This window comes from Prionailurus bengalensis, chromosome A1 (assembly GCF_016509475.1).
Source record: "Prionailurus bengalensis isolate Pbe53 chromosome A1, Fcat_Pben_1.1_paternal_pri, whole genome shotgun sequence".
NCBI classification, from domain to species: domain Eukaryota; kingdom Metazoa; phylum Chordata; class Mammalia; order Carnivora; family Felidae; genus Prionailurus; species Prionailurus bengalensis.
The window spans coordinates 175,438,383-175,509,759 of NC_057343.1; the positions used below are offsets into that span (position 1 = coordinate 175,438,383).

Here is a 71,377-nt window from a genome sequence, read left to right on the forward strand (position 1 = left end):
GGCGTCTCGGAAGCTGGCAATTTCAGAAATACTCCCTTCTATAAACCCTTATGGAGAGCCTACCACGTACCTCGCTCACAGGGCAAGCGGGACAAAGGCCTGATCCTTCCGACCAGCCTGTCCTTCATTGCCAGCATGGTGTCCTATGATGAAACCTTGTTCCCTGAGGACTCTTTTACTTTTTAAGGTAGCTTCCAAGTTGGCTTTTACCGCAGTGTTTTCTCATAACTCTTTTTCTAAATCAAGACACGCCGTACGATGAAGTCTGGGGAGTGTTCCTCACCAGGAAGTGAAAAAATAAAACCGCAAGGCAGCATCTGTTTCGATAGCTTTATTGGAACATGGTCGCAACACAGAACATGGATCTGGGGACCCACCGCAGACACTCCTCCTCTAGACAGCATGTGCCCCACTTCTGCAGCCAGCAGAGGCTCTAGGAAGCCTCCAGAAGGGTGGCGGCAGCTCAGAGACAGACCCGAAGGAGGCCCCTGCAGTGGCAGGTGCTGTGTGGGCACGATGGGTTGGAGCCCTGACCAGCTGAGACCGTGATCAGCCAGACCAGTCTTATGCCTCCAACTACTTGGCCATGACTTAGAGACCCACCTGCCTTACACCCCCAAGAAAACTTGAGGAAGGGATTCTGGGGCTTCCAGATGGAATCCAGGCAAGAAATTGAGCATCTCTGAGGGCCACTGGGGCAAATCATGCCTTCAAGTATGCTGGCAGATAAACCGCTTAAAGCCCCTGCTATGTGCCAAACGCTCTTCTAGGGGCTAGACATACAAAGGTCCAAAGAAATAGGCAGGGCCCATGACCTCCTGCGTGGGGGAGACGGACAGAGAACCACACAGATGACTGTAAATTACAAACAATCAATGGCTTCTGAGGACAGTTCTGGGGTATGTGGGGGAGGCCTGACCTAATAGGGTGGGTCAAGGAAGACTTCCTCAAGAAGTGATATTTCAGCTGAGATCTCATGGTCTCACGTCATGGAAACAGCCTTGTGCATGGCCTAGTAGCTGCAAAGAGCAATAAAATAAACAAACAAAAGAGAGAAGCCAGTGGGGTTGGGGTGAAGCGACAGAGGGGACCATGGCAGGAGGAGGCTGGAGGGACAGGTCAGGGCTGACCATGCAGGGCTGGTGGGCCATGAGAAAGATGGTTTCTTGCCTGCGCGACGTGCCCATATTAGTGTTTTGCACAGCCCGTTGTGGCTGTTGGGTGGGGAGGCAGGCTGGAGGAAGGCCAGCAGGGAACATGGAGAGCTGTCAGGAAGCTGTCTCAATTGTCCTGACCGAGGGATGGCAGTGGGGCCGAGTGGGGACAGGGCAGGTGCAGAGAATCAGGCAGAAGGTGGGGACATGTGGAACTAGGGCTCAAGAAAACTGAGCAAGAGGAGCTAGAAAGGGAGGTGCCAAGGCTGACCTCCTTGGCCAGTGGCTCGGGCTCTAAAGCCAGTGGCAGGCGTCTGTCTGAGACCGGGAACCCGGAGAGGAGCAGGTGCAGCGAAAAGGTCTAGAGTGTGGTTGTGGACATGCTAAAAGCGAGGTGCCTTTGAAACACCCAGGCTGGAGGTCGGGGCTGGAAAGCCACAGTCGTGGCTGGAAAGCTCCCAGAGGAAGCTTGGGGTCCAGGTACAAATCTGTGAGTCATTTCCTCACAGGGAAGCCTCCTGGTAACTTCGGTTAAGAGGGCGCAGACGAGGTCACAGAGGGAGAGAAATCGCAGTGAGAAGAGAGAGCCCTTGGGACAGGCACACCGGACAGCCGGGGAGAGGACAGTGAGTCGCAAGAGGGCTGAGAAGGCATAGGTGTGCAGGGAGGGGGACGCCACGAGGGGCTCTTGGAACCAAGGAAGGAGTGGGCTCAGGGAAGGGCAGTGGTTAGCAGTGAGGGTCCACGCACACCCTCCTTTCTCCAGGCTGTCATCACCCTCACTGCCTTGGGTCTCATCAACAACCCTGTAAATAGGCCATCTTACCCCCTTGGACAGAGGAGTCAAGAGACGGCCAGAAAGATCGCTACTGACGCACCCAAGGTTACATATCCAGCAGAGGGCGCTGTGGGGCCAACTCCCCCCACCCGGCAAGGCCACCTCTCCCTCTAGGACTCTGGCGCACTAACCACCACCGCCCACCCCGGACCTGCCCCGAATGTTCGAATGCTCGCTCCGCTCCACACCACTTCTTGTTGATGAAAAGCACCAGAGAGGGTTAGTACTGCAGCATGAAGGGATCCCCTAGGCTCCGGCTCTTAGCCTCGCTAAGAGGCAGGTAGGCTGAGTCAAGGAAATACCTTGATCTCTCTCCTGAGAAGCAGTGCAAGGTCATGGCAAGAGCCTGGGCTTGAAGCCGGGCTTTTTACCCATGCTCCCACTTGCTAATTCCCTGCACAGCTATTTTTCGAGCGCCTCCTATGAGCCGGGAACACATACTAGCTGAGTACCCTGAGTCAGGCCCTGGTCTTCTCTGAGCCTCAGTTTCTACCTCTGTCAAGTAGGTTGGTGATTCTTAACACATGTTATAAGGATTATGTGAACTCATGTAGATGAAGTACCCTGCACACAGAAGGTGCTCATTAAAGGCTAATTTCCTTCCATTCCTTTCTCTTCTCTTCCCTTCTCTCTCCTTTCCTCTCCTTCATCCTACAGAACCCATGAGGGAGCGAGAGACTAACTCTTTATGGCAACACCGTCTGCTGTGCTCAGAGGGCCTGCGCGTCCCTGCACGTACAAATCCATGCACACACCTGTGCACGCACCTCCAACGTCCAGCCATCTCTGCTCGTGACTCAGGGCCAGCACCAACGTGAGCTCTGAACCCATGGGATTCAGCGGACCCAGACCCAGGAGAGTTCTGAGCATCTGCTGAGAATGCCCGGCACAGGACAGGCCGCACCACACTAGACCCAAGGACCCCGGCACCCCGCTGCGTGCTCTGGGACTCCCTAGACTCGGGCTAGGGCGCATCTTCGGTGACTCTGGGGGCTTCTGGGTCCTTAATGGCTCCAGGAGTCAAATCTTGGTGACCAGAAGCAGTATCTTCTGTGTCCTGGGCTGGGTCTAGACAGCCTCGGAGGGCAGAGTCCTCACCGCTTCCTGGGGTGGTGTCCTCAGTGGCTCCTCGGACAGTGGCTCGCCTGGCTGCTCCTCTGAGGGGCCTCTCACGTGTCTCTGGAGGAACCTAAGCCCCCACAGACTCTTGCAGCAGCTTAGAAGGTTGCTGGAGCACACAGTGCAGGATAGCGCTGGCTTCCTGAGGAGACACAAGCACAGGTCAGGGCTGAGGTGACCATGGAGCAAGGCCAGTGGGCCCAGGACCTAGCCTCTGGCCTTTGCTTCCTCTAAGCTGGCCTTGGGAAGGGTGGGGTGGGATGGGGTGGGAGCCCTTCCTTTGCCACCAGGGCTGCCCACGTGCAGCCGGGACTTCCCTCAACCCACAAAGGAGAGCATCCAGGAGACGTGCTTTCCGATCTCAAGTCTGCTTCTAACATGCTCTGTGTGCCCCTGAACTCCTCTGAACCCAAACGGAGGAAAAAATAACCACCTTTCCAATTCTTGGCAGGATTAAGTGTTACACAATATGTACGAAGGTATCCCACACATTGTCTGGCTCACAATAGGAGCCCAGGTAATGCTTGCTGTTTCTGACTCTAGATGAAATGATTCCCGAACAATCTACAGCACGCCTTGCAGGAGTTCGGGGGAAGGCTGGGAGAAGAAGACACACAGATTTATTCAGCCTTGCCTTAAAATCAGCTGCGAACACATCTGTCCATTGGAAAGTGTGCTCCCTAAAGGCAAGGCACTTGCCCCGACAATTATGGCTGGCATAGAGTAGTTCCTCCGTTAATCTCCGTTGAGTCAATCTGATCAAAGAATAGATCGCCGAAGACTGAGTTAGCCCAAAGCTTGGTAGGAAAGTTTTTAACAAAGCATTTGGCATACATTTTGAGGAGTAAGAGGATTTCCCTCACTTCTGGGCATACAAATTTCCTTGGCCCCGTTGCCTGCTACAGTGTGGATGGCAGACCTGCTTTTCTCTTGAGCTACTTTCAGGGAGTCAGAATTCCCTCATCACTTTTATTTCAAGCTTCATGAAGTCAGAGGGAAAGGCTCAGCGTGGCGCCCCTGTTTTCAGTGCCTGGAGACCTACCCAACACCTGCAGATCTCCCTTTATGACCGAGAACAGGTGGCAGGCTCCGAGCTTCCGTCAGGCGATTGGGTCTGGCCAAACTTTGATCAGACCTTGTTTTGTGTCATTGTATCTATGTTCACGAGTTCTTTGTGTTTTCCACAAGTGATAGTACATTTCCGTTTATGGTGACAATATCAAGTTTCCTCGTAAATAAATTTCAGCGCAAAGTGTGTTATCATGCAGGTGGGAGAAGACTATGGGCTGGACTGGATGGGGAAGGGAATGCGCAAGCAGCTGCGTTTGGGGAGTGCGGTTCCTCGTCCCCGACACATTCCAGCTCACCCTCAGTGCAAACACAGGAGAAGCTAAGTAGTGCATGGTGACCTTAGAGACTCTGTCTGGGGTCTCTGTAGCTCCAGGGCAGGACAAAATAGCTCTGTCTAAAGCCATCAATGCCTCCTACTTTCTGGCTTCCCTGCCTAGGCTGGAGTGGTAACTTTCCTTGTCGGTTTCAAGCTGGGAGCCACGCATTGCTTGGTCCTGAGACCCACTGCAGTTCCTGGGGGTGTCCTGTGAAACTCACACCGTGCCTCAGCTCCTGCCATCATCTGTTAAGGTAATCTGGCTGCCAGAGGAATCAAACTCCCTGCTCCTCCCTTCTACATAAAGACAGCAAAGAGCACCGAGCTCGCCTTTAGAATCTGTTAGATGGGGGTTGTGGGTTTGGATGCCTGGCTTTGTAAGACACAGATGACAGTGGCCGCCGACCCCCTAGCTTTCCTAGGCGTGTAGGTACACTCCAGCTTAGCCACTGCTAGAGTCCTCGAGTGGCCCAAACTCTCTCTGTAGGTCTGGCCAGCCCTTCTCTCCCCAGAACACCTGCCCTCGCCTGGACCTCAAGGTCATACCCCTGGCACCTCCGAGGCTCCAGTCCTCCATGCCAGCCAGTGTACATATTTGACCAAGCAGGCAGGTATCTACCCTTGGATTAACATTCCAGACACAGCTCTGATAAACTGATTTTCACTGAAATTATCAAAGAAAAGCTAGCTGTGGCTAGGAAAGAACTACCTCCCTTCTAACGAGCTTCCACATCACTTAAAATAATATTATTATGGAAATATCACATGATCCTGGTAAAAAATTCAGGCCGGAGAGACGAACAAAACAAAGAAAAGAAACATCTCAAATAACTCCTCTACTCAGCCATATCTTTTTGTTACCTGTCCATTCTGCCATTAAATATTTTTAAATGAAATACATTATACACCCAAAGAGACTGCATAAAAAACAAAAATCCATCATTTAAAGAATATAAAAGAATACGAAAATGGATACCAGTATAACCACCTCTCAGGTTACGAAACAGAATTTACCAGGAACTGACTTGTTTCAGCAAATATTTACGTATCCCTAAAAAACATATTGCAGTGTTCTGCCTGCATTTTACTTTTTGGGTCGGGTGGTGGGGGTGGGGGGGAGGCTGTAAATGACAGCTTTTTTCTTTTCATGAAATAATAATTAATTCAGCAGTATTGTCATTTTCCAAACGGGGACAATCCAGATTTAGCTCCCACAAGGCTGTTCACAGATGATAATCATCTTGAAATAAAACTTGAGTGGACAAATGTGATTTATCTGCCCCACATGCCTTCCTTTGGGAACCATCCACTCCCCACAGCATGTGGTCCGGGTGGGAGTGCAATCACTGGGCCCCATCCCCTAGGGGATGCCTTTGGATTAAGCTATCCACGTGGCAACAGTGACTGCTTGAGAGGTGAGTCCATAACTCAAACTGGGAGAAAGAGAGTCCTTTCCACGACTGCTGTATCTTTCTTATGAGGCAGAGAAGCTGGGAGCACGTGAAACGAAGGTAAGTCAAGGGCTATCCAACTGAATTACTATCGCTTGCAACCGAAACACTTTTGTCTAATACAACACAGAGCATTAGTTGAGGTAGACTATTTCCAATAATAATATGGTCAGCAAAACAACCTTCTACAACATTTTATAACTAAACACAACCAACCTTCGAGACTTTATGATCACAGCAGTGCTCTAAACCCTTTATGGCTGTAAACAAAACAACTTTTACGATATTTTGGAACCACAAACGTAAGTTTCACATGCCTGGAAAGACCTGCCACCTATTTGACGTTTTGAGTGCATTGAAAAGGCTTGAAAAAAATACTGGCTTATTTATCGCTTAATACACAGTTGCAGATACTAAAATTTTGGTTATTTAATGCATGTAGTGGTTTTGAGCGTACACAATCTCTCAGCATACATCTCAATCATTATCACTTAGGTAAGAAGCATAAACTTATGTAATAACTATAATTTACTCTGGACTAAAACATGCCACTGCTTGTAAAAAAAAAAAAACAGAAAAAAAAAACAAAGGAAGATTAAAACTACAAATCGGAAGTATTTAAAATTTAGTATTTCCCTTTTATATAAATGAAATCATGTCTTATGATTGTTTTTCTGTAGCTACCTTTTGTTGTTACTGTTTAATGCCATATTTTTTTTCAGTTAATTGAAACTGTGTTGATGCATGTCCCTGCAGTTCATTGCCACTGTTGTAAAGTAGTCCATTACATTGCACTCCAATTTATTTGTCCATTCACCTGTCGATGCACATCTGAGTTGTTTCCTTTTTTTTTTTTAGTCATGTCCTTCGCATACTTGCCTTTGAATTTATACTGTAATGGCCTCATCAAATGAATAGGAGAGTTTCCCTTTTTCTCTCCTCTGATAGAGTCTGTGCAGAATTGGAATGATTTGTTCTTGGAGTACTTGGCAGAACTCCTTTGAAAACCAAGTACTACTGGTGTTTCAACCATTTTTTTAATGGTTACAGGACCATTCCAATTTTCTCTTTCATTCCAAGTCAGTTCTGGCAAGTTCTATTTGGCTAGAAAAAATTCCCTATATCTGAGTTTTCTGTTGTTTAGGGCATAGAATGGATTACAGCACTCTTATTATCTTTCTTAATCTCTGTAACATCTAAAATTTATAAAATAATACCCCCCCATACTCTTATTGCTTATTTATGATGTTTGTGATTAATCTTTGTAGTTCTGTAAATTTTACTTTACGTATTTTTGAAGCTAGTTTATTGGGTATGTACAAGTTGAGAATTACTATCATTCCAGTAAATAGAATCTTTTTCAAAATATGGTGACCATATTTATCTTTAGTAATATATTTTGCTTAAAATTCACTTTGTCTGATATTAATATAGCTACCCAGATTTCTTTTGGTTAGTATTTGCCTAGCATATTGTATTTTTCTTTCCTTATACTTTCAACATTTTTGTTTCCTTAAGTCTATTTCTTGCAAAAAAACGTTTAGGTTAAAAAAAAAAACCAAATCGGACATCCTTTATTTTTCTTAAGTGGTCAGTTTATTCCATCTACACGTATCATGATTACTGATATACCTTGACTGATTTCTTCAATGTGATTTTGTGTTTTATATTTGGCCCACCTCTAACCTTTCCTGTGTTTTCTCGCTTTGCTTTAATTTTTTTTTTAACGTTTATTTATTTTTGAGACAGAGAGAGACAGAGCATGAACGGGGGAGGGGCAGAGAGGGAGGGAGACACAGAATCGGAAACAGGCTCCAGGCTCTGAGCCATCAGCCCAGAGCCCGACGCGGGGCTCGAACTCACGGACCGCGAGATCGTGACCTGAGTTGAAGTCGGACGCTTAACCGACCGAGCCACCCAGGCGCCCCTCTCGCTTTGCTTTAAAATGCCTTTTCTCCCCTCATTCTCTTTCTTTCTTATCTTGTGGAATCTCTAGCCTCTTATAAAATAATTTTAAGATGCATATTTAACATAATAAAGGCTAGTGGCGTGGAGCCCTCCTCCTCTCCTTAGTGTGCCATCCATGCCAGCTGTAAGTTGGGATGAGACATTCAGCCAAATTTCAATATTGTGTAGACCGTACTACGTTACAGAGTCCAGAGAGACTGGTAGGGTTAGTATTTCCTGACCCCCTCCATAGTCCCATGGCCCGTCCCGCCCTGAGCCCTAACCTTGAAGCTAGGGTGTAAATGGGGTCCTTGAGGGCACGTAATGCAGTGTCCACACAGTAAGTACCTATGGTAAGCAGTTGTCGTTTTCACCTTTTCCTATCATCGAGTCCCCTTCTCTTTGGGATCCTGCCTTCCTCACTCTTTGCCCACGTGAGGGAGGGGGTTGACCTCTTGCTCTTCGCCCTGGCTCCAGGCCTGGGTACAGAGGTAGACACGTGACCCCCCTCCCCCAGCCAACGAAACGTAGGCCTGTAACTTTTTGGTTGCAAAAGTTGGAACCATAGGAAAGGACACATTTCCCACTGGACGTGCCAAGGTGGTAAGATGTGACCTCGGAGCTGCTGGCGGCACCCCAGGGAGACTCTGACCGAGGCTGAAGTTAACCCAGGGTGGAACGGAGTTGAAAGGGGGAGAAGGATAAATTTCTGACATTTGTGCATTTGGATCCAGCCATCCTTGAAGCTACTCTTGTTCTCTGCAGTTTTATGAGCCGGTTCCCCACCTCCACCAATCCCAGCCTCTTTTAACTGGGTTTCTGCTGCTGGTGGTCAACAGTGTCCTAGTAATATTCCTAGAATCTGAATTTGAATTTGAATCTGAATCCCTTCTTTTCATACGGAGGGTGTTATAATATATTCAGCCACCCACAGTCTGGAGCCCATTTCAGCGCCACGCTCTGTAGAGGAAGCCTTGCCCAGGTCCTCCCTGAACCTGGGTTTTCTCATCTGTGAAATAAGTTGATAAGGGCAACCTCACAGGACATACAGTTAATGACTGTCATTGCCCTTTGCTATAAGCTTCTATTGCTTATAGTACAAATTATCACACAGAACCACCACGTGCACGCATCCCCCTGCTATTGCTTCTACCTGTGTCTTTGCACACGTCCCGTTGCTTGAAATGCCTTTCTCTTCTTGCCGTTCAACTTCTACTTCTGTTTCAAGGTTCTGTTCAGGCATCACCTCCTGTGGGAAGCTGTCTCTGCGGCTTCCCGGGATCGCCGAAATCTGCCCCAGCTCCTGGAGCCCCTCGGCTGAGGCCCTGACCTCCTTGGGTTAACTATCAGTTTCCCTGTCTATTTCCCAGACTAAAGCCAGGCACCGGACCCCTCGTCTGCATCCCACTGTCCAAGTTTATCGTGGGCGTTCAGCCATGTGTGTGAAAAGGAAAAACCCAATAAATGTCAGTTTCGATAGTGATTCTCCCATGTTCCGACTTCCCCAATTCACAGATTGGCAGAAACAGAAGCACTTCCCCTGCCACTCTGGCAGTGCCTCTGCTGTGTGAGGTAGCCCATGCCGGCTTTATTTCCATATCTACCTCTCTGTGGCTAGCCTGGAAGAGCCTCGTGGGCAGGAACGCCGGGAAGGGCAGCGAGGGACGCCGGCCGTTTCAGCCAGCACCTCTGAGGCTAGCCATGTGCCGGAGAAAGTGTGGGATTTGGGACGAGGAGTCCTGAGTGTGGTTTGAGACTTCCTCATTCTCCTGCCGTTGGGTCGCAGTCAACTCCATGCCTTCTCCTGGGGACAATTCCAGCGAAAGGGCTGGGAGAGGGAGGACCCCTTCCCCCTCCCTTGTCTCCCGCAACGGGCCCAGCCATTGGCTGCTTTGTACCTTAGGGTCACCGAGAACCAGCGGTCGGGGGACTGTGTGTTGAGGGTCTGGGCTCACGTCTGAACCCAGGTCCTTGCTCTCCGGTTCCCAACAACACGGCAGAACCAACCACTGCCCGTGTCAGTTTCACCTACATCCTGGGAACTGGGTCACCGGAAGTCTTTTCTATGAGGAAATGCAAGTGGAGATTAGAAAGGGGAAGAGGCTCTCTCACATCCTCAGAGCCAGCCACAACCCACCAGGGTCTCTCCCCTGCCTCAAGCTTCTGTCATAATGAGGGGTGACCCCCCCCCCTCCAGGCCAGACCTAATTTCGGGTTGCTCTGAAGTAAGCTATGAGGTGGCAATTTGGGGACACCACGACGCCCAGACACCAATCAGAGCATTATCTTCCTATACCTGTGTTCCGGCCACAAATTGATAGTGCCTGATAGGCCGACATGACCGAACTTCAGGCCTCTCTGCTCATGAAAGAAACTAATTTTTCACGCCCTTCTCGTAATTTTCTGGAAGCAAACACAGAGAATTTGCCTACACCAGCATCTGCTTTGAAGGGACGGTGGAGAGGTCTTTCTGTCCTTCAGCAGCCAATGCCAACAGCAAACTGGACAGAGGCTTCCTGCAGGAGTTTCGCTCACACGCTCGGCTCACCTTCATGCCAGACAAGGTGAGAGGCTTCCCGGAACTCCCTGGGACTCAGTTGATATAAAGAGGTAACAGTCATAAACCATCGGGCCCTTTTAATTTTCTCCCCATGACAAGGGAAATAGATGGTGACGGTCCAAAAGCTTTAGGCTCCTAAAAGGGATCTTGATTAGGGACCTCACAGGACATGCATCCCTGAGTGCTGGAGCGTCACAGCCTGGGACTGCTCCGGGAACTCAATGATGGAGGGGTTGGCTGAGACTCTAGCAGTCCCCGAGGGGCCTGCCACAGAGCAAGTATCGTGAGTTGTACTGGCGAGTGAGTAAGTGATTCACAAGAACTAGCATTTACTCAGTGCTCATGCGCTAGGTCCTGACTGGGCGGTTTTGCATCCTTTTTCTACTTAACCACTGGCACTATGAGGCAAGCACCGGTGTCCCATTTCACAGACCAGAAAACTGAGGCTCTGGGCATCTCAGCGATGCCCTAGGTCACCCCATAGCAAAACTCAAGTATGAAACAAAGGCCGTTGTCTCCCACCTGCACCCCCTTCCCACTGGGGCACGCTCCTTCTGGAAGACCAGACTGAATGAATTTGATAGAACGAGCTAGTATGAGAGATGTGGAGACGGTTAAGGGCGGGGCCGCTGGTCTCAAGCGACTCACGGGTGAGGGTTGGTGTGTGGACACACACAGCCGTGTGGGTGTGTGAGCGCGTGCCAGGGCCTGAGTGTGTCCGGGCGTGCATGGGCAAGACTGTGCGGCACAGAACCATTCCTGGCTCCGGGCCTCAGGGGAAGCGACGTGGAGCAGGTGGCATCTGAGCTGGGCCTGGGGCGATGGGTGGGGACTGAAAGGGGATGTGGGGAGGGGGGGAGGTCTCTTTGGGCAGAGGAGGCAGCCTGAGCTGAGGGCTGTGTTCTGAGAGCAGGGGTGCCTAGTTCATCCGGAGAAGGAGGAGCCCGGGGATGTAGCTGGAGAGGAGACGGCACGGGATCCTATAGCCAGAACATGATGGGCGCGGTGGGCGGGTCTGCATGGGACCTGGCAGGTGCTGGAAGCTGCAGGATGGGGGGGGGGGGGGGGGGGGGGGGGGGGGGGGCGGGGGGAGGGGCCAGGAGCCCACCGATGGACAGTCTCAGCTCGTGGCCTGCCCTGGCCCTTCTCCACGATTTTACAACTATGTGGGTCGGTGAGATGGCACCCGAGTGAGTGCCAGGCATGGGGAAGGAGCGTGACCCTTTGTCCCGTGTGCCCACCACGGGGAGGGCAGAGGCTGCAGGGCGTGGGGCCGCGCAGTGTTCAGGGGTGTTCTCTCTAAGACTCTCAGTCACCAGTCATGTTGAGCATTTACCGTGTGCCTGGCCTGCCAGGTGGGCACCACCCACATCTTTGCAGATGAGGGGAGCAGCCCTTCATGGAATTAAGTGACCTGACCAAGGCCACACAGCGTGTGGGTGGAGGAATGGGGTTCTTGCCATGTCTGCTTGGTCCAAAGCCTGTGCTCTGAGCCCTGAGAGAAAGCAAGTGATAGCCGCCATCCCCGGAGCGACCCCCCCCCCCACTCCGGCTCTCAGCATTTATAAGTATGAGCTCATTTAATCCACACACCAACCCCATGGGGTAAGTGCTATTACTCTCCCCGTCGATGGAGGAGAAAACGAAGGCACAGAGAGGTTAGGAAACCTGCCCGAGGTCACACAGCCAGTAAGTGGAGCTGGGTGTTACAGCATGCTGGGCTTGTTGCTTGAAAAACCGAAGGCGTGGGGGGCCCTAGTTCCGCTCAACCCCTCCTGTGCCTCCACGTTATCCACGTCCTGCGGCTGTACTCGGACCGCCGAATAATAAAGTGCTCATGGGTTGGGCACTTAACCCTGAACTCTCCAGCACCTACATGACACATAGGATATAGTCGTTAACTTCTTATCTCTGACAGACGAGGAAGTCTGGGCCCCGAGAACTTTATTTAGTCAGTTGCTCAGCGACTCCCAGCAAGCAAGTGGCAGAGCCTTGAGGGAGCCCAGTGTGGCCCAGCTGTAAAGCTGGAGACGCCCTGGCCACTCTGCCCCCTTGCAATACACAACGTGGCTCTCGGGGAGGCCGGGCATCCTCCGTCGATCTGGGTCACACTCCGTTCCACCCTGGTCCCAGCCTTGTGCTTCCCCCGCCCTGTTGCTCAAACCCTCCAGTAACCCCCACGAAACCGGCATGGTTGCCCAAGCCTCTCCTTGAGACTACAGAACGTTTTGTAAAACTGAAGAAGGTTCCAGAGCCCTGCCCTCTTGCACCAGTGGGTGCTTATGTCGGAAGAACCCAGGGCCCCCGAGTCAATTATCAAAGTCATTTCCTATCACTCGTTCTGCCCTACTTTTGTGAGGCAGGCGAAGTGGCATGCCCATTTTGCAGATGGGGGAATTGAGGCTCAGGCAGGCCTGGCATTTGCCCAAGGTCAGGTGTGGTCAGGTGCTGCATCGTGGACCGAGCTCCCTGCATCACCATGCTGGTCACTTCGGTTTGAGACTTGTTTGCTCTGAATGGCTCAGGACCTGGACGTGTGACAGGGCCTCCTCTCTCTGACGGCTCCTTCCCAGCCCTTTCAAAGACTCTTCTCCCCTCTTCCCTGTCCCCTCCGCCCCCTCTGGCCCCTTCTCCTTGCATCTATGTCCTGCCCTGGCCAGCCCCCCCTTACAGCCCTTCCAAGATGCTTCCCTTATGTGGCTTTGAGGAAGTGATACCTTCAGATGTGGCTGGCGGCAGGGAGGCCAACAGCCTGTCTAAAAAAACAACCGTGCAAAGTGTAACAAAAGGCTTAAAATCTCCCTCCCCTTCTACCAGTAATGCTCTTCCCAGAAATTCAGTTTCTAGGGAACTAATCTGAGAGACACAAAATATCCTCTGCGTGGAGATGTTCATCACAGGGTTGCTTATAATAGCAAAAAAAAAAAAAAAAAAAAAAAAAAAAAAAAGTGGACACAACAGCAAAGTACGTAGGGAAACATTTCAGTCAGTGATGAGGCTCTTCATGCACCCCTCCCCCCGCAAGCAAACTGCCATGGGCCGGTGTCCACTGAGAGATACCCCCACATGCCAGGCACTGTTCTCAGGCCTTCATATTTATTCTCTCCTTTAATCCTGACGATTTTTTTTAAGTTGGTACTTAAAACGCCCCCATTTGCAGACAAACAAACTGAGGCAAGGAGAGCTTAGGTAAACTGCCCAAGGTCAGAAGCTTCCAGGCACCCCGACTCCACCAGACTCAACCACTCCCAGAGCCGTGGCGGTGACTGATGACCATCACCAGGAGTTAGTTGTTGAGGGCAGGCCAACGTGCCAGGCGCTTCTCCCTCTTGCTAGTCTCCATTGCCATTGCTGCCCCCCCCCCCCCCCCCACCATCCAGGCCGGCGAGGGCACAGATGATTCCTTAGGCCCCAGACAGAAACAGCAGTGAGCAAGTCTTAGGGTGTTCGGCGTTCAAGAGCCCATGAGAGCGGTCCCCCACCACCCAGAGAGGAGGGACCAGCTGGGGGCTGGGCCAGGAGCCTAGAGTTAGGTGGGAGAGTAGGCCCTGCCCCTGCCGCCCTCCCTTGGGGTCACTGGGGTGACTGGAGGTGAGGTGGGGGTCACTGAAGGACTAGTGTGGGGGTCTGAACGCACAGGGGCTTGTGCCCTACTCCCAGCTGGAAGCCAGGACAAGGGAGGGATCCCTTGCACCCCAATCCCTCTGCTCCCATGGGGGGTGCAGGGGGTCCCCCAGATCTCCTGGACCTACGGTGAGCCCCAGCACATGACTGGGATTTGAGGCCTGCCTGCTGGGAGAGGTCCAGGGGGCTGGGAACCTGCAGCAGAGGCCAAAGCCCCTGAGAGAATGTGGTTGGTCTTCGGCAGTGCCAGATAGAGCCCAGGAGTAGGTCAGCGGTGTCCCCGGGCCCGACCATGGCGCAAACACCATGGAGGGAACCTGGCAGGACAGGTCTGTCGCGGTCCAGAGGGTGCTGTGGGGGTCAGACAGCCTGGGGAACTTCGCTTACCCTGGTGGGAAGGAGATGGTTGGGGGCGGGGGAGGAGAGTGGAGACGATCTCGTATTGAGTTGGTTCAACTTCCGAAGTCACCACGTTTACAGCTGGAAGTGACTGAGCTCTCGGACCTGGAAAGCATGCGTTTCTCCAGCTTCCAAGAAATGGTCCACGGGCACCCAGAGCGGAATGCAGCAAAGAATCTTACAGCTGGGCGGGCACAGGGCACTAACAGCCCTGTTCCTTTCTCCAGCCTGGGACAGAGGTGCTGTAAGGACCAGCCTCACTTTTCAGATGGGGACAGAGTCCTAGAGAGGGGAGGACTTGCTCAAGATCAACTAGCCAGCACAACGGGGAGATCAGCCCTCAGAGCTCTCTCAGCAGACCACAGCACTACACGGCATCGCATTGCCCACGAGTGCACCCCTCCCCCCACGCTGTCCCTTTGCCCAGAATGGCACCTCTGCTCCTCAGCTTAGAAAATTCCAACTGTCCTTCAGGAGTCAGCTGAGACGTTCTGAGACATCACCTCCCTCTGGGCCCTTGGTAAAGGAAGAGTGGACGAATGAGTCAGGAAGACTTAGCAGCCCCCAAAACAGGAGACATGTGGCTGAGGAACTCAAAGTGTGTCACCTCTTGTTGCCAGGATATTAAAGCCACGTTGGCTCAGGAAAAGCCTGAAGGGAGGAGACAGCCATGATTTCAGGGATTGCATAAGACGGCAACAGAAACGGGGTTTCTCTTTGACTTTCCATTTGAATGTTCCCTTTCAACAATGATTAAGTATTTATAGATACTGTGTTTCCAAAATCAGTGTGGAAGTTCCCTGAACCCTCTGGGCATTGGGACTGCCTTGCCGCCCATCCCAAATGTCCATCCCTGGGTCACAATGGCACGTGTTCAGTCCCGGAATGAGGAAGACCGGAGTCTCATCCACGGGCCTGTGATGCCCAAGCCTGTGACCCTCCCTCCACCCTGCAACCTCCTGCACAATCCGTACAGAGAAGCGGACCCACCGAGGCTTTGTAGAACCACTTTTTGCTACTTTTTGCCAGTTGGGACAAACTCCCCTGTCCCCTCCTTTCTACCTCTGGGCAGAGAGTAAGTGGTCCACAAACCCCAGGAGAGACTCAGGGGCTGTGGACACCCTGAAATGCACAGTGGGTCTCAGGCATTACCCTCCTCCTGTCCCCCAACGCTGCCACACACAGCCCCTACGGGTTTAATGAACACCCAAAAGCTGAGAAGCCTGTGACCCACTGCTGTTTCTGTAGGAGCAGTGGCAGCTGGCAGAAATCTTAGCTCTCTTTAACAGATGAGGAAACCGGGGCTCAGAGAGGGATGCGATCTTCTCACGGCCACACAGCCAGTCAGTGGCAGAGGCGATGAGAAATCCAGATCCCCCATCTGCCAGGCTGGGGTTCTTTCGGCAAGCCCCGCCGTGCACCTGGTCTGCACCCCTACCTGCACTCACAGCTTGGGTCGTGACAAGGACACATTTTCCTGAATTTGCCTCCGTAACTCAGCAGGATTCATTAGTATGAAAAACATGTTCTTCGCTGCCCTTGCCAGAAGATTCTTGACACAAACACACTGGGGGTTTGGCATAAAATCTCTCCCTTGTTAAGCATTTATATATAATGAGGGTTGAAATGGTCCCTTGAGACTGATCCAAGCCCCCCATTTTCGGAGGAGAGATATGAGGCTCAGGGGTCAGGGCCTGATTTGAACAATTCAGTGGCACAGCTGCGATATGAATCCACAAAGCCTGCCTTGAACTTTCCAGCTGCTCCTTTGTAGAGGGGTGAAAGAGAGGAAGGAAGGAAGGAAGGAAGGAAGGAAGGCAGGCTACCATTTACTAAGCATCTACTCTACGCTAGGTGCTTTGTATAAATTGATGCTGAGCCTTATTGCTATCCCCACAGGGAGACATTTTCATCCCTGTTGTGCAGATGAGCAAGCTGAAGCTCAGAGAGAGCAGGCCATGGGCCCGGAGTCACAGAGCCCAGCAAGTGCTGGGGCTGGAACTGACACCCATTTCTTTCCCCTACACCAAGGGCTGGCAGCAGGCCAAATCGCCTGCAGGCCACATCCAGCCTACCAACCTATTTTTGTTGAAATGGTGGTGGTGGTGGTGGTGATAGGGGGGAATCAATAGAAGAATAACATTTCAGGACTCGTGAAAATGATATGGAATTCGAATTTCCGCGTCCATAATAAAGTTTTATTGGAACACAGCCATCCCAATTCATTTACGTATTGTCTGTGGCTGCTTTCCCATCGAAAGAGCAGAGTTGAGTAGTGGCGACAAAGAACATACGCGTCGCAAAGCCCAAACTATCTACTATCGGGCTCTTGGCAGATAAGATTTGCTGACTCCTGCCTGATGCCATGCAATTTCCCAGGGAGCCTGGAAAGTCCGCGGAGCTTCCCTTGTCCCTGCGCAAGGGCGTCAGGGCTGAAACCCAGGCCTCCTCCTGTTTGCCAAGCTGTATGCCCTGGGGCTGGATCCCCTGGAGAGGGGACCTTCACCCGTTTGTTCACCTGGAGTGTTCACCCTCTTCTTACGGGGAGAAAGCTACTAGCAGTGGCCCCAAATGCACAGTTCCCCTTCCCTCCTCATCACAGCCCCTGGGAAGGCAGCCCCAAAGCATGTCCCATCAGATCTGCTGCAGAAGGAGTAGATAGCGAAGGTGGGGAACAAGCAGGGGCAGGGGTCTGCATGAAGCCAGAGGGAGGGAGGGGGGATGGCCTGGGCACAAGCTGGGGCTTCTAGCTGGCTTCAAAGGCACAATTCCCAGGGAGTGAAATGAGTTCTCTACCTTTCAAGTGACTCCTGGGAAGTCACTATTTATTCTCCTTGACTTTTAAGGCTGTAAAAGGCTTCTCGCCTCCCCTCTCTCTCTCTCTCTTTCTCTGCTCTCCTTCCCCTAACTTCCTCTCTGGGGGTAGAAAGGAATCTCATTCCCCAAATGCTCAGAAGAGACAGAAGATGAAAAGGATTAATTTCTTGCTGTAGCCTGTCTGCTCTCCTGCAGCTGTGCTGAAGCATGAACACTACAGGCCTGGGAACGGGTGTTCTGGGCAGGTGGCAGGGACAAGGGGAGTCTAGGGGTCCATGATACAGCCTCATGCCTGGAGCTCCCCAAACAAGGGCTACAAATGGCCAAAAGCTTCCATAAAGCCCAAGCGCTTTAGTGAATGGGACCACGGATGCAGGAGGGGTAGAAGGTAGAAACAGAGGGAAAAAAAGAAAACACAAAACAGAAAGGAAGAAAGGAGGGAAGGAAGAAAAGGCAGACAGAAGGAACCTGGAAGACATCATGCTACATGAAAAAGCAGGGCACGACAGACCACACATTGTATGAAATGTCCAGAATAGGCAAATCTGTAGAGCTAGAAAACAGATTAGTGGTTTCTTGGCTGGGGGCCGGTAGGGGATTGGGATCGGGAGGTGATCGCAAAAGGCGACAGGGTTTCATTCGGGGGGTGATGAAAATGTTCTATGATTGGTTGTGGTGATGCGGCACAGCTCCGTGAATATACTAAAAACCAGTGAACTGTATACTGAAATGGCTGAATTGCGCAGTATGTGAAGTATGCCTCAATAAAACTGTTGCGGGAAAGGAATAAAGATGGAAGTTGGTGTCCAAGATGGCGGCGTAGGAAGACCCTGAAATCGCCTTCTCCCATGGACACACCAAGTCTACGGCTGCACATGGAACAATTCCTGCTGACAAAGGATGGAAATGTAGCGGCACATTTCTGTCCACAACAAGGCATAGAAGGGCCACATCAAGACAGGTAGGAGAGACAGAGATGCAGTCTCACCAAAAACCTCAACCCCGGCGGGATAATTCACAATACGGGAAGATCTCATGGGTCTGGACTCTGTCTCCGAGGAGAGAGGGGTTTGTGCTACACATTGGGCACCCCTACCTGTTGCACTTGCACTGAAGAGATGAGGCCCCCAAGCATCTGGCTTTGGAAACCAACGGGGCTTATGTCCAGGAAACCTGGGGTCTGTGGAGACGAGATACTCCTTTGAGGGACTTATGGCTCATGCACGGACTCGCTCATCACGGGACCAGCAGAAAGACAGCAGTTTAAGCGGTGACTGGATTGTACGTGCAGGAGATGCATTTGCGAACCTAGATTTTTTTTGGGGGGGGGAGGGGCAGAGGGAGAGGGAGAGAGAATCCCAAGCAGGCTCTGCGCTGTCAATGCAGAGCTCGACGCAGTGCTCGAGCCCAGGAACAGTGAGATCATGACCTGAGCTGAAATCAAGAGTTAGATGCTTAATCGATGGAGCCACCCAGGCATGCTGCAGCCACCCAGGCGGGCTGCATTTGCCAATCTTACAGTATTCGCCAGAGAGGGCAGAGGTCAGTTAGGACTTTGGGGATGGAGGTGCTGGTGAGCGCCATTTTTGCATTTTCCCTCTACCTTGCTAGCACAGCTAGGTAGGCCCCAGCCTCAACACTCTCTGACAGCCTCATTAAAGCTGGTGGGCAAGTGCCATCCACATGGGGGATACCCCTCGATCACCTGCCCCTTGTGGCCAGAGGTGCTTGTGTTTCCGGGCCCCGTGGGACCCAGACAGTTCTGGGAAGGCTACTATACCCAGGGCACTGCACAGACAGCAGACTGAAACATAAGTCCCCCCGGCCTCTGAAAAAAGCCCATCTACTTGTCCTAGAGCTTTAACCCGTGGGACAGGCTTCAGGTTTGCCAGACATCTAGAGGCTACCGAGGCACTCTCAGGGAATGTAGGCAAGGAGAAAGCCTTCCCTCGGCCTTTACACAGCTCACTGGCATCTCTTAGAAAAGAGCTTACACACTTGCCTGGAGCCCTGATTTTTGCAACAGTTGCCCATAGGACACCTCCAGATTTCGTGGTCTGGAGGCCAGCAAGGTTTACAATTACAGTCCCACAGGACTATATATATTCGCATACTTAAAAAGCTGCTGCTTAAGGATCTGGCTTCCAATCAGCCTGAAATTAGGTGTTGCCTATGATTACTCCCTTTGGAACACTGGCAGGTCTGGGCATACCTTCAACAACAGAGGCCTATCAAGAATAAATCAGGATGGGGCCCCTGCGTGGCTCAGTCGGTTAAGCGTCTGACTTCAGCTCAGGTCATGAGCTCACGGTTTGTGCCGGCAGCTTCAGATTCTGTGTCTCCCTCGTTCTCTACCCCACCCCCACTCACGCTCCTCTGTCTCTCTCTTTCAAAAGTAAAATAAACATAAAAAAAATTAAAAAAAAGAGAATAAATCAGGCTACTCAGACAATCACAAAGGTTTGAGGGACAAGTAAGAGCTGGGGCAAGGTTGAATGATAAGGTTCATTTCCTGTATAAGGCCACTCTTTCAAGACTGGGGGAGGTAGTTGTTTTGACTAATACATGGAAACAAACACAGAGAGGCAAGCAAAATGAGGAAACAGAGGGATATGTTCCAAATCAAAGAACAAGACACAAAATGTCAGAAAAAGATCTTGATGAAACAGAGACAATCATCTACCTGTTAAAGAATGCAAAGTAATGATCATGAAGATTCTTAGGAGAAGGACTGAAGTGAGAACTTCAATGAAGAGACAGAAAATACAAGAAAGTACCAAACAGAAGTGACAGAGCTGAAGAATACAATAATGGAACTGAAAAATACACTAGAGGGGTTCAAGAGCAGACCAGATGAAGCAGAAGAACAGATCAGTGACTTGGAAGACAGAGCAATAGAACCCACCAAGAGAGAAAAAGAATTTTAAAAAGCGAAGATAGTTTCAGAGACTTATGGGAGAACATGAAGCAGAGTCACATTTGCTTTATAGGGGTCCCAGAAGGAAAAGAGAGAAAGGGGCAGAAAATTTGTGTGAAGAAATAATGGCTGAAAACTTCTCTAACCTGGGAGCAGAAACAAACATCGAGGAAGCTTGGAGAGCTCTAGATAAGATAAAACCAAAGAGAATCACATGAAGACGCATTATTATTGAAATGTCAAAACCTAAAAAGAGAATCTCCAAAGTAGCAAGAGAAGACAACTTCCTGCATACAAGAGAATTCCCGTAAGATCATAAGCTGATTTCTTGGCAGAAACTTTGCAGGCCAGAAGGGAGTGGCATGATATATTCAAATTGCTGAAAGGAAAAAAACTTCCAGCCAAGAATACTCTACTCATCAAGGTTATTGTTCAGAATTGAAGGAGAGATAACGAGTTTTCCAGACAAGCAGAAGTTAAAGGAGTTCATCACCGGTGGCCTTACATGAAATGTTAAAGGGATTTCTTTCAGCTGTAAAGAAAAGGCACGAACTAATAACAAGAAAATATGTGGAAGTAAAAATATGACCAGTAAAGGTAGTGGATTAACCATGCCTAAAGCTGGTATAAAGGTTAAAAGATAAAAGTAGTAAAATTAACTAAAACTATAATAATTAGTTAAGTGATATACAAAATAAAAGAATGGAAATATGACATGAAAATCATAAAACATGGGGGAGGGATATAGAGTTTTTAGAATGCATTCAAGTTTAAGTTGCTATCAACTCAAATGAGACATCTGTATACACTATTCTATGTGAACCTCATGGTAACCATGCGGCAAAAACCTATAGCAAAACATAATGAGAAAGGAATCTAAACCTAACACTAAAGAAAGGCATAAAACCACAAAGGAAGAGAGCGAAAGAAGAAGAACAAAAACAGTGAGGAACTATAGAACATCCAGAAAACAACTGACAAAATGGCCGTACGTACATACTTACCAATCAGTGTAAATGGACTAAATTTTCTAACAAAACACAGAGTGGCTGAAAGCATAAAAATAAGACAACGATATTCTGCCTACAAGAGACTTACTTCAGATCGAAGGACACACACACACACACACACACACTGAAAGTGAAGGGGTGAAAAAAGATATTCCATGGAAATGGGAATGAAAAGAAAGCTGGTTTAGCTCTACCTATATCAGACAAAATAGACTTTAAAACAAAGACTGATAAAAGACAATAAAAGGGCACTATGTAATGACAAAGGGGTCAACACAACAAGATGCCAACACTTATAAATACGTATGTGCCAGCAGAGGAGCACCTAAATATAGAAAGCCAATACCAACAGAGAAACTGACAGCAATACAATGATTGTAGGGGACGTTAAAACTCCACTTTCATCAATGGATAGATCATCGAGACAAAAAAATCAACAGAGAAACACTGGCCTTAAATGACACATTAGGCCAGATGGACTGAAAAGATATATACAGAATATTCCATCCCCAAACAGTGGAATACACATCCTCTTCAAACACGTACGGAACATTCTCCAGGGCACATTACATGTTAGGCCACAAAACAAGTCTCAATAAATTTGAGAAGACTGAAATCATATCAGGCGTCTTTTCTGACCACAACGGTATGGAACTAGGAATTAATTTCAAAAGGAAAACTGGAAAAATCACAAATACATGGAGATTAAAAACCATATTACTGAACAACCAATGGGTCAAGGAAGAAATCAAAGGGAAAATACAAAAAAAAATACCTTGAGACAAAGGAAAATGGAATGACAACAATCCAAAATTGATGGGATACAGCAAAAGCAGTTCTAAGAGGGAAGTTCATAGGGATACAGGCCTACCTCAAGAAATAAGAAAAATCCCAAATAAATAATCGAACTTTACACCTAAAGAAACTAGAAAAAGAAGAACCAATGAAGCCCTAAGTTAGTAGAAGTAAAGAAATAATAAAGATCAGAGCAGACATAAATGAAATAGAGACCAAAAAAAGAAAAAAAAAAAAGAAAAAAAAGAAAAGACCAATGAAACTAAGATATGGTTCTTTGAAAAAGAAACAAAATTGACAAACCTTTAGCCAGACTCATCCTAAGAAAAAGGGAGAAGGCTCAAATAAGTGAAATAAAAAATGAAAGAAGAGAAGTTATAACTGATAGCATAGAAATACAAAGGATTATAAGAGACTGCCAAGAACAATTATACATTAACAAACTGGACAAATTGGAAGAAATGGATACATTCCTAGAAACATACAATCTTCTAAAACTGAATCATGAAGAAATAGAAAACTGGAATAGACCGATTACCAATTGTTAAAGAGACTGAATTAGTAATCAAAATTCCCCCCTCCCACTCCCTCCGAAAAATCCTAACAAACAAAAGTCCAAAACCACACAGCTTCACTGGTGAATTCTACCAAACATTTAAAGATTTAATACTTACCCTTCTCAAACTCTTCCAAAAAATTGAAGAGGCGGGAATACTTCCAAACTCATGTTAGGGCCAGCATTACCCTGATCCAAAATCAGACATGGACACCATAGAGAAAAAGAAAATTACAGGCCAATATCCCTGATAAACGTTGATGCAAAAATCCTCAACAAAATATTAGCATGTCAAATTCAACAATACATTAAAAGGACCACATACCATGATCAAGTGGGATTTATTCCAAGGATGCAACCATGCAAGCATGGTTCATCTCAAATTAATCAATGTGATACACTACTTTCACAAAAAAATGTATAAAAATCATATGATCATCTCTGGGGTGCCTGGGTGGCTTAGTTGGTTAAGCACCTGACTCTTAATTTTGGCTCAGGTCATGATCTCACGGTTTGTGGGTTGAAGTCCTGCACTGGGCTCTGCACTGACAGCATGGAACTTGCTTGGGATTCTCGCTCTCCCTCTCTCTCTGCCCCTCCCCTGCTCATGCATGTTCTCTTCCTCCCTTCCTCTCTCTCTCAAAATAAATAAATAAACATTAACAAAAATTCATGATTGGGGCACCTGGGTGGCTTAATCAGTTAAACGTTCGACTTCAGCTCAGGTCATGATCTCGTGGTTTGTGAGTTCGAGCCCCGCGTCAGGCTCTGTGCTGACAGTGTGGAGCCTGGAGCCTGCTTTGGATTCTGAGTCTCCCTCTCTTTTTTCCCCTTCCCCACCCCTGCTCACTCTCTCTCTCTCTTTCTCTCTCTCTCAAAAATAAATAAATATTAAAAAATTTTTTAATCATGATCATCTCAATAGATGCAGAAGAAGCATTTGACAAAATTCAATATCCATTTATGATACAAGAAAACTCTCAAGAAAGTGGGTATACAAGGAACATACTTCAATATTAAAGGCCACATATGACAAACCCACAGCTTACGTCATACTCAACAGTGAAAAGCTGAAAGCTTTTCCTCTAAGATCAAGAACAAGACAAGGATGTCCCCTCTTGCCATTTTTATTCAACACCATATTGGAAGTCGTAGCCACAGCAGTTAGACAAGAAAAAGAAATTAAAAGCGCCCAAATTGGAAAGGAAGAAGTAAAACTGTTGCTACTTGCTGATGACATGATACGATATCCAGAAAACCCTAAAGACTGCACCAAAAAACTGTTCTAAATGAATTCAGTAAAGTTGCAGGATACAAAATCAACATACAGAAATCTGTTGCATTTCTCTACAGTAATAATGAACTATCAGAAAGAGAAATTAAGAAAACAGTGTCTTTAACAACTGAATCAAAAAGAATAAAATACCTAGGAATAAATTTAACTAAGGTGGGGCAAGACCTGTACACTGAAAACTATAAAACACTGACCAGAGAAATTGAAGACACCAATAAATGTCAAGACATTCCATGCTCATGGACTGAGAGAATGGACATTGCTAAAATGTCCATAGTGTCCAAAGCAAGATTCGATGCAATCCATATCAGAATTCTGACGGCTTTTTTCACAGAACTAGAACAAATTTGTATGGAACCATGAAAGACTTTCTCCAGCCAAAGCAATCTTGAGAAAGAGAAACAAAGCTGGAGGCATCACACTCGGATTTCAAACTATACCACTACGCTACAGTAATCAAAATAATATGGCATTGGCGTAAAAACAGACATAGATCAACGGACCAGGATAGAGAGCCCAGAAACAAACCCACACCAACCTGTAAGCAGTGGTGGGGTGGGACTTCTACTGGGGCTCCCTAGTTCCACACCAGAAGCAGGAGAATACCCCAGCAGCTTTGCTGGGTAACAGCCAGGCACAGAGGCAGAGGTAACAAAGCAGCCAGTGGGATTCCAGTGTGCAGGGGGGCGGCCAGGCCCCTTCGTTAGGGGGGAGCTGCTCTGGGCACCTCTGCAAAAAGCACCATAAAGGCTGTTAAGAAATGCTGGAATCAGTGTGCCAAAAAGTTAGACTACTTTAGAACCCAAACGATAAGAGTAAACAAAGCGAGGCTCTTGGCGGGATAAGCTATGGGAAACTTCCTTTCTGAGCAACACTCCTTAAGAAGAATGCGCGCACGGCTCCTGGAACTCTTTCACGCCAGCTGCATCCGCAGAGGCCGAACTTGGAGCAGCAGATGAAGTCAACCCCCCCGCTCTCTTGTGCCGCCAACCTCTGGCCAAACCCGGACATGCCGGGGAGACATCACGGACAGCCACAGAGCAGCAGGCTGTCGGGAACCGTGGGCCCCCACCCCTCTCGGAAGCTCCCTTTCTGTGCCCTCGGTGCGAGTTACCTCACCTCTCTGGGCTCCTGTGTAACACGGCCAGGGGGAAGGGCTGGGTTACCGTTAGGGGTGTCTTCCCTCTCCAACACCTGATTCAGAGCCTGTGGTTGGCTTCTGCTGTGAGGCCCGCCCCTGACACCACTATTTGGAGGGAGGCCCGTTGTGACATCCAAGTTAGAAAAGGGAACCAGGAATTTCTGCCTCCCACTAGTTCCTGGAACTTCCCTCTTTGAGTCTTGGTTTCCTGATCTCTGAAGTGAGGGCAGCATTATGCACCTCTTAGAGTTCTTGGGAAACCAGAACTAGATATTCACGCATTCATGCATTCATGCATTCGTTCATCCAACAAATATTACTGTGCCCATCCTATTAGGGATACAACAGTGAACAACACGGACACAGTCCTGCCCTTGGGGAGCATGCTGTCCGGGGGTGCAGACATTAAACACACAGAAGGCATCAAGAGGAATAAGATAGTCTGGACTGAGGCAGGGGTGCGTGGGGTACACGGCCTGAGAGGTCAGGATGAGACCTTTGTATTTTATTCCAAGAGCATCAGGAGTGGAAATCTGCTCTCTGGCTGCGGAGGGAGGGAGAGCAGATGGGGAGGGGGGCCTGAGCGGACAGCTGACCAGGGGCCTCGGAGAAGAAAGCACCTTGCCCTCCTCGCCTTCCTTTGCATCTCTTCTCCCAGGGTCTTTCTTGAGCTCTGACTCCAGCCTGCAGGTGCTCTGTCGGAATGAGGAAGCGCCACACCCAAGCGAGACTGTTGATACTCCAGGTGCCCATGAATATTATCTCCCTGCCCTCGGAGATTACCCAGAGCAAATGAGCATGTAGAAAAAGGACCCAAGAGCCCTGGGCAGGGGCCCAAAGAACTCTGTCTACTCCTAGCTCCTCCAGTATTTGCCTTGGACCTCAGATAGGTCACTGGCTTCCCGGTGTCCTCGTTCCCTCATCTGGTATCTATGGGACTAGCACTGAATCCAGGCTAAATTTAAGTCCAGGTAGCATTTACTGTGCAAAGACCCCAAGCTTTGGGGTCAGACAAGCTTGGGCTGGAATCCTAGATTCCATGTTTGAGGCTGTGTGGCCCGACGCTGGCTACTTTGCTTCTGGAAGCCTGCGGCTGGCTGAGGGCCCACACTCTGAGAACCACTGCCCTAGAATAACACCCCTCAGGGAGGAGGACCTGTGATTCGCTCATTGCTATGCCTCAAGCAGGGCTGGCATATAGCAATTCCTTGCTGTGTGCCTGGGGAGCCGGGGCGCTGAGAGGTTTGTTTTGGCAATGGCAGAAGTGGGTCGAGGGTGGGTGTGGGCCGTGGGATGTTGGCAAGAAACAGGAAGAGGGTAGAGCTTCTAATGCCAGGTGAGGAGCTGGGCCTTGTGGTCGCTGAACATGGTCCCCAGAGATGTCCCCATCCGCATCGCTGGAACCTGAGCACGTTACCTTATGTGGCAAAAAAGAACTTCACAGGTGTGATTAAGTCAAGGAATTCGGGACGGAGAGATTATCCTGGATTATCCTGGTGGACTCTAAATATAGTCACAAGAGCCCTTATAAGAGAGAGGCAGGAGATCTGGCTACAGATGGGAGAGGGGGATATGACAAAGGAGACAAGAGGGACAAGTGATGGGAGAGAGGGGTCGTGAGCCAAGGAGAGTAGCTGGAAAAGGCAAGGAAGTGGATTCTCCTCTGACGTCTCCAGGAGCAACCAGCCCCATCCACACCTTGATCTCAGACTTCCCAAACTGTTAAGAGAATCACTCTGTGTTGTTTTCAGCCACCAAGTTTGAGGTCATCTGCTACAGAAGCCCTAGGAAACGGCTGCAGACCCCTCTATCCAGGAAGAACCGTGGAGGCCACTGAGTGGGGCGGGGCAGCACATGGGGAGAGGTGACGAGGGTGGGGTGAAGGCAACCAATCAGGGGCAGGAGAGGCCACAGAGAAGGGAGGAGGGGCCAGCCGGGCCCCTCCCTCCTAGAGTCTCCCGTTGGCTGGCACCCTGGCTGACCGTGTCCCTCCCTGCTCCAAGGGCAGGCCCAGGTAGTCCCTTCAGAATTCTCAGCTCAGACCTCCACCCACCTCAGCAGTGATAAGGGCCTTTGGTCAGGTCAGTGCTATCGGTCATCAGGGAAGCTGGGAGCCAACCTGATGGAGGGCCACATGAGGCCCTGATACCCTGGCAGTCTCAGCGTGAAAATCAACCTTTGGCTGTTCTTGGCCTCCTGCGCCCCCCGGTCCCCACCGTTGTGTGAAACCCTCCACGCAGTTCACCATCCTCCTCTGCCAAACCCCTCTGCCCACCGTTTCCAAGGCCTGGAGAACAGAACATGGCCACAGCCACACAGAACATGTGCTCTGAAGGCTTTGGCTCTGTGGCCACTATGCGTGATCGGGGCAGGCACAGCCTGGCTTCAGCCTCCGAGCCCCTCTCCCAGGGTGGCTGTGAAGGTCAGAAGAAAAGATGGGCATACACAGGGCGCCCAGCACCCAGAGGACAGCCAGTAATGGGGGCTGCTATCTCTCTACTCAGAATGTGGCTCAGAATGTGGCTTTGGCGACACAGTAGCTTGCATCACTTGGGCCATTTACTTCACTTTCCCGAGCCTCACTTTTCCCATCTGTAAAGCGGAGATTAAACAAGCACCTACTTCATGGGGTTGTGGGAAAAGCGAAATGAGGTCACGAGGCCGAAAGTACCACCCTGGATGAATAAGGTCTTTCCCGTCCCCGTTTAAGGCTCAGCTCAGAGGTCTACTCCCTGGGATGGGCTCCCTGGGCCACGAGCCGCCTCACCCAGGCACCCAGCACGCTGGGTTGCGATCCTTGGCAAGTGCTGCACTGAACTGCTGCCCGTCTACTCTGCAACCAGACCATGAGCGATTACAGGTGGTGAGACCGATGCTTGGGGTGGGGTGGGGTGGGGGGCTTGCTTTATGTCCCTTCGCACCCTTAGCACCCGGCACAAGGGTGGGGACAGGATGCCCACAGAATGATCACACACAGAAACAATGGCAAACATGTAAAGCTGGCACCCAGTGGGTACCCAGTGTCAGCTCTTGTGGCTGAGTACTTACTGAATGCTGTTCCCTAAGGATTAGGGGTGAAGGCAGCCTATTAACCAGGGGATCACACGGGTAAGAGCAGTGGCTAGTGGCATGCATGACTACGCTGAATTGTGTCAATGGGCTTCTAAGTGTCTAAGCCCTCCTTCAAGGTCTACGCCCCGTGCTTTGTTCTTTGCTTCACGAGCTAAATTAGCTTTGTACTCGAGGTCGCTTTCTGAATGAGGGAATGTGGAAGGACGTGGTCAGAAGGGGTCTTACCCATCGGGGCCAGATGTGGAAGTCTTTAGATCTGCATGTTGGAGAGACATTGCTGGGTGGTTTGGGGGACGGATCTGAGACGGAGAGTCTCAAGGTTAGGAGGCTGGAGCAGGAGCAACGAGGCTTGTTCCAGAAGGCTAGCAGTGGAGGGGTGGAGAGCCCAGGATCCAGGTCTATGGTGGGACACTCCATACTTGGCTGCTGCCAGGACCAGAGGGACCATGAGGCCCAGGGGTCCAGTTGGGCCGTTTTGCTCCCACAGCACTCCCCAGGGATCAGAACCCAGAGGGTGTGGGTCTGCAGCATTCGTCCAAGCTTTTCTCAAGTCCGATGCTCAATTATTGAAAGGAGACAAACGTCCCATTGGGGTTGTAGAGCCTGTTCACATCTCTTGGCTCACTTGTGCATCGGGCAACCCTGGGAGGTGAGTAGGGCAGGCTGCATGAGGACGGACCCCACACTCTATGCGATGAGGAAACTGAAGCCCAGGAGGGACAGGGACTTGCTCAAACCGCAGCGCGAGTAAGGACCAAGCTGAGACCGGGGCTATGCAGTTGACTTTCCATCCTGTTCATCACAATGAATGCCCAAAATGTCACTTCTGCATCTCTAGTGCTCAGCACAGTTCCAGGCATGTGGTGGGAAGTTGATAAATGTTTGCAGATAAATGTATGTATGTATGTATGTATGTATGTATGTATGTATATGTGGATGGACGGATGGACGGATGGACAGGTGTATGTATATATGTATATGTGGATGGGTAGATGGACGGATGGACAGGTGTATGTATGTATGTATGTACAGATGGATGTATATGTGGATGGAGGGACAGATGGATGGAATGGTGGATGGGTCAGTCACACAGACCAGCATTCTGGCATGGTCTGTTGGAAGAGTAAGGAAAGCAACATCTGTTGAGCACTGCAATGTGCCAGGTGTTCTACCAGTGCCCATTCGTTCACCCCTCTCAACAGCTAGAGCTCCCCCAGACCTGTAAACACCCTCTCCGTGCAGTGGGTGAGCTTCCTCAGAGCCACTCAAGTGTTTGATGGGGTTTCCCTTAATACCCCGCATTGGCTTTGCCACCAGTGCATTTATCTACATCTCATTCTGATCCTGTTTTATCTTTTCAGCCTGGATACCTCTTGGAGGCGGGATCCTGGGGCGTCCTCTCTCTTGCATCTCCTGTACCCCTAACATCCAATGCTCTCCGAGCCTATTTTTTTTATAGCCTCCTAGATTTTGCTCTAGTCCCTTCTCCTCTCTCAGGGGCCAGTGCCACACCCCTCTTCACCGATGGCCCCTTCTCATCCCTCTTGTCCACACCTTACAGGGAACCAGAGCTCTCTATACAAAGCCCAGAATTGCCTGGGTTACCCCCACCCTTGCTTCTAATCCTTCCACCTTCCCCTTAGACCTATGGTATAAGGTCCAAGCTCCTAGCCTGACCTTCAAGGCTGTGCCTTCCCAATTTGGCCAGTCCTCTTTCTCTTCTGACCCGAGTGCCCCTAGCATAAGAGCTGGTGCATAAGAGATGCTCAGCGAATGTGGACCGAGCTGGGTTTGTGGTTACCCCCCAGGTGGCAGCATCAGCGCATGGCCATTTGAAGGTGGTCCTGGAAAGCCTGGGTGAACACTTCAGATGACGAACCAAGCGGCAGAGTTGGGTTTCAAACTCAGGGCTCCTGATTGTAAGGACAACGTAGCTAGAAAAAAGGGCCCACAAGTTCTGGAGTCAGAGGGCCTCTGTCCAGGTCCCAGCTGAGTGGCCCTGGCCAGGTTCTTTGAGATTTAGTGTGGTCCTTTAAAAATGAAGGTACAAGATTCTACCTCGGGGGGATTTGGGAGGACGGAACCCCACGAGGTTTGCAAAGTGCTCACGAAGAGTTCCCAGCACAGAATGTTCAACCAGCACCTGGTGAACAGCCGCCACCTAAGGGTTACCACTAGTGGGTCCCCCTCCCCATGCACTTGTCCTGCATACAAATGGCTGGGTGGTTACCTGTCTGTGGCTCCTTGAGGGGCTGTGACCTCTGTCCCACTCCACACCTGGAGCTTCAGGGGCTTGTCTTCCTGCCGCGTGGGTTCTCGGCTTTGATTCCTGGCCAGCTGTGAGCTGCCAGACCTCAGAGTAGTGTCGTGGGCATTGTGGCTGGCAGGTCCGCAGCGGAAGAGCTGCTGGTATGCCGTGCGGAAGTCTCTGTTTAGTGTGGCGTACAGGATAGGGTTCAGGGCCGAGTTGGCATAGCCCAGCCACAAAACGACGGCCTCAAAGGCCTCGTTGATGGCATCATCCCCTCTCAGCCCACGGTAAACAAACACAGTGAAATAGGGGAACCAGCAGATAATGAAGGCTCCCATCACGGCGGCCAGTGTCACTGTGGCTTTGTGCTCCCCGATGGTAGCTGCCTTCCAGGAGCCGATATGGTGGATCCTCTTGGCCTGATCCCGGGCAATCTTGAAAATGCGGTAGTAGGTGATGCACATGACCAGCAGAGGCAAGTAGAAGGTGACCAGCCCATCCACCAAGCCATACACCAAGTTGACCTGGACTTTGCACTTGGGGATGGTGTGGTTGAAATTGCTGGTCTCATTCCTGCTGTTCCACCCCAGATGGATAGACAGAAAGGACAGGGTGATGGAAATGACCCAAATTAAGACAAGAGACACAGCCACTCGGACTGGGGTGACCAGCACAGGGTAGCGCAGGGGGTCCGTGACAGCGCAGTACCGGTCGAGGCTGATCATGAAGAGGTTAAGGATGGAGGCCGTGCAGAGCATCACATCCAGGCTGGTATAGATATTGCAGAAGACCTTGCCGAAGCTCCACCTGCAGGATAGCTGGTAGAAGGCTGAGAAGGGCAGCACCAGGAGGCCAAGGAGCAGATCAGTGATGGCCAAAGACACAATGTAGCAGTTGGTCAGACTGCGGAGCCGGCGGTTCAGGCCCACAGCCAGGCAGACCACCACGTTGCCGGCGACGGTGACGAGGATGAGGACAGCGAGGACCACGCTGACAGTGATCCTGCATGGGGGAGAGTCCAGACAAAAGGAAGAGGCTGTGCCGTTAGGTACCATCCTGGAACCTCACGGCTCCTTCCTCTGCCCACGGCCCCTGGCCGCTGCTCGTTCAGCTCCCCCGGGTGCCAGTTGTGTCAATCACTGGGCTCTAGGCTTCCGGGAGAGCCACAAGAAAATGTCCAGACATGGGGAGGCTACGATGACTGCCGCAGTACTGCTTTTCTAGAAATAAATAGAGCCGTCTCCGAGGAGGTATTGGGCATGAACACGAATGAAGAAGAGCGAAGGAAGAGAGAAGGTTCTTGGTTCAAATTCCAGTCCTCGAATTACCCCCTGCAGAGCCAGCTTCCTCCAAGGACTGAAGCAGGTCTCCACTCTCCAGGTCTTGCATAGAGACTGAGGCACCAGAGCATGTGTCTGGAGGTGGCTTTGGTTTTATGCAGGAGAGATCGCGTGGAGATGTGGCCACATCGTTCTCCATAGCTGATGGATGCTCCCACCCATGCGACGGGGGTCAAGGACTGCTGCGTCTGCCTCTTAGGACCATTGGAGAACAGGAGCTGAAAATGCAAGGGTCAAGTGTTGAACACTTTGCAATCAGACTAAGAGCGTGACTGATTCAAGGCGAATCCGTCTAGACCTCGATCTCCCGGCGAGGCTCCAGGAGGCACAGGGCCAATCTGGACACCTCTCCTTAGGAGGGACTGAGGCAATCAGGATACACAGTGGGAGGAGGAAGGGAGGCAGAGTGCAAGGGACTGGACCACTGTGTCACGTAGTGAGATACGGCTGGAGTGGATACTTATACGGGAGAAAGAAAGAACTAAGACAGAGACTCTAGCCACAAGAACAGAGACTGCATTTGCTGTTCACTGCTGGTCGCCAGTGCCTGACCCCACAGGGAGGCATTAAGCATCTAATGGATAAATGATAAAATGAATGACTAAACCAGCAAATGTAATGAATTTACTCTGATAAAGCACTGAGAACTTGACGCTGTGGGTTTTACAAAACGTCACCACACAGTAAGCCAGGAGCTGACAAAGTTTCTCAGGAGCAGGCCAGGTAGTCAGTATTTTCCGCCGTGCAACCCCCAAGGTCTCTGCTGCAATGACTCAACCCTGTCACTGTAGCACGAGGGCACCTACACAGACAAGGTGCAAATGAGTGAGTGTGGCTGCGCTCCCAGGAGGCTTTACTATGGATGCCGAAATTGGGAATTTCACGTAATTTTCACGTGTCTCCAAACAGTGTTCCTCTTTTGATTTTTTTTTCTAACTCTTTTTAAAAACGATTTCCAAACTATTTAAAAAGGTAAAAGCCATCCTGAGCTCACAGGTTGCACAAAACCGGGCAGAGGGCCAGATTTTGCCCGCTGTCATAGTTCGCCAGCGGCACCTGCTCTAAACGTCTCTCTAAATCTTACTTTTCTTATATAGCAGCACACGTCGTCGGTCAGCCAGCACAGAGCTCACTCAGCCTCTCCGATGGCTGCACAGCAAGCAGCCCGTGGGGTGGCTGGCCATGGTTATTCTATTATGCCCTTATCACGAGTATTTTGGTGGTTTCCAGTTCCTTCCTCCCTCCCTCCCATCCTTCCTACCTTCCTTCCACCTGTCCCCATGCAAACCCCACTTCAACAGAATGGCTGCACACACAATACTTCCTGGTTAAATCCCAGAGACTCCCTCCTACTGGTGGCATCCTATGATCCCAACTGATGAAAACAGCTAAGGCCCTGATGATTCCCTTTCACACAAGCTGATCCTGATTTTCCAGACAGCAGCTAGCAGGCAATCTACCGCAACCTGGGAGCGTGCAGAAATCAAGCTGACGGTAGACCCCCCCTCTCAGAAGCAAGCTAATCGCCATGTGACAAAAATTAAGCCTCTCTTAGGCTCTGGCCTGGAGCGGTTTTGCAACCTGAATACGAGAAGCATCATTTAATCGTAACCACTGTGTTGGTGCGAGGATCACGGCCTCTTGGTCACCTTCCGCCACTCCAGCTGGTTCAACCACCAGGCCTTGCGAGCTGGGCCTCTGGGTATTATTTTTAGAAGATCTTTTCATTACATAAATAACACAAGCAGCATGGCTCTCACTGTTACATTTAATTAACTGTGGGGGGGATAGCCGCAAAGCTCTCTTTTTCGAGCATCCCTGTCTCCAAAAGCAATTTTTTTCTGAGTCTCTGTATACCTCTTAGACAGGTATAGGTATTTGTGCCCTGGGACCAATGTTTTCATTAGCGTTCGGGGTTTTCAAATCTGAATCGAAGCAGTCTCTCACATAATTCAAACTTCATCTGCCCTCCCTTCTTTCCTTCTCTTCCTTCTGTCTGTTCTTTTCAGCAAATATTTCTTTCAGAACGTAACGTGCCAAATGCTGTTCTAGGTGCTGGGGGCACAACGATGAACAGAGCAGCGGTAGTTGCGTTTCTCGGGATGTCTCAAAGAAGAACCACTCTGCCGAGTTTCTATTTTACAGCCCAGGTCCCAGAAGTTTCCGGTGACCTCTCGTGAAGGCAGGTGAGCATCTGACGGATATGCGTTCGCCTGGAGCTTAATCCATCCTGTGCCTTCTGGGTAGAGTGACTGCCCTAGAGGGCCACGGCACCATAAGATCATTATCATTATTTTCATCATCACAGCTAACATAAAAAAAAAAACAAAACCACAACACTTTCTTGAGCTTTCCTTTCAAACTTCCAAAGCAATGCCATGCTTATGGCAGTAAACCAAGTATGCTGAGGTATACAGGAAGGGTCAACGGTTCGAGCTATCGCACACCCAGACTTTCAGGCCCAGAAGGTGACTGCTGCTGACGCTTTGGTATGATGGGGGCCTTCCAGTCTCTTCCCCGTGCTTGTACTTGTACACAGGCACACACACTACACAATCCTGAGCGACCTCCTTTCCCTAATTTCTTCATTGCCTAAGGATGCCCCGGTAGGTCGCTTAGACCTAATTCGTTCTTTTGAGAACCCAGGCTGTGGCAATATAGCCTCTGTCACGCTAAGATGTATGAAGGATTCTGTGCCGGGGGGAGGGGGGGGGGTTGCAAGAGGCAAAAAGTGGGAAACGATCAGAGTGCCCAGCAGCAGGGGATGGCTCGGGACATTACAGCACCTCCTTACTGTAGGATAGCCCTGGGCACGGTGAGATCCCATACTAAATGAAATACCATTTCATCCTCACAATGACTCAAGAGTGAGCGAAATCACTGCTCCATTTAATGTCTGAGAGACGGAGGCTCAGAGAGGCCAAGGGATGTCACAGCCCTAGCAAGTGAGCAGAGAGCCTGGATTCAAACTCAGCTCACACTCCTCAGCCTGCCTTACATGCCTGTGCTTCGATCAGACTTCAACCCATCCTTCCAGCTGGATCTCACCAAACACTCCTGTACTTGTCCCCTAACTTTGCCACTGAGGCAACCCAGGCTTTCCCCAGATGTATTAGCCCTTCTCACACCTGCCTTTGCTGTCTCCCTCACCTGGAGCTCTGCTCTTTCCTGTATTCACTTTAACTACACTCCTTTCAAGGCACCGCTCAAAGACTCTGGAGCTTTCCTGAACGCCTGTACTTTGTACCAAGTTATACCGTTGGCACCTGCTACCTTATAGTATAATATGGCTTTGTGTTTGCCCTCCCCACAGGGCCTGGATCTTGCCCACCTCTCTCCACCCCCTATCCACCCATCCACCCACCCACCCGTCAACCCATCCATCCATCCAACATTTTCTATTGTCCATGTAACAGGAGAGGTACAGGGTATGTGGAGTGTGTGAGTGTGTGCGTGTGTGTGTGTGTGTGTGTGTGTGTGATTTCCCCACCTTGGAAATCTACAGGTATTCACCACAGAATTCAGTGGGTCCGGTGAGCGTCTGATGGGCCTATTTCTCCCCGCATTTTATGGCGAAAATTTTCACACGCAAAAAGTTGAGAAAACAACACAATCTTATCTAACACAGATCTTATCCAACTGTTCACGAAGACCAGATAATCATCTGTTCTACCTCTCATTCGGTGTGTGTGTGTGTGTGTGTGTGTGTGTGTGAAAATTAATTGAAAGTCATTAGAACAGGCTCCAGCCACTTCCTCTACTCATCTTGCACGCTGACCGCGGATGTTACAGCTGCGAGTCGCACGGCTTCCTCTCCTCATCTTTGTCTTAATAGCCTTTGAAAAGGCACCTTTGGGAGAATTTGCTCAGGGTGGCAGTACCCTGCACTGCCCCCGGGGAGGCTTCTGACCTTTACCTGCAGTGATCACCTAGCAGATGCAGCCATACCAAAGAGCGAGGCACTGCGGGGGCATGCTGGCCAATTAGCCTTCCGGAGCAGCCCCAGCCCAGCGTGATAAATGCACTCACTGCACTCTCTGATGTCTTTCAAACCCACCGTGCTGGGCTCTGTGCGGGAGGAGGTCTGATTGCTCTCCATTACGAGCTTCGGTTGGTCTCTAAGTTTAGATCCTTGACGTGACATTCAAGGTTCTTCGTGACCTGGTTCTGTCTTCTCTCTTTAGTCTCAGCTTCTGTCTGCCATGTGCAATTTCGTGTCCCAAGACAACACTTTGAGAAATACAGTGCAGGTGACATTGAATTCCTCCTGGTTTTGAAAGTCCCAGGCCCATCCTGACTCAGTGCCTTTGCACATGCTGTTCTCACTGCCGGGAATGTCCCTCCTCTCTTCTATTGACTGGTGAGTCCTCGGTTTTCCTTCAAGGCCTGGCCTCCTCTGCTGTCTCGTCCAGAAGCCCAGAAGCATTTGTTTTGCCCCCTCACTTCTACCTCCCACTTACACCCACCTCTGGCACAGGCTTGTGCTTTCTGGGGCACACTGGGTAGAATGCTGGGTTTTCAGTGTCCCCGGAAAACTCTCCTTCTAGGGGGATCCTTGGTGATTCAGCATCACAATGTGTCTCCCCAGGAACTGAGTTGTGGTGGGTGGGATCCAGAATATCATTTCCCTCTGCATTCCTCCCACACAGCACAAAGAATACGGTCGAGGGCCACCCCACCAGCACAGAGGTAGCCCGGAGGCAAGCCCAAGTCTACTTCATGCCTCAACTTCCCTCTCACTGTTCCTCACAGAGGAAATGTCACTGGTTGTACATTCTGTTTGCTAACTAGAGGCATGAGGCCATCTAGAAAAGCCACTAGTCTCGAGGCTCAGGTCTCCTCCTTTCAAATTTTATCAAACCGAGTCCAGCATTTTCTTTTCTCTTTTCACTGGGAAGCAAAATGAAGTTCCTCTTTCAAGGTTTACGTACCTGAGTTCCGGGCAGAGCCACCTGGGGAGCCGGCGTTGTGCAAGCTGCCAGCAATTTGGGGGAGATCAGTTAAGGCTTGGCTGATTGGGTTTCTCACTTGGCCTCACAGATGAATCTGATTTTCCAGGCAATAATTTTATACTAGGAAAAGAAAACGGTATTCATCAGACGACCCCTGTATGCTAGGTACCTTCTGGGTGAACCAGTAGGCAATCCTGTGAAGAAGGGTGATTTGATCCCCTTAATTCTGCAAAAGTTGACACACAGAGAAATGAAGGAGAGTCCCAGGGGCTGAGAGCGGGGACTTTGGACAGATCAGGGTTCTAATTCCAGTGCTGTCATATAAAGGCTTTGTGACCCTGGGCACTTTCCTGCAACCTCTCTGAGCCTTAGTTCCCTCATTTGTAAAGTCTGTAAAATAATATGCCCTCCTTCACGTGGTGGATGTGGAAACGCACAGTAAGAGTCTGTAAAAACACTTACTGCCTGGCACATGGTAGGTTCTCACCAAATGTTATCTGTATTATTGTCTAAAGCTGCACAGCCGGGAAATAGCATTCACGAGCACCTGAGTGCCTTCCAGGGGCAGACACTGTACTGGGCTTTTAAATACAGCAGTGGGCGTGACAGAAACATCTAGAAGCTTCTGCTACAGTGGGGGAGACAAATATTAAGTAATTCACTGTAGTATTGCTCATTTAATTACAGTTCTCTTAAGAGTTATATATAGAAAGGGGACATAGAAAGGCAAAAGTTATATATAGAAAGGAGCCAAAAAGATTATATAATGGGGGAGCTGCCCGGGTCCAGGAGTTAGTTACTGAAAGCTGGAGGAGATATTTGAATTGAGACGTTAGATGCCAACTCAATGAAAATGGGGGACAAACAGGTTCCAGACCGAGGGAACAGCTCCCACAAGAGCTCCGATGCAAGGCCTCTGGGGTAGAGGGGGAGTGTAAGCGTAGTGATGTGACTGGAGGCAGGAAGAGGCTCGCTGCCCTGCTGTTTACACGAGGAGATGGGGTGTGGCAGTGGGGGGTGGGCCTGAGCTGAGCCCTGCTGACCACACCCAGTAACCACTGTGGGTTCAGAGACATAGAAGTCACTGGGTCCTGGAAAGGCAGTTCTTTGTCTTTATGAGCCATAATTTCTTAGAACTTTCCCCCTATAACTGGCCATTTCAAATGTCCTACGTACCTGCTGCTGAGTACATCAGAAAGTGGCCCCAGCAACAGACCCTCAGGAGCTCTGCCCCTGTCAGAGTCCCAAAAGGGCCCGAGAAATGGGGGTTATGTCACGGGGCAACTTTTTATTCTTTAAGGAGGGAAGACAAGCCTTTGCAAGCTCCAGAGTGGCCATACCCACACGGGGTGCTGAGCAAGCGTGACTAAGGCTCAGACGGCGGGAATGGAAATGACCTTGGTCCTCCCAGGGTCCTTTTCTTCCCACTTACCGATGCCAGCCAATGCGCAGCTCCGCTTAAGAAATGCTGACACGCTAGGAGCCCTGGGGGCTCCTTCTTACCATCACTCGGGAGCCTGAGGCAAGCTGTGGGGCCGGGGCAGGGAATGCAAACCCAGTGGACACGGCGGGTCCCAGCCCCTGTGGTTCGGACACAGCCAAGCCCCACGGTAGGGGCAACAAGGAGCTGCAGGAATTCAAAAAACTGAAGTGTGACTCTGGCTGGTGGCAGGTGACAGCTGTGTGTGTGCACGCTCGCACACATATACAGAAGGCAACATTTTACTAAGCCTGGAAAACCCCATTAGTGTTAAGAACACTCAGACTCCTGACCCAGCAGTTGTGCTTCTAGGAATTTGTCCCGTGACTCCCCACGGTGCTGACTGTGTTAGCAAAAGCTGGAAGTGGTGTAAAAGTGCACAGGACAGAGCAATGACGCCATCGAAAAGACGGAGGAGGTTGTCTGCGCCCACATGGGATGGTCTCCAAACATGTGCCGAGTGGGGGAGTGTGTGTGTGTGTACCCATGCATCCACACGCGGCTGGCTCAGGAAGGCCACCTGCCAAAAGGGCAAGGTGGGCTGCTTCCCGCGGGGACCTGGGGGCCGAGCCGCGTGGGAGTGAGACTTCTTTCGCCATGCACCCTTTGTGACCTTTTGGAATCTTTTGTACCTTGGGTAGGTATCACCTTTTCAACACCTAGCAGCCACACGGTCCGACAGGTGGAGGAGGGAAGGGGCAGAGTACGCTGGGCAGAGGGAACAGCACGCAGAGGCACGGGGGCTGGGTGATCAGATCAGGCTGAGGAGCAGGATCGACCACGTGGTTGGTCAGGGCTCCGGGCCAGGGCTGGCACTCGGTCCACTCGGTCCGCAGGGCCCTTTGTAAGAAGTCCTCCACTCCAAGCTCACGGCCCTCAGGGACCATCCTCCCCCCACTCCCCCACAATCACTGCACAGGTCTGGAGTCAGGCTGGTCATGCCATGCCCTCCGCTGCTTCCCCTGCGGGGAGCGTAAAGATAACCGCGCCTGCCACACCCTATATGAGCTGGCCTCGGCCAACCTCTCTGGCTGATTCTTAGGGGGAAGGTGGAGCCGGGGCTGGAGGGCTGAAGAGTTTGGACTTAGTTCTGAAGGCAATAGGGAGCCACTGAAGCTTCAATCAGTAGGCTCAAGATTGTCCAGGAAACCGGTAGAAGGTGTGGAACACATCTCTCCTGATCCCAGTCAGCCACCAATCAATGAGGACAGGAGGACACTCTTCTTCCTCGTTACCGCATAGACAATGCTTACTTCGCGACAGGCCCAGGGCTCTCGATGTATACACCACCTCATTTACTCTTTATCACATCTTGAAGCAAGAGAGCTTTTCTGCATTTTATAAATGCAGGAACCAGGGCTCAGAAAAGTTCAGGAACTTGCCCCAAGTCTCAACACCATTAGGTGGATTTGAATCCAGGTCTGTCGGACTCTAGAGTCCCTATCGTGGGCCACTGTATATTTAGCTTTTCCTGTGGGGAAAGGAACGATCCTTGGGCTTTTCAAAGAGATGGTGTGATTGGGCATTTGCGGCACAACATTCTTCCTGCTTCGCGATAACATTCCCGTTGGTCTTTCATTTGTGTGGTGGAGATTTCTAGCTCCTTCACAGCAGTGGGCTGGGTGTTTCATAAAAGCCCTGTAGGCAGGAAAAGACTTCTGGTTGAGACTCTTCTTACAGAGAAAGGTCCTAGACTCCCAGTCATCTGAGTTTTGGTCCCAACTTCCATTGCCTCCAGGGGCCCAAAGCCGGGCATTGTGTTTGCTTCCGTCCTCAAGAGTGCTGTGTTCCAGGGGGGCCTGGGTGGCTCAGTCGGTTGAGCGTCCGACTTCGGCTCAGGTCATGATCTCATGGTTTGTGAGTTCGAGCCCCGCATCGGGCTCTGTGCTGACAGCCCAGAGCCTAGAGCCTGCTTCAGATTCTGTGTCTCCCTCTCTCTCTGTCCCTCCCCCACTCACACTCTGTCTCTCAAAAATAAATAAATGTGCAAGAAAAAAATTTTTAATAAAAAAAGTGTCGTGTTCCAAGAATGGCCACCCCCCTGCCACCACCGGTGGGGCCCCTATGCATCGGCTGAGAGGCGAATGGATCTGAACGTTGTGTGGAAGCTGGGGCAGCTTGACACAGGTTGGGGAGAGCCCCACCCCCTCCTTAGTCCAGAGTGGGACGGAGGGAGGCGGGTCAAAGTGGACATTTTATTATGATGAATGTTATCACTCTGGCATCATACCTAGGGAGAAGGTGACCTGGACCAGAAGCTGGGACACAGATCACTTCTGTGTGCTGAGCTCCTACAGATAATTCTCCTATCTCTGTGAGGCCAAGATGATTACCGTTCCTGTTTTGACAAATGGCTTGGAGCAGTTAGGTCACTTGTCAAGTGCACAGAGCTGGTAAGGAGACAGGCAGCGGGCTTTGAGCCAGCCCTGGTTCTATGGTCTCTGAGTGTCCACAGGTTCCACACCTACCCAAGGTATGTACCTGGTCCAGCTCGTTCCCTATGTGTGTCACCAGTTCTTGCGAGGGCGTCTTCTTCTCAATGCGACACCCTATGCAGCTCGCCTGACCTCTTCCAGGGGTCGATGTGGGAACCCGAGCCACATCTGGTGACGATAAATTCCCTTAGTTATTACCGTTTGTCTGAGAAACTTTATTTCTCGTTTCCTTTTTGCTTCAATGAAGGTGAAGGTCACATCACATAAAGCCAACCATTTCCAAGTGTACAATCCGGTGGCATTCAGCACATGGACAATGTTGTGGCTACAGGACACGTCCATCACCCCAAAGAGAAAGTCCACACCCATTCAGCAGTAACTCCCCATCCCCCGTTATCCTGGTCTCTCCCAACTCCCAGCCTGCCTTCTGGCTCTTTGGATTCACCTATTCTGGATACTGTGGGCACAAAGTGCATGTAAGATTGGGAAGTGTGGGGCTGGGGGAGATCCCCAATTCTCCTTTCCACCTTCTGCTTCCCTTTCGTCCACCTAGGTGCTCAGCTAAATGCGTAGGCATCATCCTTGACATTCAGCCTACCAGGGAGCCCAGGGAATCTCCCTCTGAAATATGTGTATCTAGGATGTGGCCACCTTCCTTGGCCCCTGCCGCCATCTTGGTGCTAGTCCAAGCCAGCATCATCTCTTGCCTGGACTTTTACTTTTAAGTTTCTTTATTTGTTTTGAGAGAGAGAGCGTGCGTGCACATAGGAGAGGGGCAGAGAGAGAGAGAGAGAGAGAGAGAATCCCAAGCAGGCTCCGAGCTGTCAGTGCAATACCCAACGAGGCCCTCAAGCTTACAAACCTTGAGATCATGATCCAAGCCAAAATCAAGAGTTAGATGCGTAACTGAGCCACCCAACTGCCCCTCTTGCCTGGCCTTTCATGACAGCTCTTGACTGGCTCCCTCCTCTCTTGCCAATGCTATACTGTGACACCCTCACCTTGGCTCATAAGGCCCTGTAGGCTCTGCGCCCTACCTCTCTGGTCTCCTACATTATGCCCACGGCCTCAGTGGGCACGTGACCACCCTGGCCTTGTTCCAGTGCCTCGGACATGCCGCTCACTCCCCCTTGGGGCTCTGCCTGCGATGTGATGGGCTATTGACCTGGATGTCCCAGTGTTGCCACAAAGATCAGTTCTGCACAGGGGCCCTCCTTGACCCTCAGAAACAACTCTCTTCACCTCTATCATACCCCCTCCACTTGGCTTTCCGCACAGCACATCTTTTTTTCCCGGCATTTTTCTTGCTTCCCTACTTGTTCGCTATTTCCCTGTCCCCACTGGAACACAGGAGCCATGAGGGCTAGGATCCACTCTGTCTCGCTCCCTGCAAGCACTTAACGAGGGCTCAATTAATACTTATCGGATTGACTAAATGCACGTTGAAAACAGCCATCATAACAATATCGTATCCCATTTATTGGGTACTTTGAAAGTGCCAACCAATGTTCTAAGTACTTTATATACTTTATCCCATTTAATCTCTGCAACAACCCTATTATGGGCATTCCATTCTTCATTTCCATTTTCTAGATAAGGAAATTGAGATTTATGGTGTTTTGTGATTTGGCCCAAGTCCATAGCCAGCAGCAGCTTGGCAAGTGTGGGAAAGGCCTGGGGAAGGCCTTTTCAGGGCAGGGGACGGACTGGGCTAAATGAAAACTCTGCCTTGGTTCTCCTGAAGGAGGTGAGACCCTGGATTGCCAATGTTTGCAAGGGGAACCAAATCTCTGCCATCCAGGGCAAACTGCCCAGGGGGCCGGGGTGGGGTGGAGAGGGCATGGGGTTGGGAATTTGGACCGTGAGTTTGAGTCCCTGGTACGATTCTGACTTGCTATGTTACCTCCAAGTTTCATATCCTAATTTTCCTCAGCAGAAAGTGAGGACATGGGATTAGAATATCTCAAAGGTTTCTTCCAGCAACTTTATGTATGTGTGTATGTGTGTATGCATAGAGGGGGTGGCAAGGGTGCAATCATGAGCTCCCCAAATAAGAAAATAGGAGTGCTCTGGGTAGAAACAACATTCAGGGGCCACCTGGTGGTCAAGAACCCCTTGTTCAGCATCCCTGAAAGGTAGTCATCCCCAGTCACCTTGCATACCTCCAATGATGGGGGACTTACTATCTTACAAATAATTTGCCAACCAGTCACAGCCATTTAAAAACATACAGAGCCCTATACACGCTGTTTTGGAGGCATAGCCCACTGGATAATAAGTGCTTTGCAAAATACGTATATTCCATAGAAAAGAGAATGTGTACTTAGCTATTTAGTATAACGAGCTGCCACTGACTAGCTGTCATAGTGTTACATTTGTAGATAGCCAATTAAACACTCATTACTTGCAATTTTGTGGTTTTCTTTTTGTATGTTGGGTCTGGGACTCGCGTGTGCCTGTGTGAGTTTGCAGACATTTTTGTAGGTTCCTGAAAAGCTCTGCAGCCCCACGGGACAAATCTAAGTCCCCTTTCCCAGGCAGCCCGACGGGGCTTCATGTGCTCCTGAGCTTCCGCTTCTTTATGATACAACAGCCCTCGGGCCCTCCGACTGGACTCACCACCATCATCTCTGCCATCGCGGCTGCCATCACTGCCACCACCGCCCTGCCAGTCACTGCTGCCATCCTCCTCCTCCTCACCGTCCTCATCCCCATCACCGTCATCACCTGCACCCGCAGCAGCCGCCGTGGCCACGGGAGCTGGGAGCCTGAACTGCCCCGCCAACATGGGGCCTCCCTCCCTCTCTGATCTTCCTTCCCCCTGACCTCACTGCAGCTTACGCCCTTCCCGCAAGGTACAGCTTGCTCTCACAGGCACGCGTCCTCGTGTGGCCGGCTGGGTCACCTTTAAGGACCCAAGCAGCAAACAGCTAACATTTGCCAGGAACGTTCACCCACACTGGCTATCTTCTATAATCCTCCCTGTCCTCTCCCACCTTCCATGGCCCCTCCCCCGGCCCATGAACTCATTTGGGGTCCTGCAGAACTCTGTGGAGCAGTCAGGGCGTTCTCTATTACCCCGTTTTGCAAATGTGACACAGAGAGGCCAAATGCCTGGGCGGAGGCCACACAGCAGGTCAGAGGCGGGAAGAGCCCTCCCAGGTTTCCATTCCCAACAGCTTGCCCTGTCCCACACCCCCTGTGTTCCCCACACCTCATTCGTTCGTGCACCACCTCCACGGCTTTTGCCAAGCCCACAAAATGCCAGTCCTGGTTTGTTTTTGTTTTTGTTTTTGTCTTTTGTTTACTTGCTATCTTTCTTTAACGTGTTTGAACTTATTGCAAAAGGAATGGTTTTTATCCCTGTAACAATCAGCAGGATCCCTTTCCCTGCAACGGGTCACCCTGAAAATCAAGGCGGCGAAAACGCAATCAGTGTTAAATTCCGTGTGGCTGCTGCTGCCCAAAGAGCCAGCCTCTCTCCCTGTTGGAAAGGCAGGCTGGCGTGCCTGGAGACGTGCTTACGACGGATTAGCACCAAACTGACGCCTTCCCTGTGACACGAGAGGAGGACGTGAACGGAGAAGGGAATCCTCTCGCAGTGGGACTGGATGTGCTCTAGCATCCGTGGAACCTACCGCCCAGGTCCCCTTTGGGACTCTCAGGGCCGGCCCCGCCCCTGAGGAAGCATTTTGCCCACCGGGGAAGCCAACCCCGTGTCGGGGAAAGGAGCCGGGAACTTCTCTGAGGCTCAGTTTCCCCATCTGTACACAGGGCGTGATCCCACAGGGTGTGGCGCCGGTCAGATGAGATGCCACACGAAGGGCTGGCGCTAGAAGTGAGGCGGCACCCTAGCCAATGTCATTCCCAACCCCCCCGGCCACTCTCTGCTCTTCCCTCACTGGACGTGGAGGCCTGCCTTTTCGGGGAGAGAAGGCACCCAAGGCGGCCAGAGCGGGGGAAGAAATGAGCGTGGCAAGTGCACACGGGCCTCCACGGGGACAGTCTGGGAGCAGGGGCAGCTCACGATAGGCCCAGGACAGCCTGCCGGGGCCGATGGACCCGTGTCCCCGGGGAGCACGCTGGTCCTCTCAGCCTGCAAACCTCAGTGAAACACCGGGTCCCCCACAGCAGCTGCAGGGCCTCCTAATTCCAGCCCCGCTGCTTATCAGTGGGGCAATTCTGGCCAGGCCACCTGGCCTGGAGCCCCAAGTCCCCTTCCTGTGAAACGGGGATGATAATCTCAACAGCACAAAGGTGCGGAGAGGCTTGCGGGCTTAAGAGCAAGGCACTTCTAGACAGCCAGCTACCCTGCTGCTCCTGCAGTCACAGCAAGCACTGGCTTGGTGTCTCTCTGCCTCAGCCTCCTCGACGGGCACAACGGAAATGATGACGGGTTCTACACATTTGACTATTGTGAGGAATAAACGGGCGGAGGCGTGGAAAGCCCTAGTAGTTGGGGTTGAGGGGGTGTGAACCCCCTACGGGATTCACAAGCCCTCAGCACCACGCTTGCTGTAGAACCTGCCTTCCTCCAGCTCTCCACTGGGCTCTGTCCTGCCCTGTCCCGTCTCCTTCCACGACCTCACCACGTCCCCTTTCTCAGCTGTGCCCTTAGCAGCACCCCCAGCTCCTACCCCCTGCCCTGGGGAACCAACCCATGACCCTTCGGCATCTGACCCAGGTGCCAGGATTCCCGGAGACGTCCGCTCAGCTCAGTCCAAACACATCACACACCGTAGGACCAACTGTATTATTTACGACAGCTGAATACTGGAAATGACTTGCAGGCGTTTAAAACCAGAAGACTTGGGGCGCCTGGGTGGCTCAGTCGGTGAAGCGTCCGACTTCGGCTCAGGTCACGATCTCGCGGTCCGGGAGTTCGAGCCCCGCGTCGGGCTCTGGGCTGATGGCTCGGAGCCTGGAGCCCGTTTCCGATTCTGTGTCTCCCTCTCTCTCTGCCCCTCCCCCGTTCATGCTCTGTCTCTCTCTGTCCCAAAATTAAAGAAACGTTGAAAAAAAAAAATTTAAAACTAGAAGACTGGCTGAGCAAATTATGTCATAATGGAATTCTCATAGCGCTTACTATCACGTTTTGGAAATTACGAAATAACGAGGGGACCTGTTTATATTTAAGTAATAAAATAGCAGAATTGAAAGTGTATACAGAAGATGACTGGAACTCAGAACTCCTACCTTATCAACCTACAGGGGAGAAAAACAACTAAAACTTATGTCTAGACGGGCAGGCTGCACAGTAAGAGTGGTTTCCTTTGAGGGTGACAATGACTTATTACTGTCTTCTTCCAGATCGCTTTACCAAACTTTTCCACATTGGGAATTAATTCTGCGGTGACTAAAATAACAACACAAAGGTGCAGAAGTGTGTATGACATGCTCCTCTCATGTCAAAAACATGCACATACGTATACATGTAAAGCGTATATGTTTTTGCGTAAAGCGGATTTGAAAGGATACATCACCACGAACTAACTAACAAAAGTGACCTCCTCTTTTGGGCAGGGGACTGGGCGAATGGGGGTCAGGGTGGAGGGAGGCTCCCTTGTATATTGTATTTCTAACCACACGGATGTTTTCTCTGATCAAAAGGTGAAAAGAAAAAAAGCCCATAATCGTCTAAGAAATCTTTAGCAAAGGCAGTAAGTATTTTTCCAAATGGGCTCTGTGGACATTTGTTCAAGTTGCTATTTAAAAAAACGAATTTGTGGGGCGCCTGGGTGGCTCAATTGGTTAAGCGTCTGACTTCAGTTCAGGTCATGATCTCGCGGTTGGTGGGTTCCAGCCCTGCGCCAGGCTCTGTGCTGCCATCTCGGAGCCTGGAGCCTGCTTCTGATTCTGTGTCTCCCTCTCTCTGCCCCTCCCCTGCTCACGCTCTGTCTCTCTGTCTCTCTGTCTCTCTCAAAAATAAACATTAAAAAAAAAAAAAAAAGGAATTTGTGCTGGAAGTACCAGGTCTTAATGGTGGACTTGACTTATTTTTCCCATGGAGCCCACCCTACAAATAACGCTCCCCGGACCACTTTAGGGAACGCAGAGCAAGGGAAAACTAGGAAGGTTGTCCTGCCTCCCAGGCCCGAGGGTGCCCTGGGCCAGGCAGGCTGTGTGTGAATTGTCTATACCCACTGTGGGACTGTGGGGGTGTGGGCATGGTAACCCAGAGAGAGGATGCGTGCCCCGGCCAGAGGGGTGGCCACTGTGGTCACGATGGGTCAGTGCCACCAGATTGCCACGTTTTTCAAGAGAAGCTGGAAATCTGGATTGTAAATGAAGTCTTCTGGCTTTAAAATAAAATATCTAAACTTTTCAACTTTTTTTTTTTTTTCTCTAACATCTTCGTCTGATTCCCTGTCAAAGACCTCCACCAACTGCTGGCTATGAGCTCAGCATGTTCCTGGTGTTCTCAGAAAGCTGGGTCTGCCCCGAGGATTTACTTCCATTTCTAACCACCCACCCTCTTTCATTATTACTTTGAGAACTTTGATCCAGATCAACATAAACTCACTGGCCAATTGCTCAGGGAGCTTGCCTTCCTTGTGGTTGAAAGTCAGGCTGACTTTCACCACCTCTGTCCCATGAGTGTGGTAAGGAGTCCCGGAGAGGGCTAACCCTAGCAACCAACTTTCTCGTGGGTCGCGAACATTCTGCGTCAGGTAGTGACAAATGGTGGTGCTGTCGCTGGACTTCTGCTCTGGGGCTCTCCCGTCCTCTACAGCCTCAGTTTCCCTTCCCTTCCTGCCATCACGCCCTCTGTGCACCAGCCAGCCTGGAAGTCTCACCCTCCCTTTGACTCTCCATATTCTTGCACCTCAGTGCCTTTGCACATCCCGATCCCTGAGTCTGGATCACCCCCTCCGGCAGCTGCCTCTGTCCTCCATCCCTCAGCCACCTGGACAGTGCCACACTCAAACGTCAGCTCCTTGTGCCTTCTCTCTTATAGCCAGAACCCCAAAAGGCTGGCATCCACTGTTCTTGCGTCGTTCATTATTTAGACTCCCAGTTCTCCTTCAAACCCGCCCCCACCCCCCACCCCCCTGCATATGCCTTCACCTTCCAAACAGCTTTTGAATCTGTTCCCTTCTCTCCGGCTGCAGTGTTCCACCCTTGATCCCAGCTCACCTGGACAAGAGCAGGGGCATCCTGACTATGTTCCAGGTCTCGGCTCTCTCTCAGCCCCACCCGCCTCCGCACTGTGTTTTGGAAAACACAACCTGGTCACCTCAGTCCTCGGCCTAAAATCCTTGCGTTGCTCCCCGGCCTACAGGACAGAGTCCAAACTCCCCAATTTGACATTGTGGGATCCTGCCCTGTTGACTCCTCTGTTACTTCCTTCCACTGCCCCTTGTGCCTCGGGCAAAACCTAATTAATTGTCCTGTGTGCCCTGAGGACACCTGGAGGTTTTGTGGCTCAGTGTCTCTTAACCTCTTTCTCCACCTGCAATCCTCTTTGTCCACCTGCTGCCTTGCCATTGACCTCTGCACCCAGCTCTGGGAATCCTGCCCTGATTCCCCCAGGGCTGTAGGTTTGGAGGCTAGACCATTATTCTTGGCCGGAAAGGTGGGTGATCGCTGAGCTGAAAGTGGCCAAGGCGTCCAGTCCTGGCTGGCGCTGTTGACAATTCTTCCTGCTGCTCCTGGAGGCTGGGCACCAGGTCAAGGCTGCCACATGCTCCTGGAGACTGTCCCCACGGGGCTGGCGGTAATCAGCCATGCTGCCTGCTCCAATCTCTGACCAACTTGGCTCCAGCCACCTTTCTCTCACTGCCACGGCGCCAGGCCCGCACCCTCCTGGCAACGCTGTCCCACGGAAGCTGGCATCAAAGAAGCACAGAGTCAGAAAGGATCTGTGAGATCAGCTAGTGTGCCCCTGCCTGGTTTTAGATGGGGTAGCAGGGGGCCCAGAGAGGGACAGTGGCTTGCCCAGGGTCACACCGTGATGAAAGGTATAGTGGTGCCCCATCTAAAACCAGGCAGGGGCACACTAGCTGATCTCACAGATGAAAGGTATAGTGGTGCCTGGAGCCCAGTTCTTCCAGATCTTATCAGATAGGAAAGAAAGAAAGAAAGAAAGAAAGAAAGAAAGAAAGAAAGAAAGAGAAAGAAAGAGAAAGAAAGAAAGAGAGAGAGAGAGAAAGAAAGAAAGAAAGAAGAAAAGAAAAGGAAAGAGAAGAGAAGAGAAGAAAAGAAAAGAAAAGAAAAGAAAAAGAAAAGGAAATATTTTTTTTGGGGGGGGGGACAGAGAGAGACAGAGCATGAACGGGGGAGGGGCAGAGAGAGAGGGAGACACAGAATCAGAAACAGGCTCCAGGCTCCGAGCCATCAGCCCAGAGCCTGACGCGGGGCTCGAACTCACGAACCGCGAGATCGTGACCTGGCTGAAGTCGGACGCTTAACCGACTGCGCCACCCAGGCGCCCCAAGAAAAGGAAATAGATCGAAGGAAACCTTGAAATGTGCCAGGGAAGGGAGGAGGGCCTTGAAATTGAGAGGACAAGGAAGGCCCCCCCTGAGGCTCACCCCAGAGCTCCTAGGTACATGGTGATCTGGCAGAGGAAAACAGCCCATGCAGGAGACTCCAGTGGGGACCAGCTTGCCTCCCTGAGGGCCAGTGTGGTCAGAGCACAGGGAGTGAGCAGAGATGCAGTCAAAGCAACACACAGGGCCCGATCACGTAGGGCCCTGTAGGCCTTGGTAGGGCGTGCCTTTTGGTCTAAGTAAGGGGGTGACACAACAAAGTTTTGACTCTGATCTGAGTGGACAGTTCAGCAAACGAGACGTACAAATGGCCAACGGGCACCTGAAAAGAGGTTCGAATTCATCAGCCAGCCGGGGAACGCAAATCAAAACCGTAACGATAGCCCGTCATGCCCACAGAACCCAAAAATTGGGTAATAAGGGTTGGTGAGGATGAGAAGACACTGGAACCCTCATACAGTGCTGACGGGAACATAAAAGGTTCGGCTGCTTTGGAAAAAAAGCACTCTAGTAGTTCCTCAAAAGGTGACACATAGTATTACTATATGACTTAGTAATTCTATCCTTGGGTATATCCCCAGAGGAAATGAAAATATATGCCCTCAAAATCTGTACACAGATGTTCACAGCCGTATTGTTCATAATGGCCAAAACAGAGGAACCAACCCAAATGCCCATCAACTGATGAACGGGTAAACGAAATACGGTGTATCCATGAATGGAATATTATTTTGGCCGTATAAAGGCATGATGTACTGATACATGTCACAACACGCATGAACTGTGAAAACATGCTACGTGAACTAAGCCAGTCACAAAAGGCCACATGTTATTCCATATTATCACATATTATATGATGCCACTGACACGAAATGCCTGGAATGGGCACTTCTATAGACACAGAAGAGAGACTGGTGGTTGTCTAGCCTTGGGTGGGAGTGAGGATTGAACGGGGAAGGACAGTTAACAGGTACAAAGTTTCTTTCGGGGTGATGAGAATGTTCTGGAATTAGATCGTGGTGACGGTCGCACAATATACTAGAAGCCACTGGCTTGTAGACTTTAAGTAGGCGAATTTTATGGCATGACAATTATGTCTGTACAATGCTTTAATTTTATCAGAGAGCACTCCAGTTGCTGATGGCGGCCGAGGGACAGCAAGAGGGCCAGGCGGCCGATAGTGCAGTCACAGCCTCAACGTCCCCAGCACACAGGAGGCACTTAGGGACTATCTGTGGGTGCCTTACACAGGCCGATCACTGTTCAGGAAGGCCCTTCTCTTCAGCTCCAGGGTTTCTTAACTCTGCACGGTTGACATTTTGCACAGGATAATTCTTTGTTCTGGAGGCTGTCCTGTGCATCCTGGGATGTTTAGCAGCACCCCTGCCCTTCCTCACTAGGATGTGAGCACAGCCTCCCGCCCCAGTTGTGACAATCAATATCCAGTCCCCAGTCCTAAGGGACTAAACTGATCCTGACTGAGAATCACGCCTCTAACCTCTTTTGCCCACCTGGTGAATGCTTGCTTACCCTTCCGGAATCATTTCCAATATCATTTCTTCTGGGGAGCCTTCACCCTTCGTTCTCTGATGTTCCATGGTTTCTTAAGCAAATCCCATCGAAGCCCTGACACACTGTATAGACATCAGTCTTCCCCACAGCTGTGTAGAGATGGCACCTTATATACCTTTGGGTCCCCAGCATCTAATACAGAACCTGGCCCTGTGGGGGTCACTACTCAGCCCTTTCCTCAGCCGTCAAGTAGGGACATGCACGGCCTCCCCCAGGTTTCTGTGACTAGTGCTCACACGTGAGCTAACTGAATCTGCCCACCCCTCCTGACTCTGCTTAGGGGTGTAGGCTCTGGATCCAGATGGCCTGGGTTTGAATGCTGTGGGGTGCTGGGCCAGGGACTCAATTATCTAACTCTTGGTTACAGATCATTCTTCTCTGTAACATGGGGATATTGATAGTACCTACCTTGTAGGGTTACCATGAACACGTAGTAAGAACACAACCAATATCAGATATTATTGGTAATAACAATGAAGTATTCTTTCTTTTTTTCCAAGGGGCCTTCCAGGCCTCAACAGAGAGGTGGCCTTGTCACCGATAAGTGTCCACGTGCCAGTCCTGCCCTGGGTGTTGGCCAGGAGGAGGTGGGAGCGGGTGGGTTATACCATGCCTAGAAGCCAGAGGGTTCTATGTCCGCTAATGAGCATATTACATAAAATGTGGGAAGTTCAGAAATTACAGTCAGGGAACAAATCTATAATCCTACCACCCACTGGCAAACATTATTAACACTCTTTGGTCCGTTTCCTTCCAGTCTTTTTTTTAAGTGCTTGCCACTAATTTGTGACCATGCCCTACATATGCATATGCATAGGCATGTCCCCATTCATTAAAAACTCTCCATTTTTAGTAGCCACATGGCTGTTCCATAATTTACTTAATTGATCCCCTATTTGACATTTAGGCATTCTCGGATAGTTGATGACTATCTTTGCATTTGAAAGAGCCTTTGTTCACATTCCCATCATTTATTTCATTTGGATGGCCTCCCTTCTTTTAAAACATTTTTGGCAAAGGGATGCCTGGGTGGCTTAGTCTGTTGAGTGTCCAACTTCAGCTCAGGTCATGATCTCACTGTTCATGAGTTCGAGCCCCGCTGCTATCAGCACAGAGCCGGCTTTGGATCCTCTGTCTCTCTCTCTCTCTCTCTCTCTCTCTCTCTCTCTCTGCCCCTCCCCCCCCCACATTTTCTCCCCCCTCCTCTCTCTCTCTCAAAAATGAATAAACATTTATTTTTAAAAAAAAAAAACATTTTTAGTAAAGGAACCTCTCTAGCCTGCTGAGACACCCACTTTCCCATAGCTGGGTGCCCATTTTCCCATTATCAGGGATTTCCTCCCCAAAGCTGAGCTAAATCCTTGGGATTGGGACTTAATCCTGTTTCCCCTTCTCTGGGCGTTGGTGGAGATGGACCACAGCTGGCCTTGTTTTCCCGTGGGACCCATCAGCTGGGAGGGAGAGTTTAGTTAGTCGTCAGCAGAGTACGGAGAACAAAAAGTGTCCGTGAAGCTAGGAGAAGCAGCCTGGGCCGAGGTTACCAGAGACGAGGTTAAGTGGGACTAGGTGGTAGAGGAAATGAAGCTGGCTGGCTGGGGTGAGCCGGCTTGATATCTGCTTCCTATGTGATGTTGATTAATGACCAGCTTTCCTTCCAGAGAAATCACCCCTAGAGAAATCACTAGGCAAACCCCAACCCCAGTGCTAGACTCAGACTCACTTTCCCCAGTGATGACATAGCAGCTCCCTCCTCTTACACATGATGGAACAAGAAACCAGCGCTGACTTGGTCCCCACCAGGTGCCAGGCCCCATGCTGGACACCTTCCACGGTCATCTTTTGGGGAGCCACTGTGGTACCATCACAAGTACTCTGGAGTCAGGCAGATCTAGGGCCAATCCCAGCACAGGCACGTCCTACCAGTGGGACCGTGTGGCAACCATTCACCCTTGTGAGACTTGGTTTCCTTGTCTGGAATTTTGGGGTTTAATGACACCAGCTTCCCAGGATCCTTGTGTAGACTACAGCCAACACTGTGTATACAATGCACCAAGTACAGGCCTGCACAGGGCAAGGGCAGGAGAAATGTTATTTCTCGTTCCATTCAATTCTTGTCGTATCTCAGGGTCAAAGATGTCAATAAATGTAATCTGTCTAATTGCCTTTCATAACCTCCAGCGACAGGGAACTCATTAGTTAAGTATGAATTTATAACTTCCCATTACAAATAAGATACTGAGGCTCCAAGAGATTCCCCCAGGAGTCTCTCAGGACAGAGACTGTCACCTCACAGTTTTCATGTCTTAGAAAACCATCAGGATGCATGTCTAGACTGGAAGGGACTCCTGCTCCCTATCCCAGTTCCCAGGACCCCGCTTCATGCCCAGCCAGACCACTGGCCACCTCTGGCAAAGGAGAGCAGAAGGAGCCTGGCCAGGACAGATGAGTTCCCAGGAGGCAACCAGAACCAGGAATCTGGCCATGGAAGTTAGGGTATGACAGCTGCCACTGGGGGACACCACAACCTGCAGGTACTTTCCTGCCCCACTTTCTTACCCTCATAGCTTTCTCAAAGGGGGCAGTGGTATACCCCTCTTCACGGGGTGGGAAACTGAGGTTCACAGGGTCAAGGTCAACGGCACTTTCCCTTAAGTCAGCGAACTGGGATTCCTGGTTAAGGCCACTTGCCCAGCATATCCTGGAGGCAAATCGGGCCAGGTGAGGCCAGCTCCGTCCTCGCTACTGGGCATAGGGCAGCAGCCCAGGAGGACGAAGGCCAGATGCCTGGGCTCCCTGAGGAACCCGGAGCCCCCCTTCCCGCCCGCCCCCAGCCCTCCACTGGCTTTCCCTCAGCAGAATGTGACTCCACGCTCCCGCAGACAAATCGCCCCTAGAAGATGCCGCCGCTCAGAGCCTGGGGGCAGGACAGAGGCTGTTTCGGTGCAAGTGGACTTTCCAAATCTCCCCCCACCCGGGCAGCTGGGGCGATACACCCCACCCCGCGCCCTGAGCACTGCTGCGAAGCCGAACCCGGGCTGCGTCCCGTCCTTGCAACGCCCCCTTGGCGCGCGCACGACCTCGGCGGGTCACGGAGAAGGAAACTGAGGCTCGGAGGCGGAGGAAATCGCCCAAGGTCAGGCGCAATCAGCGAGCCCCGGGGCCGGGAGCTCAAACCCGGGGTCAGGGTCGAGACGGCGGCGGGGACCCCACCCGGAGCCGAGGCCTCGCGGGGAGGCGGCGGCCGCGTTACCTTGAGCTGCTGCGCCGTGGGGCTCCGGCTTCGGCTCCGGGCTCGCCGCGGTCGTGCGCCCGCGCCGGCTCCGCTCGGGGCAGGGATGGAGCGGGCGCCCGGCCTGCGCCCCGCCGCTCGCGCCCACTTCCTCGTCTCCGCCCCCAACTCGCTCCTCCTCGCGCTCAGCTGCTCCCGCCCTCCCTCCCTCCCTTCTCCCGGTCTCCGCTGCTCCCCTCTTCCTCTCCCTCTCTCCTCCCGCCTCCGTGCCCAGCACACTCTGCCTTCGCTTTGCTCGCTCCCCACACTCCCAGGCCCCCACGCTCCCCCACTTTCTCCTAGACCTTCCTCCCTTCTCTCTCTGGCTCCGACGCTTCCCCCTTCCCCTTTCTTTCGGTCACACTACCCTCCATCCTCTCATTTTCCCACCTCACTTCCACCCACCGCCCCGACAGCCCGGGCTGGGAGCCGGCGTCCAGCTGTGCGGTGATCCAAGTGGAAGGGAACTCCCGGGCTGTGGCCCAGGGGTCAGGTGGCAGCCTTCCGCAGGGGTGCCCAGCGGCACCTGGAATCAGGCTACATGAGAGAGAACGGTCTCGTTTCAAGGGGAGAGCCTGGATAATTCCGGGATCAGAGGAACTTCAGAAAACCCCAGAGTGGATTTGTTCTAGTTGAAGGAAGGGATGGAGAAAGAGAAGAGGTAGAGAGGAGGGAGGGTCTTGGGAAAAAGGGAATTTGGGGTATGGAAAATGGAGGTTCGGATGAGAAAAATCTCTCTTAAATATCAAGATGTCAAGGCTGCTGTGCTCACCACGCAGCTCTGGGTGGAGGGAGCTCCCCGATGGCGGGGGAGGGGGGCAGGATGGCCAAGGGTGTTGGCCAGACCTGCATAGTCAGCCCAGGGTACGAGAAGCAGGTGGTCAGATGGGCTGCCCGTGGTTGCTCAAGGCACCTGATATGAGCAAGGGAGTTTGTGCAGAAGCTAGGCCAAGGAGAGCAAAAGGATCCTGGCTCAGTTGACCGTACATTTCAGAGCCATGCTGATGATGACTGACAGCACACCAAGCCATTCTGTCACTATGGGCCTCACCCTGTGCTTCTGTGTTGGGATACTGACTAAGGCCACAGACCTCTGCAGCTCTGAGGTCACAGCTTCTGCGGGAGGAGGTTGTAGGCCATGCATCCAAGTCACCAGTATCGTGGAATGACAGCAGGAGCCTCCAAGCCTGTCTGGGGGACTCCACACTTGCTCACCTACAATTCACAAAGCAGCATAGGTCATCTCTAAAAAAAACAGGTGCAAATCACCTCTTGCCCCTGTACTCCCTTGCTTAAAACCCTCCCGTGACTGCCTGTTGTAGTTAGAATAGAATCCAAGCTCCCTACCACTACCAACATGATCTGGCCCACTTCTCTGACCTGATGCCTCTCCACCCTCTGCCTCACTCCGTGTGCCTCAGCTATGGCAGCTTCCTCCTTGTGCCTGGAACAGGCCATGCTGGACCATACCACAGACCGTTGGCACTGACTGTTCCCTCTACTAAGAAGGCTCTTCCCCCACGTCTTCCTGGCTACTCAAATGTCAGAGAGGCCACAAGGCCTGCTCATCTTACCTAAAGCAGTCACCTCCTTACCACAGCGTTTTTCACATCATCCTGTTTTATTATGATGCAAACACTTCTCAGTATCTTCAAAAAACATTTTTGTTTTAATGCTTATTGTCTGCTTTCCCAGGATGTCACCGGTGAAAGAGCAGGAACCCTGTTTGTATTGTTCCCTATGTCTCCCCAGAGCCTGTAACAGTAGCTGATACATAGTCATAAATGCGCAATAAATGTTGGTTGAATAGGTGAATGAATGAATACTATAACGAAAAGGTTTAGGAAAAAGGAAAGTCTCTTGACCCTGCCAAGGGAAAAAAAAGATGGTCTTGAGATAGAAGTGGAGAAGGAGGGAGGGCACAGCTGGAGGGAACAGCATGGAGACAGGTTTAGGGCATCAAACAGCCTGGGGCATTCAGGGTGGGCCAGCCAGCAGGAATCAGATGTGGAATCAGGTGGAGGGGTGGGGAGCTTTAAGGACACCTCAGTGATGGGACTTTGGACTTGATCTTGTGAGCAATGGGAAGCTGTGGCAGGTGATCGGAAGGGGGGCTGGAAAGGCCGGGGTGTGTATCCTGGAAGAGAGAGGCCTCCAGCAATCTCTCTCTCTCTCTCTCTCTCTCTCTGTCTGTCTCTCTCTCTCTCTCTCTCCTTCTCTATGAAGGGTTCTCTGAGGGAGCAGATGAGACTCCAGCACGTGGCGCTATGGTGGAAATAGCATGAGACAGATTTGGGCTCTGTAAAGAATTTTTTTTAAAGATCCAAAAAGGAGAATTGGCTCTGTGTGGGTGAGGTTACTGTGCACTCATAGTCGGTGCCTCTCCCAGAGGGAGGATGATATGTCTGTGACCCGTTTGGCTACTGATGTGTTGGTGAAGGTGATCTGTGTCACTTCTATGCAGGAGGGTCTGTGACAGCCAGCGTCTGCCATGTCACTCTTCTGTCTTGAGACTGGCTCCAATCAGGCAATGTTTCAGGCTTCATCACATTGGGTCCCGGAGTGAAGTCCCAGAACCGGCCCCAGCCCGCAGGGGACATGTAGGGTAATTGAGAGATAAATGTGTTGTAGGCCATTTGGATTTCTGGAGTCACGTGATGTTGCGGGATAATCGTGGGCGTTCTTCACTAAGTCGGTTCAGTCAAGCTGGTTTCAGCTTATCACAGCACTTACTAATTATTAGCTGTGATAGAAGGTCAAAGAGGGCCACAGCAATTGGGCCCAAACCCCTTTGCAAAAATGGCAGCACCTCCCACCAAGAGGTGGAACCCGTGTCCCTTCCCCTAGTCTGGGCCTGCCTTGTGACTTGCTTTGGCCGACAGAAGCCAGCGGAAGGGATGCTATGCGACTTCTGAGGCTAGACCTTAAGAAGCCTTGGTGCTTCAGCTGGCACTGTCTTGGAACAGTGCTCTGAGACTGCCAGGCCGCAAAGATATCCGGGGTGAAGGGTCACATGCCGAGAGATGGCCAGCTGTCCCAGCTCTCACAGCCACATGGCTGAGCACAGGGAAGACCAGCAGAAGGGCCACACAGCCCACACACAGAACTAAGGCAAATGATGCATCTCTATTGTTTTAAGTCAGTAAATTTTGGGGTGGTCTGTTACAAAGCAACGAATCAGATAAGGGGCCTTGGGAGGAATCAGGTCTCTGAGCTCATTTCCTTGACCATCACATAAGCCTAACAGTAATGTCTTCCTCAAAGGGTTTAGATGAGGCTCAGATGAGAAAAGAAATGGATATTAAATTCATTCGTTCATTCATTCATTCATTCATCCATCAACACATATTGACCGGACCTACTGTATTTCGGGCCCGGGGTTGACTATGGAATACAGCAAGGAACAAGATAAGCAAGGATCTGAAATGTGAGGAGGAAAAAGGCAATGAGTAAGCCAGATAACTTCAGCCAAATGTAATTGCCACGAGAAAAGCAAAGCAGGGCAATGGAATAGAGAGGGCCTGGAGGCAGTGCTTTGTTAATGATGGTTGGAGAAGGATTTTCTTAGCACATGACGGTTAAGCTAACCCAGGTGTATGATAAGGGGGAGCAGCGTCCCATGTAGTCAGAGTCGTAAGTACAAATGCCCCAAGGTACGGAGAAGTTTATCATGGCTGAGTGCATGAGGGAGAGGGGGAAATGGTTGGAGATTGTGTTGGTGCAAGGCCATGGCGGGGGGGGGGGGGGGGGGGGGGTATGTAGATTTCATCCTAAATTAAATGGAGCCAAAGAAGGATTTTAACAGGGAAGTGATACCCTTTGTACACTACAAAGCAAGTTAGTATTAGAGTTCTTGCTGGAGTCATTTCATGGTCAGTCACCCCACAGTCTGGGATGACATTTGCACCCCCTTCCAGCTCTAAAAGTTTCCAGTTCTGTAACAGATCTGAGAAACCTTTGGAAACTACTAAAAGCGTTGATCATGTAGGAAGTTGTCATTATTACTAAGAGGCTCCCCACCTTGTAAGAGGGCTTGGGATCTGATAGCCTAAATTTTCTCCTTGCTCTGAATACTTAATAAAAGCCATCTTTCAAAGGAAACGGAAGAAGCTTCTCATTCTGAGGAAACCCAAACCACTATTTGACCAAAATAGAAGAAAAAAAAACTACAAAACGTGCCTTCTTTGAATGAGTAATCTCTGCCGAGTCTGACAGCTTAAAATTGAAAAAAAAAATGCAACAATTAAGATAACGAATGACATGGCATAGTGATAACATTTACTAAAGTGGTCTGCGGAAAATTCCAGCGAAACCCACTGGTTTTTTTCATCGGTTATTTCTTGTCTCTGTCCTGGGCTCTCGGGTGGCTCTGGGTTTGCGGTAGGGCACCTGAGACTGTAAGTGGAAGTGTGGGATGCAGTTTCCTGGCCATCGTGTGCTCTGAGTCTTGAGAGAAGCTTTGGAAAAGTCTCAGGGCTGAGACTGGGGTACCCCAAAGAGCCCAGATTTGCCAATTTCCCTAAGGTCTCTAAGCTTATAGATGTCCCAGTTCTGGCTTACAAGATAGGAGGGAACACAGTTTGTTGGATATATACCATCTTCTATATACTGTGCTGGATTTTTTTGCATAAATCATCTCAAATAATTCTCACCCATAGCCCTATGAGGGAGATACATTTATTATCCCCCACCAGCACCTCCTTATAGATGAAGAAACTGAAGCTCAGCAAGTCAGAGTTTTTCTCCAAGGTCCCACGGCTAGCTGGGGAATTCAGTTGACTGGTTCCAAAGCCCCATCTTTCAACCAGTGGGCTCTCCTGGTGCACTCCACTCGCAAAATAGAAGGTTCTGTGGGAATCCAGAGTTGGAAATGATGTGTTCAGCCTGAGTCTCCAGCCTGCCAGCCCACCTTATGCATTTTGGACTTATCATCCTCCATAATGTCATGAGCCAATTCCTTAAAATAAATCTCCCTCTCTCTTTCTAAGTTTATTACTTATTTGGAGAGAGAGAGTGCTTGCACTCATGAGCGGAGGAGGGGTAGAGAGAGAGAGAGAGAGAGGAAGAGAGAGAATCCCAAGCAGGCTCCGCCCTGTCAGCTCAGAGCCTAATGCAGGGCTGGAACCCACAAACTGTGAGACCTTGACCTGAGCCGAAATTAAGAGTGGGATGCTTAACCGACTGAACCACCCAGGCATCTCTTAAAATAAATCTTTCTATGTCCACATTCTATTACTTCTGTTTCTCTGGAGAACCCTGACTAGTACATAGAATATTACTATGTACTATTAGCCATAATGCAAGGATTTCCTGAGAGCAGCTACAGGATGTATTGGCCCGTACAGGCAGCCCCGAACTGGCACTCCAGTAAGAGAACAGGACGCAGAATGAAGAAAAAGCCAGGGTTTGGAATCAAGCTGGGCTAACCCCCTGGATGCCTGACTGGGTTATTAATCCGCGTTCCAGGAGGCAAGGAGTTGGGATGTGAGGGTCAGAAGGTGAGCCTGGGACCCAGCCAAAGACGACTTGGGCAGCTTGTCCCTGGCCTGGGGGTTGGGCGCGGGTGCGGAGGGCTCTGCTGTTGTCTACAACAGCCACTTCCACCGTGCTGTCCCGGCCTCCATTACAAATGGAGATGGTCATGTGACCCAGCATGACCAATGAGAAGGGAAGTCTTTTGGAGGGGGATGAAAAATTTTCCTCCTATAATAGGAGACACAGGAAGCACACCTCCTCCTGCTTTGTTCGGCTACTTCCGTCCTTTGATCCTGCAGCTCTCGCAGGCCTGTTGTGACCCTGAGGGAAAAACTATGAGAACTGCAAAGCAATGGACTCAAAACCCAAAATTATAAGGCTTTTGGACCCACTTTTTCACCTGTGAGATAATGAGCCCTCTCCCTCTTAAGTCAGGGTTTCTATGATTTATAGCTGAACACATCCTGATTCGAAGAGGAAATGCAGAAACACGCAAAAAATATGACCCCATCCCTAATCTGCTGCCCTTTGAGAGTACGGTGACCCGATTTTCCTCTGCTGGGACATTTTCCTATCTGGTCCCGTGTCACACTTAGATATTGCTTTCTCTGCAAGTTCAACCTTAAATTCCCAGGCTGGGTCACATGCCCCTCCTAAGAGCCTTCTTATCCTGGTGCACCCTCACTTTCATAACGCATCCCAAGAGGGGGCAGGAAAAATGGCGGTAGGAAGCCGGTGAGATCGGTTCCCCTCAGCAGGGTTCCAATTACATCTCATTTGCCCAAGTCTACCACGTGGCCACCCCTAGCTGCAAGGGAGGCTTGCAAAGCGACAACCTGGCCCCCCCAGCCTCCAGAGTGGGAGGCAGGCAAAGGGGACGGCTGGGAACGGAAGTGCCAGGTTGGCCACGAAGCAGCATCTGCCACAAATGACAAAATGTCTTGTTAAGTTCTTGGACGTTTCAACTGTATATTCTTTTTCTTTTTCTAAAGGGAAATACTTTCATTACTTTTTACCGATTCTAGACGTAACAAAGCTCGTTGTAAAAATGCAAACCGTACGGGTTAAGCGAGTTTCCTGAAATCTGGTTCCTCCAGAGATAAGCTTACGAATAATTTGATCCCTGTCTCATTCCAGACTTCTATCTATACGTCAAAATATATTTTAGGTATTTATTTATTTTAAAAAAATGGAAGAGGGTGTTTTTTTGGTAAGATCATAAACAGATCACACCTTGCCTGACGAAAAATGGAATACCACCCGCCAAAGCTCTCTGCGGCCACTCCCTTCACTGCTCGCTCCCTGGGGACCCAGGAAAGGATACCACTTCTCTCCACCCATCTGTTCCACTTTCATCTCCTTCTTTATTGATCAGCTCCTCCACTTAGAGAAGGAAGCTCCCTCCTAGCTTCCTTGTAGGTTTCAAGATAAAATATAGCTGTTCTGAGAATGTGAATTACTGTAGATGTGTACAAAGTCATGTGTAATAGTGTGAACTCCACCCCAGTTGGTTCTCTCAGAGTATTGGCAAGTAACTATTTGATGCATATCTTCCTGGTTTTCTTGCTCAGCGGATGATGATGGTGCAAGCCTCTAGTTGCTGAGCACTTAATATGTTCCTAACATTGTTCTAAGACAATACACGCTTTAGTCTTCATTAAAACAACCATATGGAGATGATACAGTTATTTCCCACTTTAGAGATGAGAAAAATTGAGATTAAGTAATTTTGCTCAAAGCCATATGGCTGTTAATGTCAGAGCCAGGATTCAACATTCAAACCCAGCCACCTTGAATCTTACACACACACACACACACACACACACACCATAAACATAAATAAAAAACTATGTTTTTTTAATAAAATAAAAACCCAGTGATTTTCTGCATTGTTTCCTATATATAAAGTTTTACCTGACTCTTTTAAATTCCTAAAAGATACTCCATTATATGGATCAACTATACTTTTTTTTTTTTTTTTTTTTTTGCCAATCTCCTATTAATGGACATTTAGTTGCTCCCGATTTGTCACTTGACCCTCTTCCTCACCAGAATGTCTGACTTGAGGCTTTAGCTATGTGGAAGTGACCTAGGCCTTGCCCTAAGGTGACCATTCAGCTCATCTTCCTACCACCAGACCACAGCTATATAAGTCATCTCTTCATTCAGATCTTCAAGAGAGAGGATCTGATGGGTCTCAGGCCAGCAGATAAGCACATGTGACTCCAAAGGCCGGAGGGAAGGCACGTCCTTTGGAAGGGGCAGTGTGTGGGGCCAGCAACCTGCCAACACTCTTTGTTTTTTGGTTGTTTGTTTGTTTGTTTGTTTTTCCAGTGTTGCCTGTTCATGAACTTTGCCTGTTTTTCTATCAGAGTGGTTTTCTTTCCTTATGGGCTTATAAGAGTTCCTTGAATATCAAGCTTTGTGTGTGCTGCGGACATACTTTCTCATTCTGTTCTTTGTGTCCATGCCTTGTGCTATAAAGTAGCTTTAAACTGCAATGTGATTAGATCAATTGATCTTTTCTTTACATTATTGACCCTCATGTCCGTCTGAGAAAGGCCTTTCTCAACTCAAAATTATAAATCTTCTCCCCCCATGATGGTCTCTATTACTTTCATGAGTGTTGTCTCACGTTTAAATATCTGATCCAGGGGTGCCTGGGTGGCTCAGTCAATTATGTGTCCGACTCTTGATTTCAGCTCAAGTCTTGATCTTATGGTCATGAGATGGAGCCTCGCGTCAGACTCCACGCTGGGCATGAAGCCTGCTTAGGATTCTCTCTCTCCCTCTGCCCGTCCCCCTCCTGTCTCTCTAAAAAAAAAATCTGGTCCCTTAATTTTGTCTATTGCTTTTATGGATTTGTCTTACATTTAAATATCTAACCCATTTTGGATGTGAGGGCAACCTGGCTGTGACATCCGTCACCCCATTATTGCCAGGGTTGATTCGGCTGATCTGGCTGGCCAGGCTGGTGTCCCCTTCCTCCCTCATGGCTCCCTGTGCATCCTCTCAAAGCCATGTGCTGCCGAAGAGAACGAACTTCCCCGATAGAGGAGTACTGCTCTTCGGTCAAGGGTATAGGAGTAGTTGCGCTCTCCCACTAGAACCTCCAAACAAGCTCTCCAGGTCCATTTGTAGGACAACATAGGGTGGTCAAGCTTTCAAGATTCCAGACACATCCAAATGAGGTGCGACATGTGGCAGTCTGCCTTTAAAACAACAGCAATAGGGGTGCCTGGGTGGCTCAGTCGGTTAAGTGTCTGACTTCGGCTCAGGTCATGATCTCACGGTCCATGGATTCAAGCCCTACATTGGGCTCTGTGCTGACAGCTCAGATCCTGGAGCCTGCTTCGGATTCTGTGTTACCTCTCTCTTTGTCCCTCCCCCACTCATGCTCTGTCGCTCTGTTTCAAAAATAAATAAACATTTAAAAAATTTTTAGGGGCGCCTGGGTGGCGCAGTCGGTTAAGCGTCCGACTTCAGCCAGGTCATGATCTCGCGGTCCGTGAGTTCGAGCCCCGCGTCAGGCTCTGGGCTGATGGCTCGGAGCCTGGAGCCTGTTTCCGATTCTGTGTCTCCCTCTCTCTCTGCCCCTCCCCCGTTCATGCTCTGTCTCTCTCTGTCCCAAAAATAAATAAAAACGTTGAAAAAAAAAATTAAAAAAAAAAATTTTTTAAACAACACCAACAAACACAAACAAAAAAAAACCCCAATGTTTTTAAAATCAAGTTAATAATCTCTCAAATAATTATCCCAACACCATTGGTTGACTAGACCACCTTTTCTCTACGGATCTGCAATGTCTTGATGTCCTATCATATCACATGTTGTGGTGTTCATGAGCAAGGGACACTAGAGTTGGACCGACATGGATTTTTGGCTCTGCTCTGCCACTTACTGGCTTGTGACCTTGAGCAGGTTCATATCTCTGGGTTTATGCTTCCATATGTGTAAAGCAGGGTTGATCAGGATTCCTGATTCACAGGATTACTAGGGGATGCAATGATACAGCACAGGCAAAGCACTCCATGAACATCCTTATGAGTATGATTTCTTAAGTTCCCCGCCTTCAAGAGCCTATGCCTGGATCCTCACTGTTTCCTTCCGTCTGCTTCTGCCGCAGAACCACACCATTCACATGACCCTAGTTCTGTAGTATATTATCTATTAGACTGGAAACTTCTTGAGGACAGGGCTGGTGTTCTATAACGGGCGTTCAATAAATATCCACAGAAAGAATGAATGAATAGCGTGAGCTCCTCTCCTTATTCCATTTCTTGAACATTTTCTTGGCTACTCTTGAACATTTTTTCTTCCAAATTAATTTTAATGAACGTGCCAAGATCTTCTTCTAGGCACTAATGGGACTTTTATTGGCTTTACAACAAATTAATGGGGCAATTTGAGGAGCAACCCAGGAATGTGATCTGCAGTCCCTTTACCCAGACTTCCTGCTTTGTCGTGCTTCGCAAAGCGGCATCATGTCTTTGCTATCGGCCTTGCCCACTTGCCTGAAGATTATTCCTGGCTATTTTGCTATTACTCTTGCTCTTTCGAAAGGGGTCTTTCTCTATAATAGTAACCGAGCATTTAGAATCTTAAGTCGGACCTCCCCTTCCTTCTGAACTTCTGTGGTTCAGAGCACTGGCTTTGGAGCCTGGCAGATCTGGGTGCTAAACCACTTAATAAGCGTGTCACCTTGACAAATCAGTTGACCACACTGCGTCTCACTTTCCTGGTCTGTGGCAGAGAAGTGGTGTCTGCTCCATGCATGTAAACATTCAGCAAAATATTGTGGGTCCCGCTTTTAGGGTGTTGCCTGGTATCCTTGCAAATATGCAATAAATGTCTGCTCTTACGATTACTTAGTAATATCACTGACATAAATATTTTATAACTCTTAAGCGATGTATTATCGTGCTGGGCATTTCATTATTGCTACATACAAAAAATATTTCTAACCCCCTCTCCCCACCTCATGTCTTTGGTAGCTGGGGACCCTTCTGTTCACTAAGCACATGTGTTGAGTACTCAGTCTAATGACCTTTCAGATTCTTAAAGTTGATATTGATGTTGGGTGTGGAGATGCTGGAAGAGCGTGGGATTCCTCTGCCTAAGACCCTGGAGCCTGGAGCTGGGAGGCAGGAAATCTTGGGCAGGATGAGGTGGGTTTGGGGGAAAGATTCTGAGAGAGAGACAGAGAGACAGAGAGTGGAGAGATTGAGCATGAGATACACAGGTAATGGGAAAGGAGGGTTGAACCAATGTGTCAAATGTCATGGGGATTTGGGAGGTAACCCCCCTTCCTAGTTCCTTCACCCTTACAGACTCTTACGGCTACCATGTTGTTTTTTTTTTTTTTTTCCGCAATGCCACTGAGCTGGGTGTCCTACAATTCAACTCAATTCTGACACTATCTACTAGAGATAGCATCAGATCCTGCCAGTTAAGGGCTCAGTCCCACAAGACTGCCCCCACCCACTTCAGATGCCAGTCTGAAGACCAGATTGCCACCCGTGCTTCTGACTGACCAGACCGATCATTGGCCATTGGGGACTGATTCATCCTCCAGCCTCCCTCCTCTCCCCATAAGTGAGAAAATAAGGGGTTAGGGGTGGGGACCAGAAGTTCCAACCCTCCAATCACCCGGACGCAGACCCACCCCCACTCTCTCCTGCCCTCCTGGCAAACTGCCCACTAGCTGAGCACAATGGATTCTCTTAATAAATCCCTACTAAATTTTCTCAAAACCTGAACCGGGTGCCCAGATTTCTCAATCTTTTTTCTCACATTCTAAGCGTGACTGATGTCTTGCCGGGTAAAGCATGAGCTCCCTTATCTGATTCTATTCCAGCCCAGCTCCAAAGAGAGGGGAGTCTTCCCTTCCAATCCTCAGCCAGAATTCTCCAACATGAAGGGATGCCTCTTTCCAGAGGGTCTGCAGATTCAGCTGGAGTTCTCCGGCTGACTAGATGGAAGATGTCGTATTTTGAATATTCACTGCATACCCAACGTTGAAGTAAGCATGTATGTCTATATAATAAGTTCATTTCACTCTCATAGTTACACAGGTAATCATCCCTGATTTATGGGTGAGGAAAGTGGGGCTTGGAGAGGAGGAGGCCCTTGCTTAGAGTAACATACGAGGCAACCATATGTCGTGCATTGCACAACTCCAGGCAGTGACATTCATAAACTACGTGAATTCGCTGGTAAGAGCCAGTGCCAAGACTTGAACTTGATCTTTCTGGCCACACAGTGCATGCTTTCAATCACTGTGCTACGTGCCTTTGTAGAAAAGAAGACCCATGGGTCCTCAGAACCCACCTCGCCCAGAACTTGCAAACTGAGGAGCCAAGAGTTGTGTCCAGCCTGTTTTATTTGTCTGGCATATTGAAGTCAATGGTTACAAATTCGAAGATGTCACCTAAAAACCCAGACTTTTGTCTTCTAAAAAGTCAAACACTGGGTTAAGGCTCACAAGGTAGCATCGGATGGGAACTGAGGAGTGGCTTTCTTGACAGGGCGTGAGTTCTCTACTTCACTGAAGTCCCCACCCTTCCTTTGGTCTTGGACACTTGTCCACCTCACTCATGTGCATTACCTCCTGGGCCCTGCAGTCACTGGGCTATGTAACTTCTGCTACAAATGTCTAATATACATACGTGAGTCCTTGCCTTCTGGGTACTCCCCAAACCATTGCCCATGTGGATTCCTCCCCTGGGAAGCCCAGTTCCCTTTCTCCCCTGAGAAACTCCTACTCATTCCTTGAGCTTTAGCTTGATGAGCCTCTGATTGTCCCTCAAGTATTGCAATGAGCTATTTACTTCTCCCTTCCCCAGGTGATGGGCTTCCTGGGGACTGGGGAAGTGTCTTTGATCCCTTCATCCCTCCTCTTGCCCAGCATGATATCTGGCCCAGAGTCTGTAGACACTAATCAGCTGGTCTATCTCCCTTTCCCTCTTCTCCCTACTGGCAGCGCCCCCCCCCCCCCCCGCAAGGATCAGAAAGGACATGTGACTTTTCCCAGAGCACACAACACAGACCATTTGAAGAGTAGGAAGAGCTCTTGGTGACCATTTTCTAGAACAGCAGGCAGAAGGGAGTAGCAGCTGGCTTGAGGACGCCCCCCTCCCCCCCCGCCGCGTCCCCCACAACCCATTGGTCTTCTCCCAGTGCCCACAGTCTCTTTTCCACATTCAAATTCTGGCTCATGCCTTGACTGTGGTAGAATCATGAACTCCCCATCCAGTTCTATTCTGTCCCAGCTCCAAAGAGTGGGGTCTTCCCTATTTCCCTACTCTGAACTCAGCAGAAAGAACACCTCTTCCCCAGGCCCTCAGGTTCAACTCCATGTGGGGGACGGCATCTGCTAAGCTGTCAGTGACATTCCCTTTGAATTCTATTTCCTAACAGAGCCCGGGAATTTTTCTGGGTTTCCAGAACATCTAATGCCATAACTGGATTGGGCAAGAATGAAAAGTGGGGACCCCTGGCATTTCTCAATTCCCTTCCATCCCTGAGCTCAACGAAGGAACCCCTACTCAATCTATTTTGGAGTTGCTGATGACAGAGTGGAGGAAAGGCTCAGTCCCAGGGCTGGGGAGGTCACCCATGGCCCAACATTACCGCTGTCCTTATTAGTATATCACAGATTCTGGTCCCAGGACCTCAAGCACAGCTGGATGCCCCCGAGCGAAGGCTATTCATAGACCCTGAGAGGCCCCAGCTCTCAGGCAGCCAGCCAAGGCCTGAAGCACCCATTCTCTTCTTGCATGGGTGCAGCTTCCTTCCAGAGCCAGCACCAGTGACTTTTCCCGTAATCAGGAAGTGCTCCAAACTACAACTTGCACTGTTCTTGTTTGGTTTCCTTCGGTGATGAACAGTCTTTTAGTGTCCTTCGGATTCTGTTTACTGCTCCTGGAGCTCTTATCAGATTTTGGGTTAGGGGGTGGGGTCCTTGCCCTCACAGAGCTTATTATGGTCCAGGGGGAACACAAAAAGACAAGCAAAGAGTTACAGCGCAGCAAATAAACAGTAGAAATAAATACGACAAAGCAAATCCTATGATAAAGGAATATATGATGTTTAATATTAAAAAAAAGGAAGCAACAGATTTTCCCATCCAAACAATGCCCTCCTTCTGCAGCTATCAAACGGGGTGTTGATATCTGGTGTGACTGGGATAGAAAGGGGTTCAAGATACGCTGTTGTCCGAGGCCACCAGCCAAAGATCGCCAGGAGCACATCTGTGGTCAACAGGTAGGTTTATTTGGCTTGCTACAGTGAGGGGGGACGCAGCCCAGGGGGATCACAAGGATGGGGTTGGGCTGGGAGAGTTCCTCAGAGAATTTAAGTTTGGGTGATTCTAAAGTGGAATTAAGGAAGTGGGTCTGGTTTGGATCTTGTCAAGTCACAAGGGCAATTCGGTCATTGGGTATCTTAATGCATTTTATCTTGGAGGCCGTGAAAAACTGTCAGTCATTCACATTAGTCAAAGGAGGGGGTATTTAGTACTTCTGCGGCCTCCGAACAGGTTTGTCTGTGTCTTAGTCAAAACACAGATGCAGCATGGGCCAGGGTGAGCCCCGCACCACTGAGGCTCTGTTTGTACTCCGTGAGCATTGAGCATCGTTTATGTTCAGATGGGGACATCACAGTCTGGCAGCCAGCAGAGAAAATTTCTATGTCTCATTGATAATTGGCAAAAAAAAAAACCCCACAAAAAAACCCAAACCGGTTTCCAAAGTCAGTGCGCACAAATACATAATATATAAGTACCAATATGTAAGTATGAACTTACCTCTTTTCTTTTGGGCAGCAGGAGTCAACAGAAGGATGATATAGAAGACTGTCGCCTGTCAGGGTCTTACATTCACAGGTAGTAGCTCACATAGTCCTCTCAACACCCCTGTCGCTGTTCGATAGAGGGAGCAACTATCTGAGTGGGGAGGGAGCACTCTGTCTGAGCAAGCTCAGAGTGGCGGGGGCGTCATGATTTGAACGCGGGTCCAGGAGAGGCCACAGCCAGACACTTTTGACTGCCTTAGGCCAGCTGAGAGGCGATAATGAATCCCCTGTAATTCAGCCACAGCAGGCTCGAATGGTCTGCCCTGCTCCGATGTGCGTGGGGAGAAAGCTGTTCCGAGCCCTCATCCGGAGTCTATCTGATCCAAGATTCCCGAGAGAGCAGTGGGGTGGTGTTTGGGCAGACCGCTGGGAAAGTCCAGGGCACAGGCCGTTCTGACAAAGGGCTCAGCTTCCAGAGGCCCCCTAACTGCCAGCTGATGGCCGGCTACCAGGGCCTCTGCCGAACAGGCAATAGGCCTCCCTGTGACCTTACCCACTGATCTTATCTGCCTACCGTAGGAGGGCGTCACCACACAATGGCATTCCTTCTGTACCACATGCAAAATGAAGTGTGGGGGAGCCTAGCACAGCCAGAAGAAACCCCGGAACTTGACTAGCAGGTGCCCCCATCATCTCCCAACGGCACCCCAAACCCAGCATCTTGACTGCAGCGTGTCCTCGCGGCCCTCCCAGGCCTCCTGGTCTCCCCGGCAGCCTTTCTTCTCACCCCCGGGGATGATTCCAAAGCTCAGATCCAGTCTGGCATGTCCCCCGTTAAAACCATCCCAAGATCTTTCAGCCTTTTGCTAGTTCCTTTTCCCTGGACCCACCTCCTTTCTTTCTTCCCCAAACCTGCCAGGTGGGAAATTTTGGCAATGTCATGGGCTGAGTTCCCCGTCATTGCAGATACTCAAGCCGAGGCTGGTGAGGGGTTTTCTCTGTGACTCTGGGGACCGAAATTCTAGGAGCCCCCTCATTTCTGACAAGCCCCGCAGAGGGAACAGTGCAGGTCCTCAGACTGGCTCAGCTTTCCTTAGAAGCCATCTGATAGTGGGCAAGCCATTCATTGATTCCCTGGGCCTCCTCTGTACGGTGGGCATGTTGACGCCCACCTAACAGGATAATTGTGGAGATGAAATGTGACAAGGCTCATTAGCCCCTAATGCAGTTCTGGGCACACACATGGCAGGTGTTACTCTGTCACTTGGGCCCCAGGCAGACCTGCTGCCTTGTGCCAGAGCCCGGGCCTTGGGTCTGCACTGAAAGCCTTTAGGGGGGGCAGGAAGCCCACCGGCCCACTAGGAGGGCTCCCTTCTCTCCCTTATTTCTGTATTCCTTAGGTGTGGGTTTGTTGTTCCCCAAACATTTCCTACCTCCTAGCCTTTGCTTATGCTGTTCCTTCCACCAGCGCATCCTCCTCTCCATGTCTATTCACATGTCCATCCAGCAATACGTATTCGTTTTCTGACCCTGATTTTGTGTCAGACGCTGTTGTAAGCCCCGAGGATACAACTGTGAACAAAGCAGACGGGGCCTTTGTTTCATGCAGCTTGCATTCTAGTCGGAAGGGGAGTAATGACATTATTAAAACAGGTAACGTTAACTGCAATGCCCCATATGGTAATTAGATGATGTGTCTGGTGGGGTGGGGTGGGGTGGGGTGGGGGTTGGCTGCTTTGGGAAGGGAAGTGAGGGGTGGTTGCAAACTGCAGAAACCAGCTCTGGTTAGTGAATGCTGGACAGGAACTGAGTAGGGCACTGGGTAGCTGGATGGCTTTACCTGTATTAGAGAACAAGACTTGGAAAGGGGGCAGGACCCAAGAGAGACCTCAGCCAGACCAGCCATAGCACAGTCAGCCTAGAAAGCTGCCTGGCACCCTCTCTGCTGCCCTGTTGGGCCCAGGATTTGATTGTTTTCACCACTGGGAATAGTTTCTGGTTGTCCCATTGGAATGGCTGAAGCTAGATCACATGCTTGCTCCATAATTCCCAGGGGGCAGGAGAGAGAGAAAGAGAGAGAGAGAGAGAGACAGAGACTGGAAATCTACCGTTCTTTGACCTCCCTGATGTGAAGGATGAGCTCTTGTTGAGTAGCCGAGAAATGATAAGCACCTGAAGCGTGGACGCGTGATTTGAGGTCTAAACGGTAAAGAACAAGTGATGCAAAAATGGGGGTAATAGGCATTCTGGAAAAAAGAAGTAGCAAGTGCAAAGGCCCTGGGACAGGAATGAGCTTGATTTATTCGGGGACGGAAAGAAGGCCATGTGATGGGAGAGCAATGAGTGAGAGAGGGACCAGGAGGATAGATGGGCAGGGGGAGCCGCCACGCTTTGCAATGCCGCCACTGCCACAAATCCCCTCCCCCTCCCCCTCCCATCTCCCCAGGTTCAGTAGAGATTGCCTGGCTCTGAATTTCCTCCACATCTGAGTTGCAGTATCTCGTGAACACTGCATACTTTCTGTCTGACCTAGCAGTTATTTATGGGCACGCCTGACTCCGAGAGCCCCCAGAGGGTACGTATAATGGTTGTATTTTCATTTCTGTGTCTCGGGGCCCAGAGAGAGCTTGGCACCGGAAAGTTCTTAGGATAGGCTGAATTCTTTAATCAGCTGCCACAGGGGCAGAGCATGTTAGTAACGCAGGAACCTGTGTCGAGAAGCACTAACGTTTCTAGCTCTCGTGTAGCCCTTGTACCAACCAAGCAGAGTATCCCATCAGGCTACATGTTGCCTATGAGAAAGTTCCTAGTATTCCTATGGTCGCTGAGAGTTTGGTGGTCGGAAACTTTTTGCAACGTGGGTAGACATTGGGGATGCCTGGCCACGGTCATTGCCCCTCTTCCTTGCTACCGAAGCCCCAGTTCTATGTAGCCGGCAGCACGTCTAACCCCAGGGAGTGAGGGTGTGGTTGGTGTCAGCGGATCACGTGATCTGGTCATCTACTGCTGTGTAAGAAATTACCCCAGAACTCAGAAATCAGATAGAAGCTGCATGTTCTTTTACGACCTAGCCTTGTAAGTCACAGGGTATCACTTCCGCCAAGTTGTATTTTTCACCAAGTTCTTCAGGCTGGCTAAAATTCCTGGGGACTTGCCCCTGGGTGGGGAGAGTGACAAGAATATACAGCTATGCCTGGAGTCGGGCACATCCTGTCATGCCCACTCTCGTTTGCCGCCG

The 71,377-nt window shown here is 50.3% G+C and overlaps 1 protein-coding gene across 1 annotated transcript; it reads right to left on the reverse strand.

The window, feature by feature from the left end:
- Nucleotides 1–316: 316 nt before the first annotated feature.
- On the reverse strand, nucleotides 317–53,984 carry HRH2 (histamine receptor H2). The gene is made up of 3 exons (XM_043595560.1): nucleotides 53,854–53,984; nucleotides 30,312–31,890; nucleotides 317–3,253 (listed from the first exon to the last, which is right to left on the reverse strand). The coding sequence occupies exons 2-3, from the start codon at nucleotides 31,385–31,387 to the stop codon at nucleotides 3,061–3,063; spliced, it is 1,269 nt and encodes a 422-aa protein (XP_043451495.1). The 5' UTR covers nucleotides 31,388–31,890; nucleotides 53,854–53,984; the 3' UTR covers nucleotides 317–3,060.
- Nucleotides 53,985–71,377: the final 17,393 nt, after the last annotated feature.

What these genes read in the sequence shown, in the direction of transcription:
- HRH2 (XM_043595560.1), bottom strand. Translation starts at nt 31,387, where the DNA reads ATGGTACCTAACGGCACAGCCTCTTCCTTTTGTCTGGACTCTCCCCCA. An exon ending in CCTCAAGGAGCCACAGACAG is followed by an intron (nt 3,254 to 30,311) that starts GTAACCACCCAG and finishes GTGTCTCCTCAG; the next exon opens with GAAGCCAGCGCTATCCTGCA.